General features: G+C 43.9%; 2 protein-coding genes across 3 annotated transcripts; one reads left to right on the forward strand and one right to left on the reverse strand.

Moving 5' to 3' along the window:
• Positions 1–4,710: 4,710 nt before the first annotated feature.
• Ctsh (cathepsin H) lies at positions 4,711–26,827 on the forward strand. Its single transcript, XM_036191621.1, has 12 exons — positions 4,711–4,891; positions 9,686–9,717; positions 10,561–10,666; positions 11,318–11,388; positions 13,531–13,635; positions 16,285–16,371; positions 17,175–17,230; positions 18,936–19,017; positions 19,834–19,902; positions 23,054–23,160; positions 25,521–25,646; positions 26,378–26,827. Exons 1-12 carry the CDS (start codon positions 4,807–4,809, stop codon positions 26,451–26,453), a joined length of 1,002 nt encoding a protein of 333 aa, XP_036047514.1. The 5' UTR covers positions 4,711–4,806; the 3' UTR covers positions 26,454–26,827.
• A 15,857-nt stretch (positions 26,828–42,684) lies between these two features.
• Positions 42,685–63,042, reverse strand: Morf4l1 (mortality factor 4 like 1). Of its 2 annotated transcripts, XM_036193397.1 has the most exons (13): positions 62,757–63,042; positions 58,211–58,257; positions 55,421–55,488; positions 52,268–52,384; positions 51,060–51,146; positions 49,214–49,294; positions 48,088–48,113; positions 47,867–47,955; positions 46,909–47,010; positions 45,832–45,920; positions 45,405–45,577; positions 44,763–44,847; positions 42,685–43,422 (listed from the first exon to the last, which is right to left on the reverse strand). In XM_036193397.1, the coding sequence occupies exons 1-13, from the start codon at positions 62,794–62,796 to the stop codon at positions 43,338–43,340; spliced, it is 1,089 nt and encodes a 362-aa protein (XP_036049290.1). In that variant the 5' UTR covers positions 62,797–63,042; the 3' UTR covers positions 42,685–43,337. The 2 variants fall into 2 exon arrangements, with proteins under 2 accessions (XP_036049290.1, XP_036049291.1); XM_036193398.1 differs by lacking the exon at positions 52,268–52,384.
• Positions 63,043–71,701: the final 8,659 nt, after the last annotated feature.

Consider the following 71,701-nt stretch of genomic DNA (forward strand, 5'->3'; position numbering starts at 1 on the left):
GGTCTTGGTGGGTCTCTCTGCCTAAGATCACCACAGTCAAAAATCAAAATGTCAGGCAGAGTTCTCCTTTCTCAAGGCTCCCGGAGGCAAATTAACTTCTAAACTCACTTGGATTGTTGACTTAGTGCTGTGTTATTATAGAACTCTGGTACCCCAGCTGGAGTCAAGCAAGGTCATTTCCTGCCCATAAAGGCCACCTGATTTCCTTGGCTTGTGCCCTCTGAAAAGCCGCCATCCATAACAGAAAGAGTTTGTTTCATGGTTCCAAACTGTCTGGCTCACTTCCTATGTCACCCCTTCCTGACTTTTTTTTTTTTTCCTTCATGTAAGGTCTATTTGTAGCCTAGGCTGGGCTCTCAAACTGTCTATATAACTGAGGATGACCTTATCTGTTTGATCCCCCTGCCCCTGTCTCTTGAGTGCTGAGATTACACATGCCATGTTCCATTTCATATGGTGCTATGGAAATTGTTTGGTTTTGGGTTTTTGTTTTGTTCTGTTCTGTTCTGTTTTTCAAGACAAGGTTTCTCTGTGTAGCCCTAGCTGTCTTGGAATTCAGTCTGTAGACCAGACTGGCCTCGAATTCAGAGGTCTGTCTGCCTCTTCCTCCTGAGTGCTGGGATTAAAGGCATGTGTCATCACCACCTAACTGGTGCTAGGGACTAAACACAGGGTTTAACACGTGTTAGGCAAATACTCTACCAACTGGGTCACATCCCCAATCTCTTCTCTCTGCCCCATTTTTCCTACTTTTCTGACTTTCTCTTACCTAGTATTTTTATGTCACCTCTGTTCCTCTTCCTGTAACAAAGCCCCAGACCTTAGTAGGTTCCAAGACATAGCACAACTGACTCCATGATGAAAGCACTATTCAGGCCATAAAACTCAGCATGTAGACAGTAAGTACCACCTGCCAAAATAAAAACGAAGACCATTGAAGTCCATAGTTCTGGGAAAGTCTCTAAACCTTGCCTTTTGGTTTCTGTAGCTCCACTTCTGGCTAACAGTTCTTGTTAACTGAAGTTTGTCAACCCAGAACTTGGTTTTTGTTCTTAAAAACCCATCCTGAGAAAGGCTTGGTGCTCCACTGGGATTCCAAACACCCAGTGTAGTTGCCGGTTGGCTAATAAAGACTTTCTATTGGCTTAATCGCATGTCCAAATAGTCTTCTCTGGTAGATAGCCCAAAACATTCTGTCTTTGAGGGCCCTGTGATTACAAGAGTCCCAAGATGACCCTGTTTTAAAGTCAATTGACTTGGACTTGATTTCAGATACAAAGCCCCTTCCTAGCAGCATTTGACCAGATAACCTGAAGAAAGGGACCTGCAGGTTCTACTGAGTGCCTATCCCCACAAGGCTCTGCCACCAGCCCCAAACTTCAGCATCGCCACTGCAGAGGCACAGAAACCAAGATCCATGAAGACACCTCACAGGTGCAGAGGCAACCTCCAGCTGACACTAGTGAGACAAACTCACCATCAAAGCAGGAGCCACGAGTCAGGACACAGGTCGTCTGGGGCTTTGGTGAAGCCCACACGCGGTCAGCTACCATTCCAGTGTCACACTCAGGACTATGCTACAACAGTTTTCTTATTGTACATATTTAACCCTGCCAGGAGACAAGGACACTGGCTCATTTTGTAGATGAGGAAACTGAGGCTCTCCGAGAGTAAGCCATTTGTTCAGGTGACCTGGGGAGATTTGTGGGAGGATTGGAACTACACATTGGTATGGTGATATTTTATTTGTGCTGAAATGTGATTTTATTTGTATGCTAATAAATAAAAGTGCCTGGGGGTCAGAGCTGATAGCAAGCCATAGCAGAAGTCTGGCAGTGGTAGCACACGCCCTAATCCCGATCACATGACAGGCAGATCTCTGTGTGTTCAAGGACACCACCAGCTTGGTGACACATGCCTTTAATCTCAATACCAACCATAGAAGACCTGGAGATCTGTACAGACAGGCAGTGATGAGGAGGTCATATGGTTGGGTTTACAACCAATGAGAAGGTAGAATAGAAAGTCAATAAAAAGACAGATACACAGTAGGTCTCTTTCGACAGTGGCAGCGAGGTGTAAGAGAGGGTTTTAGTCTCAGCTCTTAGCTATTGCTCTGACCTCTTGGGCTTTTAACTGTGCATTTTGGCTCTGTGTTTCTTATTTAATGAGACTGTTACATCTACACATTGGTCTCCAAGTAACCAAGTAGGTGCCCTCCATTCTCCCTGTCCCAGGAATGATCACCCTCTGGATGATCTGTAATTATGAAGTCATGAGACTATCCCTGGACCAATTCAATATTCAAGGCCTTTAAATCCTGCTTCTCTCCAGGTGACCAGGGTAACAGAAGGATGAGGCAGTCCCAGCACACCTGCAGAGTAGGACATCTGCAACAAGAGACACCTTCATCAGACCAGGGATTTACACTCCAAATAGTAGCCATGCAGGCTCACCTCAGAGACATTGTCCTCAAAACATAGCTCACTTCCAGAAGGGCATCTGCTTTATCGGAAGTACACATGCAGGAGCTGGAAAGATAGCTCAAAGCTCAATGGGTTAAGTCCTTGCTGCACAAGTGTTCAGATCCCCAGAACCCATCAAAACTCAGATAAGTACGGTGCCTTCTGTTTAATCACAACATTCAAGGCAGGGACAGATCAACCATAGCAAGCTGACTGGCTAGAACAGCTGGAATCTAATCAATTAAAAAAGCAGATTGATCAAGAAAGATACCTAGAGTCAACATCAGTTCTCCATATGCATGTACACACTGACTTGCATAAAACACCTGCACACACATATGCCCACACTTGAAAGTGCGTGCATGCATGGGCTTGGCAAAATGTATATATTAAAATGCAAGTGTGCTTCAACTTCCATGGTTGAAAACACTATAAATCAATGGTGCATTTTACTTTACATGCAACTGACCAAGCATCACAGTGTAATCCAGACTACCGGAAATGTGTTCAGAAGACGACCCACATTAGCCAACGGTTGGGCAAGACTATTTGACATAAAGCCCATTACATAATGAAGACCAGAACTGCTCATACCGTTTGCTTCAGAATGTCAGCTGCCTCCCCTCCACCCCTCTCAGCTGACAGGAGCTGAGGTCACTGAAGCCGCTGCTCAAAACTCAAAATTACATCATGGTTGCAACTGCATGCTGCCTTCACAGAATCATCAAGTCAGAAATCCTAAAATGAGAGCCCTTTGTGTAGTATCAGTTCTTGGAGCCGTGTTCCAGGACCTGTCAGTAGTGCTAAGTGATTCCTGTGTAGATCCACTGTCCACCTGCTGTCCAGACCACCTGAGAGACACAACTTTGTCGGGTGGCTCTTGGTTTGGTTTGGTTACTTGGTTATTTATGGTGTGTGTGTGTGTGTGTGTGTGTGTGTGTGTGTTTCTGACAGTACTAGACATTGAACCTAGATTCTTGTGCATGCTGAGTTATATACTCTCCTTAGCCCTGAGGCTCCTTCAATAGAGTTCAGTGGTTTTTAACCTTCCTAATGCCCCTTAATACTGTACCCCATGTTGTGGTGACCCCAAACCATAAAGTCATTTTCATTGCTACTTCATAACTGTAATTTTGCTACTGTTATAAATAATAATGTAAATATCTATGTTTCCGATGGTCTTAGGGGACCCCCCATAAAAGGGACATTTGACACCCCCCCAAAAGGGTCACAACCTATTTGTTGAGAACCACTGCACTAGACCAAATCTTAAAAAAAAAAAAAAAACCCAACCTCCTGGAATCTGTTCCCCTGGAATCTGAAAGGCAGTCTGACCAAAGTTCAGGGGAGGAGGGTCATTCAACTTTCATCAAAATGGCTTGAGCTGATGAGCTGCCAAGGGATACTTGTTAAGGAGGCTGAAGCGGGAAGATTACAAGTTCAAGGACAGCCTGGGCTATGTAGGAGGTAATAAGATAGAATTGCCTCAGAGGCAGTATTAATGCTACAGTAGCTCTGTAGCCTTTAATCCCAGCACTTGGGAGGGAGAGGCAAGTGAATCTCTGTGAGTCCGAGACTACCCTTGTCTACAGAGCAAGTTCCAGGACAACCAGGGAGCCAGGGATACACAAAGAAACCCTATCTTGAAAAAACAAACCAAAAAAAAATTGCTACAGTAGGCTCAGACACCCTGTGGGGAAAATTAGCATCTCCGATTCCTAAGGGTTCAGTTTCCCCATTTGTAAAATAAGAATTTTAAAAAACGCTGCCATTTGGCAGGGTGATGATACAAGTGGAAATAACCTGGGCTCCGTGGGTACCAGGCCTGGTGTTAGGTTGCCTGAATTCCCTTTTTCTCCTTCAGAAGAATCCTGGCAGGGGCTCCTTAGTTCAAAATGTACTTGTCTGTTTATTTCCTATAAGGACCTTAAATGGATCCATTTCCTCCTTCAGACTTGAAAAATAAAGAAAATGACCAAATAGGTACAGTGTGACTTCCTCAGAACAAACCCAGAAGCCTGTTGGGAGAAGTCAGGACAGCCGTCTTGTTCCTTTATTCCAAGCCCTGGGGAAGGCTTAATAAACCCCCATGGAGATGGGGTTTCAGAAGATGGGGCAGACAAGGGACTGAGCACCAGGCTGTGCTCCGTCCCACATGAAGGGACCAGCCCTCAGAGCCAGGCCCCAGCCCTTCCTTCCCAGGAAAAGAGCAGGAGTGCAGTAGAGGGAGGTGACAGGGGGAGGAACCTGTGTCGCCACGGAGGAGGCTGGCGTCGCCCCTCCTCTCTCCCGCCGGCTGGGCTCCTGGGGCGCTCCACCGGACCTGGCATTGAGCGCCGCGATGTGGGCCGCGCTGTCGCTGCTGTGCACGGGGGCCTGGCTGCTGAGTGCCCGGGCCACCACCGAGCTGACCGTGAACGCCATAGGTATGTGAGAGAGAGCGAGGCGCAGGGATCCGGGGGCACCGGAGGAGGAACGGGGCACCCCAGGGTGGTCTCGGGGGACCCGTGATCCGAGGGACAGGCCCATGGGTGCCCAGAGTCCCTCTTGTCCAGGCCTAGGTACAGAAGCCCTCAGCCCTCTCTGCCCTCCGGCTGCGACAGCTGGGGGACGCAGGACTTTCTTGCCCTGCTTCGCGGAGCAGAACGTCCCAGCCTGTTCGGGCTCTTTCCGTGGCCTTGGCCCCCGAGGATCTCCCTGCGTTGGTTGTTAGTCCGTCTGTGGCATGTTGGGGGATACTCCCTGCCCTGAGGAACACGCTGTACCCACAGCAGTTTTAACCCTAGTGCGTGTGGTGTGCGGGGAAGAGCTGGGTCAGAAAAGCAGCCCCAACTTGGCAAAGTGCAACAGAAGACTAGCTAGTAAATATTTCAGTTCTGTTCACCGTAGGTCTCTGTAGCAACTCCTAAATGCCCGCTTGTGGGACAAAAGCACCCACAGGTAGCTTGTTCGGATAGATGTTGTTTATTTATGGACAGTGAAGTTAGAAGTTAGGTTAAATGATTTTCAGGTGCAGCTGATCTTACACACGCACGCGCGTGTACACACACACACACACACACACACACACACACACACACACACGCTCCCCACTTGCCATCCATTTTTAAGTGTAGAGAGCCCTTCAATCAAAGTCAGGACTTTGAGTAGGTGGTAGGCTGTGGTTTTCCAGCCCTGCTGTCCGTCTTTCAGCAGGACATACAAAAGTACACTTTCTTTTTGTTAATGACTTTATTAGCATAGATTAATTAAACATAATGATGGGTTTCATTATTACATTTTCATACATGTATTTAACACACTCTGATCATACTTCAGCCTGCATAACCCTCTATTGTCGTCCCCCCCATCACTTCCGCTTTCTTCCTCTTCCCAGCTTGTCCCTTTTCTTTTCTCCTTTCTCTTTCCCTTCCCCTCTCCGTCCCTCCGTCCCTCCCTCTCTCTCTTCCCCCTCCTTCCTCTCCCCCCTCCCTCTCCGGCTTTAAATCTTTTTGTGACCCTCTGGGTTTTATTTGGGTTATTTACAGAAACACGGGCACCTTACCAAAGGCTCCAGCACTAAAGAAAAGTATCTTCCCTCCCCAGTAACTGTTAATTGCCTAGGGATGGAATCTTCTGATTCCCCTCCACCCTCTTTTTGGTTTTGTCTGTTCTGTTTTTAAAGATGACCTTGAACTCCTGACCTTCTTGCCTCTATCCCCCAAGTACTGTGTTTACAGGCATGTACCATGTCCTAGTCATAAAAACATTCCTTTCGGAGAGATAGCTCAGTGGACAAGGTACTTGGTATACAAGCCTGAGAGCCAGAGATCCCCGGAACTGTGTAAAAACTGGCCAGGCACAGCAGCTGCCTGTAATCAGAGCATGTGGGGGGGAGGGGAGGAAGGGGCAATGATAAGGGGTCGGGGTAAGCAGGCTAGCTAGATTACTGTGAGCTCCAGGTTCAGTTCAAGTCCGCCTCAGTAAAGTGGAGCGTGATAGAGGAAAAGGCGACATCTCAGAGCATACACAGTGCACCTGTACACTGCACACACTCTATGCACACATACACATGCAAAAATAATAAATGAATGAAATGAACAGTCATAGCAAGCTTAGGATGGATCTGAGATTCCCCTAATGTCATCTGTGTTTTCATCCACCGACACTGAGAAATTCTGGGGCTTTCTCCCCTCTTGCTGGTTTGGGAACCCCCCAAGAGGCGCAGCCATAAACTTCTGCCTGCTGCAGAACCTGGTCTGGGATGAGGTTTGTGTTCTCTGAAGGCTTCAGCCACAGCAGGACCTTAGCCAGGGTTTGGAATCCCCAGAGCCCTGGGACCTGTCTTGAAGAACTAGGCTTTTTCTTCCCAAGAGAAATGGCCCTGGCTTAGCTGCTGGAGCAGGTCTGGGGCTTGTGGATTGAGATATAAATGCAATGTAGCAATGACCTTCATATTGCTGTGCTGGCATGTGTCACTGGGGATCCCTGGGGCAACATGGAGCCATTCCAAATGAGCCAGACACAGATGGTGTCGGAGAAATCAGTCTAGACCCTTTACTTCAAAACTGCCCATTTGACCAGATGTTGTGATGCATGCCTGTAATCTCAGCACTCACAGAGGCAAAGCATGAAGAGTGTGAGTTCAAGGCTAGCCTGGGCTATATAGCCAGACACTGTCCTAGACACACATACAATGATATATTTCCACTCAAGTTTTACTATTTTAGATTTAATGATGACTTTTCATAGTGTAAAATATGTTTGAGGAAAAAAACCTAGTAAAGGTCTTCAAAATAATTATGATTATTGCTCAATCTAGAATAATTTTTTAATGTTTAGGAAGCAAAATAATTTTAATTGATGTTTTGTTGTTGCATAAAAGGGTACAGGTGATTTAATGTGAGGGTTCTCCCTAAGGCTAAAATTCTGTGGGACAGAAAGACAGGTGTTTGAAGAGGAAAAAAATATGTAAAATACCAAAGTCTTTGTTGTTGCTGTTGGTGGTGGTGTATTGAGGCAGGATCTTTTGTGTAGCCCAGCCTTCCCTCTAGATCCTACCTCAGCTTCCAAAGTGCTAGAATGAACAGGCTTGTACCTCCATGACCAGCGAACTAGCCAACATTGTGTTTGTACGGGGGACAGTAGATGCATGTATAATGTATGTTCTCATGTGTGGACACACATGTGAGCAAGTGTGTGTGGAGGCCCAAGGTTAATTGATTGTTCTCCTACCTTATTCTCTGAGGCAGGGTCTACCAATCAAACCGATTTGGCTAGTGTTACTGGACGCACTCTGGGCATCCCCCCTCTGCCACCCCTGGCTGGAATTACAGGATAGCTTCCATGCCTCATGGGCATTTAGCAGGTTCTGAGGATCCAAACTCTAGTCCCCTTGCTTTCATGGCCAGAGCCTTAACTGCTCAGCCATCTCCCTAGCCCAATGGTCTCATTTTCAAATGTCAATACTTAATGTAAGGGGCCAGCAAGATGGTTCAAAGAGTCAAGATGCTTGCTACTAGGCCAGCACCTTGAGTTCAATTCCACGTGGTGGAAGGCAAGAACATGCTTCTGAACTTGTCCTCTGACTACTATAGTCATACCATGGTATGTTCATGTACACATATCTACACACTGTAAAAAATAAAAATAAAAAATTTAAACATTTACCATGTATTAGAATACATCTTTTACAACTATTTAAATTTAAAATGGAAATTTTAAATCATGTACAATAAAATATTCCCAGCACCCCAAAATTTCTATTCCTGAGTAGACATAAAAAAGACATCTACACCAGGTGCTGGTGGTACACACCTTTAAGCCCAGCACTTGGAAGACAGAGGCAGGCAGATCTCTGTGAGTACGAGGACAGCCTGGTCTATAGAGTGAGTTCCAGGACAGCCAGGGCTGTTACACAGAGACAACCTGTCTCAAAAAACCAAAACCAGGGCTGGAGAGATGGCTCAGAGGTTAAGGGCACTTCTTGTTCTTCCAAAGGTCCTGAGTTCAATTCCTAGCACCACATGGTGGCTCCCAACTATCTGTAATAAGATCTAGTGCCCTCTTCTGGCCTGCAGGGATATGTACAGACAGAACACTATACATAATAAATAAATAAATCTTTTTTTAACAAAAACAAAACCAAAGCAAGCAAACAAAGAAAAGGAACATCTACTCACCCCTGATAGGGAACCAATGACAGACCAAAGTCCAACTTGATGACGAAGTAAGTTTTACTGGTTTGTGGGTGAGGGGTTAGTTACAGAAATAGAAATAACTCAAAGACAGCATCACCACAAGTCTGCCCCAACATGGGAGACAGCTTGGGAAAGCTGGAAACCTGGAGCTTGGCTGAGCTCTGCTTCTCTGGACAGGTTCCCCCCAGCCTGGAGACCTGGGTTCCTAGGGATCCTCATGGTAGAAGGAAAGAACCAACTCCCAAAAGCTATCTTCTGATGTACACACACACACACACACACATACACACACACACACGCACACACACACCAATAAATATCATTTAAAAATAAGGTATACCACCAGTTGGCGGTGCTCAGTGGGTAAAGTACTCATGACATAAGTATGAGGACCTGAGTTCTGATCCCTAGCACCCACATAAAAAAGCCAAATGTGGAGGCACACACCTGTAACCCCAGTGGCTGGGAGGCAGAAGGACCCCAGAGCTTTCAGGCCAGCCAGTATAGCCAAATGGCTGAGCTTCAGGCTCTTCCAAACACTCTGTCTCAAGAAATAAGGTGAAAAGAGAAAGGGGATACTAAACAAAGTCAACCTATTGCCTTCACACATGCACACCTGGCTGCTGCACACCTCCCCCATATGCCACATAAAAATAGCAGTTTCTTCAAATTTCTTGTGGTAACAAAGCAGAAAGGGTTGGAGTTCCTTTTTGTACTCAAGCATTAGCTAAGCCACATCAACGTCCTCTTTTGTATTTTGTAAATGCAAATCAGCTGGGCATGGTGGCACACACCTTTAACACCAGCACGCTAAGGCAGAGGCAGGCAGATCTTTATGAGGCCTGCCAAGGCTACATAGTGAGACCCTGCTTCAAATAGTAATTCTATTAAAAAAAAAAGTAAAAAATAATAAATAAATAAATAAATAAATAAATAAATAAGATAAAATGCAAGTCAGCTCTTCAGTGCCCTACTTAACTATAGACTCAATGTGATCACAAGACACACGCAGACCTAATTCTTCTTTTTCTTTTTCTACAGAAAAGTTTCACTTTAAGTCATGGATGACACAGGTCAGTGGCCAACTTCTTCTTTTGAAGTTTCTCTTGTCACAAAGCTTCCTGTTTGCAAACTAAAGTTATCAGATTGGAGACAAAAGAGAGGAATTTTCCAACCTTGCTCTCTCCTGGATCCTTCCATGCTTCAAACTGACCAAACTCCAGGAAGGATCCAGTGAGGTAAACTTCCAAACAGGGTTGCCCAGTGATGAGCCTGGCAGAAGCCCTTCCTGCCTTCACTTCATTGTTGGCATTTGTATTCGGAGCACTTTGCACAGTGGCTGCAGAATCTTTTGAGAACACCAGTATGTACAGTTTTGAAAAGAATGGATTCTGCCAAACACTTGGCTCCACCATGAGCCACGGTGTCCACAGGCCACCTGAGCTTGGCAGGTCTCCTCAATGGGGTCTCCCTGACTCTTAACTGATATCCTGACACCTGCATGGTCTTCACTCTGGCCACAGGTCCCGGGAGGTAAAGGATTGCTTTGTAACTTCCTGATAGTGGCAGTCAAGAGCAAGAACAGAGTCCCATCTAACTGTAGCTCTGTCCTGAGAAAATGGCAGAATGAAAACCTCCATGAGCTGGGGATACAGCGTGCTTGCCTAGCATGCACAGAACTCTGTGTTGATCCTCAGCACTGTATACCCCAGGCATGGTGACATATGCCCGTAATCCCCACACTTGGGAAGTGGAGGTAGGATCGGAAGCTTAGATGTCCATGACCGTCTTGTCTAGGGACATTAGGGGACATTAGACCAGCCTAGAGAGGTCTTGGGGTGGGGGTGGATCTCTAAGACTCTCTCCGGTAAGCTTCACCTAGTCTCATGACTTGCTGCTGGTGTGTTTTGTTTTAGCACCAGAAGACATACAGCTCAGTGGAATACAACTACAGGCTGCAGATGTTTGCCAGCAACCTGAGGAAGATAAATGCCCACAACCAGAAGAACCACACATTTAAAAGTACTGGGGAGCCCCTTTTCCTCCAGGCCTCTGGGAGGAGGAGGGGTGGAACACCTCAGACCTGGAAAGAAAACAATTAGTGGCACAGGCTGGTGAAAGGGTTTGCTCAGGGCTAATGGGTGTGGAGAGCAGGGACTCAGACTCTGAGGATGGGTTTGGTGAACCTCAGATAATAGTGCTGCAAAAGACATAAATTTAGATGGTACTGCTAACACTCTGTGGAAGTAATGAACTTTACAAATGATCTTAGAGGAGCCCTGCCCATCTAGCCCCGCCATCTGAGGGTACAACACACACACACACACACACACACACACACACACACACACACACACACACACACACACCTAGATCTGTTTGGGTTGCTGTGAGACCTGGGCTCTCAGACTGTTCTGAGCCCCTGAGCAGTCTCTGGAATCACCCAGTGTCACTCCGGAGGGGTGAGGGTCTGAAGCACAGTGTCAGTTGATCTTTCTATATTGAATCATAGGAAATACAGAATTTTACAGGAGCCAAGTTTAGTGGCTGTAAGTCAACGAGAGCTCTTGGGTTTTGTTGTTGTTGTTTGTTTGCTTGTTTGTTTATTATCAGTTAACTGTGGCCTCTATTTCATGTGGTTTTGCCTGGCTTGTTTTCCCTTCTTCTTTTCAGTGGCATTGAACCAGTTTTCAGACATGAGCTTTGCTGAAATAAAACGCAAATACCTCTGGTCAGAGCCTCAGGTTGGTGTAGTTCATTGTCAATAAATCTGGATCTTTTCACCCAAACCTGTGAAATAGACATTAAGCCTACTTTGTTTCCAGCTAGAGTCAGTCCTATGCCCTGCCGTGCCTAGGGGTATCCCTGAATTCTTGGAGAAAGCAGGAGGATCCATCTCTCAGCAGTCCCTTAGTGCAGGGCTCTGGCCTTAACATCAGGAACCCGTGATCTAGAAGTAGCAGATAAAATACAGATGTCCAGTAAAAGATGAATTTCAGATAGACCTTTTCTGAGATAGGGTTTCATGTAGGCTAGGATGGCCTGGATGGATCTTAATATTAATCAAGGCTAACCTTGAACTCCTGATCCTCTTGCATCTATTTCAAAAGTTCTGGGATTATGGATGAGTGCCCACACTCAAATTTTCATTTCTCACTCCCTTATATATGTGTGTATGCATGTATGCTTGAATGTATGTGGTTAGTGCATATGTGTATGGTGTATGTGTGTATTCTCTCTCTCTCTCTCTCTCTCTCTCTCTCTCTCTCTCTCTCTCTGTGTGTGTGTGTGTGTGTGTGTGTGTGTGTGTGTGTGTGTGTGCTGAATGAAGGAAAAAAAAAAAAAAAAAGAAAGGACATAACTGCTCCTAGGTGTGGTAGAGCAGAAATTTTATTGTAGATAAAAGGAGAGGGCTGGATGACTCAGTGGTTAAGAGCACTGGCTGTTCTTCCAGAGGACCCAGGTTCAATTCCCAGCACCCACACGGCAGCTCACAACTGTCTATAATGCCAGTTCTAGGGAATCCAACACCCTTATACCAATGCACATGAAATAAAATTAAATTAAATCTTTAAGAAAAAAGAAAGAGAGAGAGAAAACAGCCTGAGACAGAGACATATGGGAGAGTCCTGAATGGGACATGACTCTGAGCCATATGGAGTGTGTGGAGGGAGAAAGAAGAGAGGGGAACCAGGTGGAGCAGCCAAGAGGTAAAAAAGGGGGCAGGTGGCTGAAATGACTGGATTATAGAGGGAAGAGCCTCTGAGGGAAGGGCAGCCCAGCCCCTGGGCTGGAAAGTTTGGAGTAGAGAGCAGGGTATGCCAGCCATACCCTGTAACAGGTAGGGACGGATGGATGCTGGGAGAACCTGGCAGCCAGGTCTTCTTTGATGTTTTAAATAGACACCTCAGCCATTTGTCCCAGGGTTTGAGACTTAATATGTGGTATATGAATGTGTGTGTGGGGGGGGGGGAGTGTGCATGTGTGTATGGTGTATATGTGTATTGTGTATGTGTGCATGGTATATAGGTGTATGCTGTATGTGTGTGTGATAGATGCACATATATGGTGGATGAATGTGTGTGGGGTATATGTGTATAGTGTATACGTATGTGGTATATTCATACGTGTAGTGTATGTGTGTGTGGTGGATGCATGTGTGAGTACACTTGCCTACACATTGACACATGCACATGAGGAGACTACAGGTTAGCATCTCTATTTTCCTCTAATGTTCGCCACCTAATTTTTTAAATTTTTTTATGTATTTAGGTGTGTATATATGTGCATCTGCATAAACATATATGCATATATATATGTATATATTATATATATGTATATATTATATATGTATATATTATATACATATATATGCCTTATTATGTGGGTACCCATGGAGGCCAGAAGACAGTAATGGATCCCCTGACGTTGAAGTTATAGTTGTAAGCTCCCTGACATGGGTGCTAGGAACCAAACCAGGATCTTCTGAAAGAACAGCAAATAACCTTAACTGCTCAATGCTGAGCCATCTCTCTGGTCCCTTCACTTTTTTTCCAGACAAGATCTCATTATGTAGCCCTGGCTGGCCTCAAACTCTTTATGTAAACTAGGCTGGCCTTGAACTCACAGAAACCCACTTGCCTCTGCCTCCTGAGTGCTAAGTTTAAAGGCATGTGCCACTACACCCAAGCTTCTATCTTAACCTAGAGCTCATCCATTGACTAGACTAGCAGATCATCAAGTCCCTGGGATCTGCTCCCCTACCCCCACCCTGGCACTGTGGTTACAAAGTCACACAGTTGTGAGGACTCTACCCACTGAACCATCTCCCCAGATCTCTCACTCCCTTTTAATGATTCCATTTTAATTATGTTTGGTTGTTTCAGAATTGTTCAGCCACCAAAAGTAACTACCTCCGTGGTACTGGCCCCTACCCCTCCTCCATGGACTGGCGGAAGAAAGGAAATTATGTCTCACCAGTGAAAAATCAGGTATGCATGGCACTCCCCACATTTTCCCTCCAAAACAGCCATGTGGTCAGACATCATGCTAGGATGGAGAACTCAGATGCTCACAGCGTCTTTGCAAGCATAACCCTACTTCTGCCTTTCCCCTTCTTCTCTCCAGTTTTCTCCTCTGCAAGTTTGTGGATGCCATTGCTTTGAGGTTTGACAGCTCTGGAGGGTGGAAATAGCCCTCTGTAAGGCTAAAGTCCCTGTTTCCCTGTTCTGCACACTGTCCCAAATCCTCCCATGAGCTGAGTTGCTCAAAACGCATTCCCTGAGCCCTCGGTCCGGTCCGAATGCCAGGACTCTTTCTGCCTGGATGCATCTTTTCCTCCCATCCCTCACACCCTCCTCAGGGTACCAGGCTGCAGGCACTCTCCTGGCTGGCTGCCTTTGTGGAGTGGTTCCAAGTGGTTAGTGATGGGTAACCCAGCCCATCGTCTCTCACATGCATGCCCTAGGCTTAGCGTGTGTGCATGTGTGGGTGTGTGCTCGGGGTGGTCAGAGAGCCCTCTGCAGGGCACAGTAGACTTGGCCAGGTGCCTGCCTTTTCCCTAGGTTCTGGGAGATTTTAGTGCATACTCTCTTCTGAAGACCAGACTCCATGCTCTGTTGTTCCTGCTGTACTCTGCTCCCTCCCCTCAAGATGACACCACAGCAGTGTTCTCAAAGATGCTGACTTCTCTCTCCATTCCAGGAATCTGAGGTTAAGGTGGCCTTCCTAGAAACACTTGGCTTTATTCCAGAACTATCCACAAGAGGCATGGCTTTTTCATGAGAGCTATGTGGTGCAAAAGGCATGCGGCACAGCTCCACATCTTTGCAGGCTCACCACAGCCTAGAGCCTGTCAGGTCAACCAGATGTGTTAACCACATTCCAAGGGAGCGAAACAGGCTTCTGCCCTAGCAGGAAATGTGGAGAGCAATAGAGACCCAAAGGCAGTGTGCAGGTCCTTTAGCATCTCATGGCAGTTCAAAGCATGGGAACCTAAACCTGCTTTCTGGACAGGTGGGAAGCAGCTGTTCCGAGTTCTGTTATTGAGACCCTAGGCCACCAGATAGAGCTGGGATAGGAACAAGGCCATTATTCAGGGGTAGATGAGACATCTTATGGTAGCTACTTTGTGGTGACAGACTGTGGCCATCATACCCCACATTAGCTCTGAAAGTACACTTGAGCTGACTAACTGTCCAGGGGGAGAAAGTGAGTCGCTAGCTCAAGATCCAAGGTAAACAAGAGGGGACTCAAACCCAGGTCTCTGCCAGGGTAGTGCCACTCTCCTACAGCCCCACTGAAGCAGGAGGATCTCAGATTCAAGGGCAGTCTCAGCTACATGGTGAGACTCTATCTCCTCAGATTCAAGGGTAGCCTCAGCTACATGGTGAGACCCTATCTCCTCAGATTCAAGGGTAGCCTCAGCTACATGGTGAGACCCTATCTCAAAAAAAAAAAAAAAAAAAGCTAAGAAAAACAAGAGCCAGGTCTCTGCCCAAGTCAAGAGCCAGTTCTGCTTCCTTCCATAGTGCCTGCAGCCACCTCCATTGTGGCTAAGCATCCTCTTTGACCTTCTATGTGTCCTTTTGACCAGATATATTTCCTTCTCCAAAGGGAAGGATTCAAGAGGGAAGACTAGGTGCATTTGGCTTTTGAGGAAGGAATTTAGGAGAAGTGGAATGTGAAAGACAAAAACCAGCAAGGAGACAAGGATGACTATTTGGCCTGTTAGCTTAAGCCTGTTGCTAACTAGCTCTTACATTTAGATTAACCCATTTCTATTAATCTATGCATTGCCATGTGGCCCGTGGTTTATTGGTTCTCTGACATCTTGCTCCTTGGTCAACTGAATCAAGTCTCCCCCCCACACACACACTCCACTCTTCCTTCTCACTGTATCTTTCCCTGACTCTGCCCTATCTTCTCCCTGTATCTCCCATTGACTTTCCTGCCCACCCTTCTTCTGCCTGGCTATAGGCCTAATCAGCTTTTATTATCAACCGATGAGAGCAGCCCACAGTCACAGTGTACAGAAGGGTCCTTCCACAGAAGTCTTAAGCTAATCTATAAAATGAACAGATTTCTGGGGACACTGCTGCCCAGATCACACAGTTAATACATGAAAGAGCAAGATTTAGGCTGACAGAGTCCAGTACCAGACACCTAACCTGACCCAACCTTTTAAAGGTGTAGTGAATTATCAGCAGCAAGGGCGTTGGGCGGAATGAGATTAACAGAAAGGTTCGAGAGAAGGGTCTAGAAAGAACTTTGGTGACTCCTGCTGGAAGAGAGCAGGGAAGAGAGGATCCAACAGAGGACTCAAGGTAGGAGAGCTAGAAGCTATAGAACAGGCTCAGGAGGGTTTCTGGCCCTAGCAAGGGGAATTGTTCAAGAGGCCAAGATTGGGAGTCCACTGGGCTGGTCAGAGCTGCTCCTCGGGAGCCGCGGTTGCTGCATTATGGAGGAAGGATGCCAGCCTCCTGAACACGTGCAGGACAGCATGGACAGCATGGATAGACCTACTAGCTCTGGCTTGTAAACAGCAAAGGCATTCAGGGACCAAGGTTCCTATGCTGGTAAATGGAGCTGTGTTGTGAGGGCACAGTCATTGACTCCTTCTGCCCATGTGTCCTCTCTAGGGCACCTGTGGCAGCTGCTGGACTTTCTCCACCACGGGGGCCCTGGAGTCTGCTGTGGCTATCGCCAGTGGGAAGATGCTATCTTTGGTAAGAAGTCAGCCATAGGCCGTTTTCTGCAGACCAACTTTCACCACTAGGCCTGGGCCTTCAGAGTCCTATTTCTGATGGATTTCATGTCCCACTCTTGAGGACATTTAGTCTGGGAATCTCAACTGATGTGTTTCCCAGAAAGGATAAGAGGGAAGAAAATGCCCCAAGGGCTCCTTCCTGAGAGGATGTGGGTGGCCATCACATTCCTCAGTTTTTCAGCCTGGTACTTCACCAAGAAGATCTCTGGGCAGTAGACACTGTTTGGGAGACACCCCTTCTAGGAGCTGTGTCCCTTCCCATGCTTGGTTATCATGCAGGGAAGAGCCAAGGCCCATGTGTCCATCCACTAACCCCCAAGAGAAGAGTGTCACCTGTGAATGAACTGTCCCACTGTAGGGAAGAGGGAGAGTCGAGCAAGGTCAATTTTGGCCATGAGAGCCTGGGTTGAGGAGTTATGGAACAGTGTCTCTGGGCCTGAACCTCTCCCTCTAGCATATACCATGAGATGCATAGTTCATACTGTGCACACCCCTACAGGACAAGTGCTCATTAGGAGGGCCTGTTCACACCCTCTTGCCGGCTTTGCAGCCACGTCATTTTGAGCCTCTCCCAACATGTGCCAGCAGCAGGACAGACACCCTGGGATACAGAGAGATGGCCTTGTCCCTGGGGAACCTTGCAGGGTCATTGCCACACAACACCAAATATGAATGAGTTAGTGAGAGCTGACACTTCAGAGCAGCACCTCCCCGGCCTCTCTGCCATCTCCTTCCTCACTGGGTCTGTGCTTCTTCCTCTAGGCTGAGCAGCAGCTGGTGGACTGTGCCCAGAACTTCAACAATCATGGCTGCCAAGGGTATGTTCCGGAGTGGGAGAATCCACTCCTTCTCATCTCCCTCATTTGCTGCTATCAGATTCAGCAGCTGCTACAGTCATGAAATCTCATCCACCCTATGGGTAGAATCTAAGGGTCTCAGAGCTGGAAGGTTCAGGGCTGAATCCAGCCTCTTCCCAAGATGTCACCCAGCCCCATGCTCAGCATGGTCAGCTGACCATGGAAGTATCTGGACTAATAGCCAAAAGAATAGATAGAGGAGGAAACATATAGCCCTCTAAACCCCAGATCCACGACTGGAAAGCTGATTGGCCCTTAGACAAGTCCCCTGAAGCACAAAGCTGCCCCAGCTCTTGAGAGCCTTGTGAGTTGTGGAAATGTGCCCATGCATAACACTGTACTGGGCTGGCTTCCTGGCCATCCTCTCAATAAGTAACTAACTCCCATTTTCACAGTGATATTAGCCCTCTTTCTCCATGTGAGCTGATCTCTGAGAGAGTTTTGTGTGGTTAGTCAGGCTTCTGTGCATATAATATGCAGAAAGTCCCTTAGGTCCACTAGAACCTATTCTCAGCCTTGACTTCCCTGTCAGGCCAGCCTTGCCCACACTGCTCCTCTGTGGGGCATCCCACGAACTGTTTTCTGCTCTGACAGCAGTGAATGATAGGGTCTCCATGTTCCAGCCTGAGTCAGGGATTCAGGGCTGATGCTATACAGCCTGCCAGGGATCCACGGGCGCTTAGGTGCCCCTCACTTTTCGTCTCTTTCCTCTGTACAACTTCACAGTGCCCATGGTAAAAGGCTGCCTCCTGGGCACACTGGAGTCCTACCGTCTTTTGATGTCTGTTTGCTTTGGTTCATGACATTACTTCCATTTTTATTCAAGTTCCCACTGTATCCCCCTGTGGACCTGGGCACAGGTGACCCAACAGACAGCAGACCACAGAGAGCTGACATTCCTCAGGGTTGAATAAGCCATGCATAAGCATGCCATAGGTCAGGTGGTAACACGGGTTTTAGGGAGAAGAGCAAGGGCTGGACAGAGTGGGGTCTGCTGAGTGAGTTTGCTTGTTTTTGTTTTTGTTTGTTTTGGGGGAGGAGGAGGAAGATGAGAAAGATGACCTTCAGAATTTTTTTTTCTTTTTTTGGTTTTTCGAGACAGGGTTTCTCTGTAACTTTGGAGGCTGTCCTGGAACTCGCTTTGTAGACCAGGCTAGCCTCGAGCTCACAGAGATCCACCTGCCTCTGCCTCCCGAGTGCTGGGATTACAGGTGTGCACCACCACTGCCCGGCAGACCTTCCGAATCTTTAAAGTCTGAATTCAGATTATGGCCTGGGCATGGTGACCCACTCTTCTGACATGAGGGGCTGACATAAGTGGTCAGTCAGTGTGTCTGTGGAACACAGTCCATGAGGATGCCTGGTGTAGACGGCATTGTGGTGACGGTGATTCCTTCAGCCCTCTGAGGGACTACCTGCTTCTCCTGACAGGGGCCTGGTTTCCAGGGGTCTCTGCCCCAGAGGGGCACTTTTGGCTCATGCAGACCCCAGTGACTGAGACCAGGGATACATTACAGACCTCTCAGAGACCTCTGCCACTGGAATGTGCCCTACCGAGACCCCAGTGATCCAGGCAAGGGCAAACATCACCAAGCTCCTCTACTAATGCCCACTCCTATCTGTGGGGCCAGGCCCAGAAAGGCTTATGTATGTGTCCTTCTTGCAGTGGTCTCCCCAGCCAGGCCTTCGAGTACATCCTGTACAACAAAGGCATCATGGGAGAAGACGCCTACCCTTACAGAGGCAAGGTAACTGTGGGTGGCCTCGGCTGTGTCTCTTCTCGACCCCATCTCACCCTCATACCCCTCCTCCCTGCTGCCATTCAAATCTGGGCTCTTCACGGTGCTTGCTGTGCGCTCTGTTCTTACAGGGACCTCTTGTTGTTCCTGCCTCTGCAGCACTGCCTCTCTTTCCTGAGTGCCCTTCTTCCCGCCTCAATTCGGCTTGCCTTCTTCCTTCGTGACTCCATTGGTCCGTCCCAAGTCACCACCCCATCCCGAGTTTGGCCTCTCCCTTCATCAAGAAACCCCTAACCCGCCTCATCCTGGGGGCTCTCTGATCAGCTTGGCCTATATACCTACCTTGATCAAAGCACAGTGGAGGCTCCTGGGGTCTCCTCTCCCCACAGGCCAGTCTTTCCCATCATCGTGCCCACAATTCTTAGCTCCCGGAAACCAGGATCCCTCCCTCCAATTTCTGCCTGGTGACTTAATCTCTGCCCACCTCCGGTTGCCACTATTCCCTGGACTGTCACTCTAACCCTGCTACATAGGTTCCAACATGGCTTCTCTTTCTGAGTTTCCTTTGGCAAGCTCAGGTCCTTCCTTGGGCTCTGACAAAGCAGTATGCATGTCCCAGACAGCACAGAACTGTCTCCTGGCCCTGGGTTCTAAACACCTTGAGGACAAGAATACTTCTAAGCCTCTCTGGAGTGCTACAGTCAGCAAGGCCCTAGTGCATGCCAGCTGCTTAGAAAATGTTGTTAACCTTCCCAGGGAGGGTGGGGCCTCAGCCTCTTGATAATCATCTAATCTAAAGTCTCTTCCCTATGCTGCCCTGAACAGGATGGCCACTGCAAGTTCAACCCCCAAAAAGCCATCGCATTCGTCAAGGATGTTGCCAACATCACACTCGTGAGTACTGGGTCCATCTCTAGTTAGGGAATGTGTTCTGATATGGAGGCCACAAAAGCAGCTCTACGTCACGGCTTGTTACTGATGGAGGAGTCTGGGTTACTTCCGGCTCCTGCTCACCATGAAGGCTGTGTGATGGAGGATAGGAAGGGATCACAGAGTGACAGGGGATGCCCTGGGTTCTGAATGCCACGTCTCTGTGAGGCTCTGTGCTTGCGGCTCTGTTTTCTTGTCTAAAATGCAAGTGATAATCTCCACCATCTCACGAGAGGATGGAGCATGCAGGTCAGCACATGAGAAGATGAGGAGCCTGGACTTCTCAGTCACATAAGGGTTAGGTTTTGCTGCAACCACGACTATCCTCAAGATTGAAGGGCACAGTGTGTCTCATTCCTGTCACCTGTTTGTGGTTTAGGTGGGGCTGGGTGAATCCTGTGTTGTTGGCCTCACTTCAGCACCCAGGCTGTTGGGCCGAGGGAAAGAGAGTGATAAATCATACCCCTGGTAAGTTATGTCACACCTTGAGTACTTGGAGAAACACATTCAGTTTTCCTGGGGAGGCATTAATAGATGTCTGCTCACCCCAGCTAGGGTACCAACAACAGACCAGAGTAATCCCATTGCCCCCAAGTCTGGCTTGGTGAACCCGTGAGTTGTTAGGCTTACCTACAGGAACATGAGTGACCTCAAAACAGCTGTACCACCAAAATGTCCCACCCTAGAGAGGATGATAACTTCCCATCACTGCATAAAGTTAATAAACATGCCACCTCCTGTATACACTAGAACCTGCAGAGACCATATGAATTTTATATAGCTTTGACAGGGCCTCAGGAGGGAGGAAGCAGCTGGAACCTCTGGTGAGGGTCTAAGGGCCCTCCCTTGCCCCTCCTGTGAAGGAACATCAGCAAGTCAAATCTTGTTGGATCTAATCAGGGCTACTGTGATTATAAGACAGTCATGGCTGTCATACTTGTAGGACAGCATTCCCTAGCACACACTCATGCCCTGCTTTTCCAAGAGAACACGTGAGCATGCATGAATGCCCCCCATGAGCCTGGTAGGCACAGGCGCAGTCTGGCAGGATGTGTAGGATGTGAGGAACCTCCAGGATGTGTGCAGGTGAGGGGGCGTATACTCATAAACAGATTCAGGACACAAACATGTAGTTTATGTAATGATAGCAGCTGCCATCTAATTGAAGGGGATGCCAAGCTCTCCATAGTAATAACAGTTTGGAGTGATTAGAGGCAGTATAGAGCCACCTGACAGGCATTATCTACAAATAACCTAGGGCATGAATGTGGTTATTACCCTTATTTGACAGATGAGAAAACTAAGTCTCTGAAGAGCTAAATGTGCCCAGGAGCTAGGAGGTGGGGCTGCATTTGAACTGAGAAATGTCATTCCGGAACTGAGGTTCACCATCTCAGCAAGACAGTCTGTAATGTTATCGTCTCCTGAAAAGAACCTGTTTTTAACCCACCCACCAAGACGGGCCCTCTGAGCCACTGTGTTCCACTATGAAGTGAATGAGGCTCTCAGAGATTACCTTTTGCCAGTTTCCAGGAAGAATCTTATAAGGAGCATCAGCAGAGCCTGGAAGAGTAGGCCAGATCTCTCAGACAGGACCAGACAGGACGAGGGACAGCTGTAGAAACAGTGCTAACCACAGAGGTTCTGGCCCTTATGTGGGCAGGCCTCTGTGATCTCCTGGGCCCCCAAGACCCCTAGCCATACTTGGCAGGAGCCTCATGCCTGAGGGAGGACACACTGAGTACTATGTCTCCTGCCTTTTACCCTCCTTCTCCAAGCTCTGGCCTCCACTCACTGAACTGCCTGCCTACTCCCAAGCATCTCATTGCTATAACGCCTGCTCAGTGTTCCCCAGTTGGGACATTTTAAAACACCTGAAGGCAGGAACCACCCACTCTGCCTGGGAGGGGGGCTTTTGGAATCTACCAGGTGCTTCTGGCTGCTGCTCTCACCTTCTGCCTCCCTTCCCCCACTGAAGTGGTACGTCCTACGCAAAAGGCCCCTGGCCTTGGCTGGTCTTCTTGTTTCCACCGGGGTATAGGTCTTTGCCTGTCTGTGGATCTGTAAAATCTGCGTTCCACTACTGAAGGTCCCTAGGTTGTCTTCCTCCTGGATGTGGAGTATGGGGAGCAGAAGCAAGGGTACCACACTCATCTCTGCGTCCTTCACGGTCCCTGGCCACAACGGTCAGTTGTGACTGAGAGAAAGAGCTGTGTGTAAGGATGTGAGGGACACAAAAGAGAGAGTTGCAGACACTCCAAGTGAAGGCCAAGGCTAACGCCCCAGGGGAGCTAGTTCAGTTTGGGAGGAAGAACTATAAGGCAGATAAAAACCCAAGTAGGCCAGAGGTGTAGCTTAGTCTTAAGAGGACTTGCTTAGCATGCACAAGATTTGATCCCTGCGTTTGGTCCCCAACACAACAATGGAGGCCAGGCATGGTGGTATATATTCAGGGTAGGACATTTGCCTAACAAGTTCAAGAGCCTATTCAATACACTGTTTATTTTGACTTTTTGTTTTGTTTATTTTAGACAGTCTCTCTATTATGTAGAGCAGTAGTAGTCCAGGCTGGCCTCGAACTCCTAGAGATACTCTTGCTTCTGCCTCCCGAGTGCTGGGGTTAAAGGTGTGCGCCACCTCGCCCAGTTTTACAAGGTTTTTAGAAGATAAAATTTATCATTGCCAGGCATGGCAGTACCAGTTTGTAATCCCAGCACTTGGGAGATGCAGGCAGGACGACGGGGAATCCAAGGTTATCCTGTTATACAAAACAAGTTCAAGGCCAGCCTGGACTACCCAAGACCCTGTCTCAAAAACTAATAAAAATCAATCCAGGCATTGGGGATTTAGCTCAGTGGTAGAGTGCTTGCCTAGCAAGCGCAAGGCCCTGGGTTTGATCCTCAGTGCCACAAAAAGAAAAAAAATTAATCCAAAAGGTACTGGCCCTCTGCATAGGAAGGTAGGGGATCTGTATCACTGCTGAGTGCCAGGGGCTATTGTTCACCTGCACCACTCTAGAACTCTAGCCCCTACCTTGAGGCAACAGGCCCTAAGTATGGTGGGGGAGGTGGCAGAGGCCGAGCAATCTGTCAACCCTCCGTCTGTCTGTCCACAGAATGATGAGAAGGCGATGGTGGAGGCTGTGGCACTACACAACCCTGTGAGCTTTGCTTTCGAGGTGACTGAAGATTTTATGTTGTATCACAAGGGCATTTACACCAGGTAAGCCGGGGACCGAGAGTCAGAAGGCACAGTGCATAGGACGGGGTGGGCCTCCTCAAACCCAGCACATGGCCTCCAGCCCAGCCTATTATACTCTTAATTAGACAGAATTCAGGAGACTTAGCATGTGTTCCCTCCATCCATTAGTCTTCTTGCCGCTCTGAGTGTCAGGGAGCAAATCTCTACCCCGGGCGGGGGCAGGGGAGTCACAGAGAATGCCACAGGCCAAGCTATTGTGGCTAAGTCATGACAAGGCCAAAAATCCATGTCCACAGCTCTGTGGTCATCTACAGAGGGCCGAATCCAGTCAAGAAAACTAAGGTTCAAAAACATAGTCACATATTTCAAGATGGGGTTAAAGATGTAACCATTTGGTAAGTGCTTGCCTCAAATGCACGCACCCTGGGTTTGTTCCCAAGCATCACATAGATGGTACATACCTATAGTTCCAGCACTGAGGAGGCAGAGGCTCAGAAGCTCAGAGTCAGCCTTAGCTACGTAGTGAGCTAAGACTAGACTGGTATGCATGAGACCCTGTCGTGAAAAAAAAAAGAAGAAGACAGAAGATGGGAAAGGAAAGGCAGCTGTTCTCAAACACCAGAATCCTGTGCTGGAGGGTTCACTGTCTGGTTCTTCAGGAAGACCAGATTCCTTAGCACCCAGGGCCTCTTGGACAGTAGGAAATCACTTTATTGCTGAGTTGCACTATGTTCCACTTAGCATGTCTAATGCGAGATTTCCTGTGCCCACACCTCTTAGCCTGCCAATGTGGGGGCAGCAGTGAGTTCAGCAAGGAGTCTCTCTAGCCACTCCCTGTTCTCCAGCCTCCTTCATGCTCTCTAGAGCTGCTGAGGGAAAGGCCAGAGCCACAATAGGATGCTCACTCTCCTCTCCTGCCTCTTTCAGTCTATCATCATCTCCTCCAGATGCCTCCTCATTGGCTTGCTTTAGACATTCTTCTCCCCTACAACAAACAGACACCCTGGCTCCTCCTCCATTTAGACCCAGAGTCCTTCTGAAGTGCTTTTTTGGCCATGAAAAGTTGTGTCTGAGGTGATATATATAGTGAGTGTGTTCAAGTGTGCATACATACAAAGGTCAGAAGTCAACCTGCCTCTGATGGTGCATGTGTATGTGTATGCGTGTGGAGGCCAGAAGTCAAGCTCTGGTGTCTTCCCCAGTTACTCTCTTACGTTTTGAGACTGTCTCTCACTGGACCTATCAATGATTGGGCTAGGGTGGCTGGCTAATGAGCTCCAGGAATCTGTCTCCACCTCCCCAGCACTGGGATTATAAAAGTAGGCTGGCTTTTTTACATGCATGCTGGGAATGTGAATTCAGATCTTCGAGATTTGTGTGGCAAGCCCCTTTACTGACTGAGCCCCCCCCACCAGCCCTACGATGACTTGGGCTCCCTATTACCCAGGGTCTTAGCTTGGCTTTGGGACCTTGGTAGCTTTGTTCCCCTCTTTCTTGGCACTCATCTGCCATTGGACCTCCCTTCTTGTCTCTTCCTTTTCTCCCCGACTCCCTCACTCCAGCCACATGGAAGAACTTAAAGTTTCATATATATCTCCTGCTCACCAAGGAAGTTTCTTCACTTCTCACCCACGGGTTGGATCCCACTCCTTGGGGCTCCTATCTCCTACCTCACTGGCACACCCCTCAGACTATTACAGGGCATCCTCTTTGCCTGACTGCCCCCTGCCAAGCAAAGCTTTCTAAAAGCAAAGTGGGTCCTGCTGCCTGTAGCCGAGGACCTTGGTGACAGCTCCATGCCCATTTAATTTCCATATGTCTCTGGGATTATATTGGTTTTTGTTTTTTTGAGACAGGATTTCTCTCTATAGCCCTGGCTGGCCTCAAACTCACAGAGATCCACCTGCCTCTGCCTCCAGAGTACTAGGATAAAAGGCATGCACTTTTTTTCCCCATGTCCATTTGCCTCTTGAAGTCATGGAATTTCTCATGGAGGCCAAACGGCAAGTCTACATGTTTGTCATAAGCACAAGTTGGTTTTTAGAAGGAACGCAGAGGCAACAGAGCAGTGGATTGAGTTCTAGCTGGGCACTGTTGCAGGCAGAAGTGCAGCAGGGGACTGCTCTTCTTGTTGGGAGTCAGAGGTGTCCACTGTGGAGCGTGGCCAGTGCTGTGGAGACTGCAGGATCAGAGAGACTTAGAACTCAGGGGACTCATTCTCTCCCATTATGGCTGAGGCATAGCTGATTAACACCCAACACACCACCCTCCCTCCAATGGGAAACATCTCTCTACAACACTAGAGAGCCCTTGTTTGTGACAGTCCTGGCCTTTATCCTTCCTATACTAGAAACCTTTATAAATTTCATTTTCATTTCCAGCACTTCCTGTCATAAAACTCCAGATAAGGTAAACCATGCAGTCCTGGCTGTGGGCTATGGAGAGCAGGATGGAATTCTCTACTGGATTGTGAAAAACTCTTGGGGCACCCAGTGGGGGGATAAAGGGTAAGTAGCCTGTAGGTCCCACTGCTGGGGCACATGTTGCTCAGGTCTAGAGGCACCTCCTGAATTGAGGCATCTCTACTTCAAAGTCACAGGAGATGGACAGCAAAGCCCTAGCCAGGCCAGGAACGAGGGAGTATGAGAGTGGAATCTTCACATGCCCTGTAAGCAAGACCCCTCATAGGATCCCAGGTCCCAACAAGTCTTCTGCAGGGGACAGGAGACCAATTGGCTTAACAGGATTTAGAGCTGAAGGTTGGAAACAGCCAGACCTCAACATCTTGCTGGGAGAAAACCAACCTCTGAAAGGGTCTGAGAAATGAAAGGAAGGGATTTGCTACAGTAAGTGACAGCCCCTCCTCTGAATCAGGAAGGACAGAGACAGACAGACAGACGACAGACAAACAGACAGACCACACACCTAAAAAGGAAAGCTTTTATTGTTAGGAGGTCCTGGAGGTGGTTAGGTAGCTATGTCGGGCTCTGGACAGAGACAAGAAGGGAGCCTCTATCAATTCTGGGTAGAAGTAGACTATGCAAAGAGAAGAAGAAATGAGTTACAAAGTGAGGCCAGCCATTTCCTGCTGATAAAATAAGCCTGTGGTAGCTGTTCTGTGAATAAAATTCAGAGAGCCTAATCCCTGGAGTCCTGTCTTGGTTTGCAGCAGAACATTCTAGAAAGCTGTGTGGTACAGGTGCCACTAGTCAGGCCTGATTCCTTTCTCTCTGCCCAGGTACTTCCTCATTGAGCGTGGGAAGAACATGTGTGGCCTGGCTGCCTGTGCCTCCTACCCCATCCCTCAGGTCTAAGCCAAGGCTGCAAAGGCAGCTGGTTGGCAGACAAAGTGAGGCACCAGCCCTTCGACGGAAATCCTATCCTGGAGGAAATTTTGGAGAAATCCACCCAGAGGGCCCCTCAGTCCTGCACTGAGCCTAGAAGCCTAAAGACTTCGAAGTGAGGAAGAAGAACTCCACCAGCAACAAGCCCACCCATGTGGCAGCCATCACCAGCCACGTGCCTTGAATGTGGTTTTAAACTGACTCAAACCCACATGGACTAGAACCTTCTCTCTTTCCAGCTCTCTTCATGTAGAGAGAGCGCCAGTGACTACCTTTTCTGGATTGTATATTCAATAAACACACAGTGAACACCTCCCTGGGCTGGGCCTGGGCCTGGGCCTCTACCTGACATTCCCTTCTGTCTCTGGGAGAGGGAGGCATCACTGGTTGGGAGTATGGTGGGGTGCTGGTGGCAAGGCCAGCCAGATGGAGAGCCCAGGAGGAAAAGCAGCGTTAGAGATTCTGCTTTCTCCAGACCCAGACCCAGGAGGAAGAATGGGGGAAATGGGCCAGGATATGGCAGAGCCAGGGCAGCCCTCAAAGCCCTTCTATATCTGAGTGTCCTCTGCTGACTCTGGCTCTTAGCAGGGGTACCCCAGGACAGGTCTTCTGCTCCTGTCCTCGCCACATCATCCTTCCTCTTCCGTGAAGCTATTCTGTAGGCCTCTGGGTTCCAGGGTCTTGTCTACAGACAGTAGTTTTGCTCTTTGTCTTAGTGGGAAAAAGCTATATATTACTTGGGCCTCCTAAGAGATGAAAACTTAAAAGTAATCGGGAAAGAAATGTTCATGGCGAAACTTAGCAAATGCAAGCGTTTAATCTATTAGAAGATTCTAGTAACATAAGACACCACGACTCGCCAGGTGGTGGTGGCGCAGGCCTTTAATCCCAGCACTCGGGAGGCAGAGCCAGTCAGATTTCTGTGAGTTCAAGGCCAGCCTGGGCTACAGAGTGAGTTCCTGGAAAAGCGCAAAGCTACACAGAGAAACCCTGTCTCGAAAAACAACAAAAACAAAAACAAAAAGAAAGAAAGAAAGAAAGAAAAGAATTAATAATGTTTTTTTTAAAAAAAAGACACCACGACACAAAAAATCAACACAAAAAATCATCTGGGAAGGGCCTAGTGGTACAGATCCATAATCTCGATACGAGGGAAGCTGAGGCAGGGGAATCATAAATTCAAGGCCTCCCTGGGTAACTTAGTAACCCTGTCTCGAAAGTTCGACAAAGGACTGAAATGGACCAGTGGGTAAGAACAATTGCTATGAAAACAAGAAGACTTGAGTTTACATCTTCAGCACTCACGTAAAAGCTGGGGGTGACCATATGTGCTATAAGCCCAGTGTTGGGGGACAGAGACAGGTGGATCTTGAAACAGCATGCTTCAGAGTCATGAGAGACAACCATTTCAAACCATCAGACGGAGGGAGGGATAGAGCGATGACTCAGCAGTTAAGAGCACTGGTCGTTTCTCCAGAGAACCTGTTTGATCCCTGGCACCCACCCACATGGCTTCCCACAACCATCTGAAGCTCCCACTCCAGGGGGAATCTAATGCCCCCTTCTGGTCTTTAAGGGCATTGCATGCATGTGGTACACATTCAGGCAAAACACCCATACACCCAAAAATAATTTTAAAAAATATTGTTTGATAAATAAAAATAAATGATATGGAAAGTGATAGAGGAAGACACCCAATGTGCCTCAGCAAATCTGAAAAGACCTAAAAATGCTTAGATAAAATTTTGTTACAGTTAAAAAAAACTAACATGAAATAAAAGTATACTTCCTAAGTATATTAAAGACTCCCAAATCAATGGTCATATGAAAAGAATCCCACTAACGGCAGATAGGTCCAAGAACACCACAACTGTTCAATAGGAGCCTGAGGTCTAGCTACTATGCTTACCTAGCATTCATGAGGCCCTAGGTTGGTTTCCAGCTCCATGGAAAAGCAAAACAAACAAAAATAAAACTAAGAAAAAGAAGATGACTAGTGTTTAAACAGATAAATTAACATTTTAACAAAATCAGGAAGAAGAGACCAACATATCACCACAAAATGTTGTCTAGGAATAACTGCCCAAAGTGCTATATGAAGAAAAGCATTAAATTATGAAAAACCTACCAAGTGTCGTGGCACACCCCTTTAATCCCAGCACTTAAGAGACAGAGACATGTCACTCTGAGTTTGAGACCAGCCTGGTCTACATAGCAAGTTCCAGGCCAGCCAGTCAAGACTACAGAGTGAGACCCTGACTCAAAAAACCAGTAACAACAAAATTATGAAACACCATATTCTCAAGTGAAAAGATTAATGTAAATTTAATTTTTGCTAGAAATAGAAATGTAAGTTTAGTATATTTCCAACTAAAATCTAAAAAAAAAAAAAAATGATTTTTTTTTTAACCTGAGGGAAGAGTGAAGACAAAAAATGTTGCTGGTTTTTAATCAATTTAAGAATATTTGTTTTGGATGTGCATGCATGTACACCTGAGGCCAGAAGGACAGCTCGTGGAAATCCTTGCCTTCCACAATGGAGGTTCTATGTATCTCACTCCGGTCTCTGGGCCTGGCTGCAGCAAGTGCTCTTATCTGCTGAGCCATCTCACCAGCCCCAAGATAAAATTTATTTTCATAAACAAGTAATGAGGGCCCAGTGGTAGTGCTCACCTTTAATTCCAGCACTGGAGAAGCAGAGGTAAGTGGATCTCTGTGAGTTTGAGGCCAATCTGGTTTACAGAGTGAGTTCCAGGACAGCCAGTGCTATGCAGAGAAACCCTGTCTCAAAAAACCAAAAGATATATATATATATATATAAATACTTAAGGCAGTACACAAATTAAGAATAATTAACCACAAAGACATCAGTAGTAGAAAACAATTAGATTTTTGTTGTTGTTGTTTTGAGATAGGGTCTCACTGTGTAGCTAGCTCTGGATGGCCTGAAATTCTCTATGTAGACCAGGCTAGCCTGGAACTCACAGAGATCTGCCTGCCTCTAACTCTTGTGTGTTAGGATTAAAGGTGTGCACAGACTGGCCTATGAATTTTTGCTAATTCAATAAAAGGTGTTAAAACAACAGGTCAACAACAACAACAAAAAGTCATGATTAAAACAATTTAAACCCTCACTTACTATGTTCTTCCAAAACATTTTAGTAAGTTTTAAATTTATGAAGTAATTGCAAAGATAGAGTCCTTTTTTACTCACACTCAGTCGTATTGTTAAGATCCTGCTGTGGTGTGGTACCTTTGTCAGAATTAGTGTACCAGTATAAAACATTGTGATTACATTCTAGGTAAATCCTTTCTTTCTTTTCTTTTTTTCTTTTTTCTTCTTTTTTTTTTTTTTTTTTGAGATAGGGCCTCATGTTGCCCAAACTGACCTCAAACTCTATGTAGCTGAGAATGATCTTAAATTTCTCATCCTCTGTCTCCACCTCTGAAGTGCTAGGATCACAGGCATGCCTCACCACACCTGGTTTATGCTGTGCTGGGGCTCAAACCCAGGCCTCTCTGGCTTGATAGACAAGCACTGTACCAGGTGAGCTACCTAAGTCTTTCACTTTGTTGTTTGTTTGTTTGTTTGTTGTTTAGTTTGTTTTCTCTGTGTAACAGTCCTGGCTGTCCTGTAACTCACTCTGTAGACCAGGCTGGCCTGGAACTCACAGAGATCCGCCTGCCTCTGCCTCCCAAGTGCTGGGATTACAGGCATGCGCCACCACCGCCCCGCTAAGTCACTCACTTTTAAGGAATGATTCTGAATGAGGTTTCAGAGAAATTCAGTTTATCAAAATCAACCTTATTGTGAGGATTTAGGGGCTCAGTCACACTGAATGTCAGACACAGACCTGGGACATCAAAGTAGATTCTCTCTACAAAGACCCAATTGACTTGGGGATTTAGCTCAGTGGTAGAGCGGTTGCCTAGCAAGCGTAAGGCCCTGGGTTTGATCCTCAGCTAAAAATCAAAAACAAAGACTCAGTCATCGATAATGATGACTGCAAAGCCAGTTCTCCCCTTTTACTCATCTATCAAACATCTGCAGAAAGCACACTGTATACAGGTCCCTGCCAGTGTCATTACCTGGGGCAGGCTAGGGTACTTTTGGCATCTAATTCTTGGCATGACTATCATTTAAGGCAAGAACCACACCTTGGATCCATTTATTTTTTGTTTGTAGTTCATGTGCACTGATGTTTTGCCTGCCTGCATGTGTGTGTAAGGCTGTCAGATCCCCTGGAATTGGAGTTGGGAGCTGTCACGTGGGTACTAGGAATTGAACCCAGGTCCTCTGGAAGAGCAGCCAGTGCTCTTAACCACACATAGAGCCATCTCTCCAGCCCCCCTTGGATACATTTAGAGAACAGCAGACAAATGCGATGGATACATGCCAAAAGCAGTTGAACTCCAGGGATCCAGAAGAGACGATTCCTGCCTAATGGGTCTCAGGCACTCTGTTTTGACACCCCTTCTGAGAGGCTTTGTTTGAACATCTGGGGATCTAAGGGCCATAGGGCACAACTTGGGACCTAGCAGCGCCCACTTGGGGGGAAGATTTTAAATTTTTTTCAAAAAAGTTATAGTCCAAAGATAAAAGACATCATAAAAGAACGAGATCAAGGTGTCATAGCACAGGCACTGGATTCCAGAAGCCTGCCCATAGACCAGGGACAGATCCCGATCCCCCTGCCTGAGTGCCCCCCAAACAGTTCAATCCAGACAACCGTCTTCCGTATTCAGAGGGCCTAGTCCAGTCCCATGGGGGTTCTACAGCCACCAGTCCACAGTTCATGGGCTTCCACTAGTGTGGCCTGTCATCTCTGCATGTCCCCCCATCATGATCTTGAAGTCCCTCGCCTGCAGTATCTCTCCTCTCTCTCATCAATTGGATTCCCGGTGGGAGACCTCGATTTGGGGGATGTGGGGATGCGGGATGGCTTGGGAAAGAGGGCTGGGGGTGGGAGGAGGAAGGAGGGGGAATCTGTGGATAGTATGTGGAGTGAGTAGAAAACTTCTTAATAAAGAAAAATGAAAAAAAATTTAGAATATCTCATCTTTAAAATAAAAAGGAACTAGATCAATGCCTTTTATCAATAAAGATGTGAAAAGCTTCAATAAAAAATCAGCAAGAAGGGCTATACATTCAAACCAAATGTGACTCACTCCAGGAATAATGAGTCAACATGTGAAAATCAATATAAGACACCAAATTAATACAATGAAGGCCAAAATACTGCACAAGCATCTCAATAAAGGTGAAGAAAACACTTGAAATAAATTCAATACTTGAGGGCTGGAGATACAACTTAAGAGCACAAAACTTTCCTAGCTAGACACATAAGGTCTTGAGTTCATTCCCCAATGCCACCTAAAAATGGAAGTTGGCACAGCAAGATGGTTGAGAGGGTAAAGGCAGTTGCCACCAAACCTGATGAGAACCTAGTTTGATCCCCAGCACCCACATTTTAGAAGGAAAGAACCAACTCCCTCAAGTTGTTCTCCAATGTCCATGTGCATGGGGTAACAAAGGCACACCCGCAAGCACACTCACAAACACTTAAATAAATGTGGCTTTTTAAAAAAAATCTAGCATTGGGGTGAGGGTCAATCAGAGTACATGTGTAGCATGCAAAAGGCTCAATCCCTGGTGTGTACAGAGAGAGGGGGAGAGAGAGAGAGAGAGAATGAAAATTTTGTGATTAAAAAAGAAACCTTAATGAAGTAGGAATAGATATCAACCAGATAAAGGACATCTAAAAAAACTCACAGCTAATACGATAATGGTGAAATGCTGAATACTTTTCCCCTTCAGTCAAGGACAAGAGGGGAATTTGCTCTCATCAGCTCTGTTCTGTAGAGCAGGTTGTAGCCTGGGCAATCAGATGAGGCAATGGTAGAACAGGTATTCATATTGAAAGAAACAAAACTCATCTATCCACAGATGAAACCTTGTATACAGCAAACCCTAAGGACACATACACTATTAAGGGCTGAAAAAAGGAACTCCAAATGAAGGCTTTTGTGTATTAAAGGACACCATGAACACCCCGTGAAAAATCTGACAGAATTTGCAAAAGATCTAACAGAGATCTAGCATCTGAAATATGTAAAACAAACAAACAAAACAACATGTGCATGAGATGGAAGACAAAGAAGAGCCAGATGGGGAAGTACTAGCTGGGTAAGTACAAGATGAGAAGGACCTAGATGAGGCAGAATTAAGGATTAAGATAAAAGTTAGAGGGAGCAGTAGATAAAGTTACAGAGAAATCAGACAAGAAAGGAGCTAGGCACGAGAACAGAACTGAAGCTGTGTACATAGGATTTTATCTCAAAGGAATAAAGTAGAAAGACAATGAGCTTGGTGTACTGAGATTCATTTCCCGGAAATAATTTTCGCCGTTTGTCGTTTCTCTCCTGAGCCCTGGGAAGTATAATATTAAGGCTGGTCCTTTTAATATTATACAAGAAGGGAATGAGAGCAGAAAGGGAAGACAAGTGGCGTGCACTTGGTCTGCTCTAGGCCTGGGGAGAAACTGGGGATGGGAAATGGAGAGCAGGAAGAATGAAGATTGTTTACCTGATTCTCAGTCTATTTGGCCAGCTGGTTCCCAGAGACAGAGAGAATCTGAGTATTGGCATCTGACACAAAAAGATAGGGTGAGGAAGGCTGGGCCTTGGAGGGTACGGGGAGTCCCTGGGGAATGAGGGCAGAGGGGAAGGAGTGGCCAGCAGGTAGTGAAGACTGAGGGATGGGAATTGGGGCATAGGAAGGAGAGTGATGATGGCCTATCTGATTCCCAGTCCAGCATGGCCAGCATGTTCCCAGGACAAGGGTGCCTCTGTTGTTGGTGAGTGCAAGGTCCCAAGAAATCCTTTCCTCAATGTCCAGCATTTAGACAAAAGCCTGCATTCCCTTGGGGACTTGCAGAGAGTTCCTACTTGCTAAAAGTAGTTATTCTCCTATCTCTGATAAAAATGACATGTCTCTTTTATACATACATGACTGCTGCACCTATCAGCATACCAAAGTGCATGCTAGCCTCTGGGGCCTCTCAGAAAGTACCTGCTGCAGTCATCCTGGCTGGCATATCCCACCCTCTACCCTCAACCACTCCAGTCCAGGGGCTTCCCTTCCCTTCCTCCAGCTCTTTGCTGCATGATCCTGACATGTTAGCCATGGTCTGTCTGGGTCCCCTTGCCCTCTCTTCTCCTCTCTTCTCGTCCTCTCTTGTTCCCCCCACCACCACCACTGACTCTTTCTCCTCTCATGGCCCGGGACAATCTGCTGGCCGTGTTCAGCCCACTTTTTCCTCCCAGCTCTGGATTCTCCCAGATGCCTGTGGCTGTCCTTTTCTCGTATCTGCCACAAAATCCTTCTCCTCAACTATACCTTGGAGCAGTCGTGTCCTCATTTTCATTCAGTGAGCACCATGTTTGGTTTTAAGAAGGAGGATAACTGGATTATAAAGTCCAGTTTTTTAACAGATGTTATTAACAAATTATAAATCCATTTTTATGTTTAATAAAATATAAGTACTTAAAAACAACAACAACAACAAAAAAAAACAACAACAACAAAACTACATTTCAGCAAGATCTTCCTTTTTTTAATCTTTTAGTTACATTTTTAATTTATCTGGGAAGGGGCAAGAGGACATGCACATACCACCAAGTATGTGTAGAGATCAGAGGGCAACTGTCAGGAGTCTGTTTTCTTCCTCCACCACATGGCTCCTGTGGTCAAACTCGGGTCATCAGGGTTGTGGGCAAGCACCTTTACCACCTGAGCTGTCTCAGTGACCCCTTCCCCTTATTTTAAAACTGTATTGCATTTATTGTGGTGTGTGTGTGTGTGTGTGTGTGTGTGTGTGTGTGTGTGTGTGTGGACATGCAGGTGCCACAATGCAACAACTTGTGAGAGTTGGTTCTCTCCTACCACCATGTGGGTCCTGGGACTCAAATTCAGATCATCAGGTTTGGTGGCAACTGACTTAACCCACTGAGCCACCTTGTCAGCCCTTTTTGAGGTGGTTGGTTTAGCTCAAGGTAGAATTCTTGCTTAGCATGGCAAGGCCCTAGGTTTCATCCTTAGCATTGCCAAAAGAAAAGCAAACCAACAGCCTTGCAGAGTTAACAGCTATGTTCTCAGAGGCGGGAGAATGGACAAAAACCCTTGATACACCTGTCTTCTTGTTTCCATAGAGCAAGGCTTAGACTGTTGCAGACTGTAGCAGCCAGTACCGTTTTGTTTGTTTGTTTGTTAAGACAAGACCTTGTGGGGCTGGAGAGATGGCTCAGAGGTTAAGAGCACTGGCTGCTCTTCCAGAGGTCCTGAGTTCAGTTCCCAGCAACCACATGGTGGCTCACAACCTGTAATGAGATCTGGCGCCCTCTTCTGGCCTGTGGGCATGCGTGCATGCGTGCAGACAGAACACTGTATACATAATAAATAAATAAATCTTTAAAAAAAAAAAAAAAAGACAAGACCTTGCTACATAGTCCAGGCTGGGTTTAACCATTTAGGAAGCCTCTTGCCTAGTGCTGGGTTTACAGACATGCACCATGTCACCCAGTTTAAAATGCTTGGATTAAATTAGAGTTGTAAACTTGTGAAGCAAAAGACAACCAGAAACCAGAATATACACTTCACAAGGCTTTTTTAAAAAAATCAAAATAAGCCAGGCATGTGGCAGTGTAGCACACAGATGTAATTCCCACACTTGGGAGGCAGGAAGTTCTGAGTTCAAGATGAGTCTAGGCTACATATTTAATTCTAGGCCAGCCTAGGGTTTTGGATGGTGAGTAGAAAGGTTAGTGAGGGAAAGAGAGGAATGAAGCAGGGTAGGAAGGGAGAAAGAATATAACCATAATTGTTTTTTAAAAAAAATTTAAAAAGGGTTGGGGATTTAGCTCAGTGGTAGCACTAAGGCCCTGGGTTCAGTCCTCAGCTCCAGAAAAAAATTTAAAAAAAAAAAAAAAATCAAGTAGTCTCAGGTGATTCTGCCTCAACAAAACAATGGTTGAAACTGCTGCTCTAAAAGCAGGCAACTCCACCCCCAAGAGGTGACTCATGTGAATTACAAGTAGTCCACTGAATGAGAGCAGCAGCTTTCTTCAGCCTGGGTCATCGCCCTTCAGTCCAGGGCACAGAAAATGAGGACTAGAATCAACAGCTGATGCAGGCAGCAAGCTGGAAGGAAGACCTTTCTTCCAGGTCTTCAAGGTTCCCTCTAATGACCCTGGATAGCAGACAAATTCAGAGCTGTTGGGGTGTGTGTGGTGTGTGCACACTAGTGCGCCAGTGAGAGTGTGTAGGTTATGGTTGGCACCAATGCCTTTCTTTACCTGCTCACAGAGGACCGATTAAAGCCCAGCCCCAGGATCTTCATAATTAACCCAGTCATCCCCCTCCTGAGGATGCTCATCCCAAACACTCCTCCACACGTATTTTATCACCAGGCCACAGTTCACACCTCACCCTGGAGTCCACCAAGATACATCTATCCTTCATACAAATGAAGACTTGCCAGGTACTCACTATGGACACCTGAAACCCCAGAACCCTGGAGGCTGAAGCAGGAAGGTAAGAGCTAGAGGCCAGCCTGGACTACACAGACAGAAAAGATAACAAAAAAACCCTAGAAGAACGTAGGTAGGAGGGGGATTCGGAAGGCATCAGCTGGTGAAGTCCAGATGTCTAGAATTGGTCACAAGGGCAAAGCCGTCATTTCTTCTCTGGTTCCGTATCTCAACTCATCTGCGCCCAGCCAACACCTCAGCTAGTGTGATGTTCGCTTTGACTTTCCTTCAGAGCGACATCAAATATCATTCCTAGTGCTGAGGCTATGTATGGTTCAGTGGTGAAGCACTTAACCAACCATGCAAAAGGCCCTAGACTGAATCCTCAGAACCAGGGGGAGAAAAGATAAGTTTGGTACAATGGCAGAAGCCTCTAATTCCAGCACTCAGGAGGCGGGGTGGGAGAATCAGTTCAAGGGCAATCTCTTCTATACAGAGTTTGAGGCCCACTTGGGTTACATGAGATCCTGTCTCAGGTAACAAAAAAATCATTCCTGGGGTTAAAGAGATGACTCAAAGTTTAAGAGCACTAGCTGCTGGGATTCAATTCGCAGCACCCACAGGGCAGCTCACAAATGTCTGTAGCCTCAGTCCCAGAAGAGCCAATGTCCTTTTTTGGCCTTTGTGGGCACGAGGCTCACACATGATACAGACATACATGCAGGCAAACACCTATACACATAAAATAACTTGAATTTTTAAATCCTTTTTAAAGGTACCTGACTAGCCATTGGGGCTTAGTTTTTATGTCAACCCTTTGCCTCACAGGTAACCACAGAACTGCTCAGCTGAACCTGCAAGTCCTGAGAAAGTCGTTCTTGGGTATTTGTTAGGAGATTGCACCAAGGGCCTCAAGCCTGCTAGCCGAGTGCATAACCACTGCAGCTAAGATGCTTTTATATACTTACATTTGCCTGCCTTCTTTCAATTTTCTATTGTTTTCTTCAAACAGACATATTGCTAAGCACCTGTGGCTGACCTCAACTTGTGGTAGCTGTTTACCAACCTACAAGGTCCTTTCAATCTCTGTATTTTAGAATTGTCCCTTACAACAGCATATACCCGGAGCTAGACTGATGGCTAAACAGTTAACACTTGCTGTTCTCCCAGAAGACCTGAGTTTGATTCCAGCACCCATAGAAGGGTGCTAACAACTGCCCATTACTCTAGGGAATAAGCCCTTAGAAATTTAAAGCTTACTTTTCATTTTTATTGGTGCTAGGGGTTGAAACCAGGGCCTTACACATGCTAAGTACACACTACCACTGAGAAACAGATGCCCCCAGCCCCAAGATTGTCCCCCAACTTTGGAGCTGAGGATCGAACCCAGGGCCTTATGCTTGCTAGGCTAGTGCTCTACCACTGAGCTAAATCCCCAACGCCCCAAGATTCTTCTTTAATAAATGGTTACTCCCAGAATGCTGTTAATGTAATTATGACCAAAAACTTGAGGTGTATATTTCAATTTAAAGGTTACAGTTGGTCTAGGGAAGCCCAGCGCAGGACAAGAGCTTGAAGCAGAGGCCATAGAGGAACACTTAATGGCTTGTTTAGCCTCCTTTGGTTACCCAGGGGTACAATGGGTGGGGCCCTTCAAGATCATTCATTTACAAGAAAATGTCTAAACATGTCCACAGGCCGGTCTGATGGAATCAACTGAGGTTCCCTCTTCCCAGGTGACTCCATAGTTTGTGCCACTGAATAATAAATTTTATGTAACACCATTATTAGGAAGCTTATTTTATAAAATCAATAAGTCTGTTAACTTACTCATAATTTTAGCTGTGCCTCAATAATTCATGCGTCTTGGGGCGGGGAAAAATAATTCATGCGTCTTTCACCTTCCATATACTGTTCTTCTTCCCTGGTTTATATTTGCTGATTTTCTGACTTTTTTTTTTCATTTTAGTGTTTTCAGAGTTGAAGGCTGCAATTTTGTTGCAGTTTATTTAAATAGCATTAAATTTGGGTGTACCACACTGTGCTTTTTTTCTTGACACGGCGGAAGTGGTATAACTTCATCTAGGTCTTAAGTCCATTTTGTTTCTTCCTCACTTTCAATTATTTTTCTCCTTTAAATATCATCTTTCACTCCAAACAGTGAGACAAACCTTTATTGGCCTGAGAGGTTGACATCTGCAACCCCAAGCTCAGTATGAAGGTGCAGGACAACAGTGTAGGGTGGTTGGGTTTGTGTGTCGGGGGCTGGGGCACAAGCTGCGTGGCTGGTCCAGAAACTGCTATTTGAGTAAAAAGCAGTTTTCTGCCAAGCTAAGTCAAACTACCTCTGTGGTGACCTTGGGGCTCCAGGGTGGATGTTTACTTCCTTATGGGGTTCCATCGGCAGCAGACTTGGGGCCGTTTGGGGGTAGGGGGCTTCTTTATTTCAAACCTTTTACATAAAAACAGTAGAGAATATCATTTTCTGTCTTGCCCTTTAAATATCTTAAGAGACTTTGTGATATCCCATTATGTAGATTGAAGGCAGATGAATTTTCATCCAGATTTATCTTCCTTTTCTGTACACACACACACATATATATGCCAAAAGTTACTTCCTCTTACATCTCTTGGTATTCTGTAGTGTAAGCTCTTTCAGTTTTGCTTATGTGTGTGTATGCTGTGGAATAATCCTTCTGTACATTGTGTAAATTATACTGTGATTGGTTTAATAAAGAAGCTGACTGGCCAATAGCTGGACAGGATAAGGTTAAGCCAGAAAACCAGACTAAGGACACCGGGAAGTCGCCATCAAGACACAGAGGAAACAGGAGATGCAAGATTAAAGAGAAGTAATGCCATGTGGCAGAATGTAGATTACTATAAAGGGGTTAAGTTGTAAGAGCTAGTTAATAATAAGCCTGAGCTACAGACCAAGCATTTATAATTAGTATCAAGTCTCCATGTCAGTTATTCAGGGACTGGTAGGCAGAAAGAAAAGTCTGCCCATGTATAGCCCCTGTTGAGTACTACATTTCATATACTGTGTTGTTTGTTCTTTCAATGTGTTTTGTTCATTCAACATATGAAAGCAAACTCAAGAGGGGGAAAAAACACCCAAACAAACCAAAACACTGGCTGAAACAACAGGTGATGGAGGAGACACTGTATTGAACTTTAGAAATTGCATGTTAATATTGGTAGGCACTGGAGGCTGAAGAGATAACTCAGTGGTTAAGAGCACTGGCTGCTCCTCCAGATGACCTTGGCTCAATCCCCAGCACCCACACAGGCAGTTTACAACCGTCTATAACTCCAGTTCTAGGGGATCTGACACTCACACACATGCAAGCAAAACACCAATGTACGTGTACACGTGTACACACACACACACACACACACACACACACACACACACACACACACACACACACAAAACCAGTGGGCCTAGTGACTCACTCCTATTACAAGGTTCAGTTAATCAGAAGGCAGAGGTCAGGAGTTTAACACCAGCCTGGTCTACACAACAAATTCCAGGCCAATGGAGTTGGAGGAGGGGCTGCTGAACATGGGTATGGTGGAGCATGGAACATGCCTGTAATCCCGGCACTTGGGAGGCTAAGGCAAATGAATCATGAATTCCAGTCCAGCCTGGGCTATCAGATGAGATGCTAATGGACCATAACCTAACTTAGCTTTCACTCCCACAAATCAAGTAAGAACTAAAGGAAAGTCAATAGTTTTAAAGGGAGTGGCATCAGTTTTAACCTAGAAGACAAATATAAACATCATGACAGACATCGAAGAGGAAGAAAGAAAATGGGTTTGATAATTCACAACTGTCAATGAATCAATGTTGTATGGATGATACTGAAAACTCAGCTTTGCCACTTAGCTGAACGTACACTGACAAGTTAACCTCTGTTGTCTTGATCTCCTGATTTAAATCTACAAGGCAAAAATTCTAGTGGTTGGGGCTGGAGAGAAGGCTCAGCAGTTAAAAGTATTGACTACTCTTCCAGAGGGCCCAGGTTCAGCATCCACATGGCAGCTCACAGCTGTGTAACTTTCCTGGCCCCTATGGAAATGAGGCACAGAGGCACATAGCGCACAAAAATTTATGCAGGCCAAATACCCATGGATTTTTAAAAACTGTTATGGTTATATCAATAAACAAAACACCAGAAGACATGTACACTGTGTAAGACTGCAGTTATGATCACAAAGATCAAAAATTAAATGAAGAGAGCTAACATGAGCAAAGTATACTAATTCTGAGAAAATTTTAAAACCTAAAATAATCACCAATCTTAATAGGACAAAGTACGTTATTTGTGAGCAAGGTACCATCGTGTTCATGGATGCCACAAACAGGTTAAATAACCCACTTTCTTAATTTTTTTTATTGCTCCCAGGAGCATCACTAAAGGCTACAACTTGATTTCTCCACAAACATGTTTCTTCATTGTTGTGGCAAATCCCTGGTTTATTCCAGCTCAAATATCAAAGCATACAGTTCACCAAGGCAGGGGAAGCAGCAGGTACTTGTGGTACAATCTGTTTACATATTGGCAAGTAGCGTGTACAGCATGAGGGAACCAGTTCACTCAAAAGGGCCTACTTCTTCCAGACAGGCCCCTTACCTAAGCAGTGCTACCAGATAGAGACCAAGTGTTTAAAAAATGAGCTTATGGGGGCTGTTTCAGTCAAGCCATAACTCATGTATAGCAAGCTTTTTCATCTTGGACAGGGTTTCCTCTATAGGCTGGTCTCAAGTGACCCGCCTACTGTAGTCTACGCAGCAGCAGATACCAGATCAATAAATCTCAAATGCCAAAACTGCACCTAAATACAGCCATTTTGCAGCTTACCAGCTTCTTGGGGTTTTTTCCCCCTTGTGTTTTGAGTCTAGGAGTTAACTCTTGCTTCTACTTTGCTAAGGCCAGGCCTTTGTTCCTGCAGCTAGATAGCCTATAAGCTTCCAAACCAGTCTCATTCTCCTGTCTCTATCTTGACCTTCTCTCTATAGAAGATGTTAGGAAGAGATTTCTTATGCTCTAAGGATCCAATCTGGGTCACTGGACTTCCATGGCTAGCATTGCCACCTTTCCAGCTCTATCTAACCATTAAACATGCTTTGTAAACAATGATTAAGACAGCAATGGGCCAGGCAGTGGGAGGCACATTAATCCCAGCACTGAGGAGGAAGAGGCAGGTAAATATGAGTTTGAGGCCAGCACTATCTACAGAGAGAGTTCCAGAGCATCCAGGGCTACACAGAGAAACCCTGTCTTGAAAAACAAACAAAAGGTCTTACTTTACTGTGCTATGTTAGACCAGGACGGCCCAGAACGTTGAGTTGCTCCTTCGACTTCCAAGCACTGGGGGTTACAGGTGTTGATTATCATACCTGGCTATTACTTTTAACATAGTAAAATAAAACAAAAAAGGCTTTTCTGAACCCATGTGAAGGTGGAAGGGGTGAACACTCTTGTGTTATCTGTCCTCTGGCATCCACATGTGCAATGTTGCAAGCTCTCCCTGCCTCACACAAATCCTACTGTTACTGAAAAATAATACTCTACATACAGGCATTGGAATACAGGGGGGAAAAACACCAAAAAAAAAAAAAAAAAACCCAGAAAAAAACCCCACCACCCTTACCGTCTTGCATGGACCAAATAAAGTTGATTTTGTAGTGCCCTGGAATGCCCAAATTGGGTAACTGCGCCCTGCTTGCTGACCTTGAACAGATGTCCTCCCTATGCTGATTCCCTGCAGGTTTCCACACTCCGGACCGCTCACCCGCTTACCGGGGGGGTTCTTTGTGCATCCTGCATTTAGTGTAAACAGCTTAGATCCAAGAATGTAGAACATTCAGTAGCGAACTTCTGCCCTCCAGGGGTTCTTCCACTGTGCTGTACGCCTGTATTTAAGGTTTCCTCCCTTCTTCAATAAACGGCATTCAGCATCCTTTGGCATGAATGACTCCCTGTCTTTTGTCTCGATCCACAGCCCTTCACTCAGACATGGTGAATGGGTGGTGGTAGCACGGGCGCTACCCTAACAGATTTATTCTCCACTTTCTGCTAGAGATTGAACCCAAGACCTCAATAGGTAATCAAGAATGAACTATCATCTCCCACCCCACAAACAAATCTTCAAACATCTAATCAAATACAGTTCAAAGGATCATAAATCCACACTGCTTCCCTACTTACTCTCAGTCTTATCCCTGTACTCCTCTAGATCTTGCCATCTGAACCCTTCCCAGTATTCTGTACCTATGTCCAACTCACTTTGGCACCTCTATTAAAGGTGACATTATTGCCCTGTGCAAGTATCCTAATGCCGAACTGCAGATTTTATGCTGACTTTTAGCTCATTTCTCATTAAAAAAACAAAAAAAACCTCCTTAACCACTTAAGAAATCGATTTTCACAAAGCTAAAAATGCCCCCACTACTCAAAATTTCCAAGAATCTAAGTAAAGGAGGGCACTACTATCATGACCTTAGCTAAGACTCAAGATAACCAATTTCTACAACCAATAGTTTGCTTCACATCCAAGTAAGCTTTTCATTCCATAAAGATCAATCAGGAAATTAAACAGCTGAGCAATCAGTATCTCATCACAATGTGCCAGGGTTTTGATAACACGGCCACACAATCTCTTGAAATTTAAAGAAAAATTTATTGAAGATCTGAAAAACAATTCCTACAAGATTGACTTTTCCATAAAACTGTAGCTACACGATGCATTGCGTCTATCATGTTAAAACGTGCATTAGACACAAATACAAAAACCATGAAACAAGCCACCATTTCTTTAACAATTAAGCAAAGATAAAATGCCTAAGGAACAACATGGATGACTTGCAAAGGATGGGCTCTTTAAGCACCATTAAAAAAAAAAAAAAGAGCACAGATGGATGAGTGTTCAGTTATATACACTGAAGTGAACCTTTGGCACTAGGAATCAGAGCATTTTGTCATAGAGCATTACACATATTATAAAAGTGCGTAGTGTCAAAGGAACAGAACCACCAGCATTCAGAAGCAGCTTTGTCAACTAGGCAATAAAACACTCTACAGCATGTCTCTCTGTTGTCCATCACTGAATACACTGGTAGAAACTTTGAAATGAAAAAAGAAAGAGAAAAGGAGCAGGCACTCCTTTTATTTTCTCTGTTTAAAATCAAACAGAAAACAAACATCAATTCTGTTATACACTAACGGTCTTCAGAGTACATCATTTGTACAAGAGAAGGACTAAGAACCAAACTGTTTACAGAGATCCAAGCACGAGTGAGAGAGCGTACACCCCTCACACGGCTTTCCGATGGTACTCAGGAGGCGCCACTTCATAATCACTGGCACTGAACAAAGTTGCAGAATTCTTTGCCAGGTACCTAAAAAATAAATGTTAACTCATTGTGATAATGTTAAAAGTTACATTCAATACATAGATCACTGCCTCTTTGAAAAATATTACAATCCAAACCAGTAAGGTAACAAAGATGCATTAGTACCAAGTTACTCTCTTCTAAACGAGGAACAACCTAAGGGAATTTGCAAACAGCTATCCTATTATATAGCAGTACTACCCTAAAATACTCATTTTCTTTAGCTTTTTAAATACTGTTTAATCCCATACAAGGAAGTCTACACATTCCAAGTCCAAACTGAAATAAAGGGATGTAAATAGTGCATTTCTGTATTATCAAAGAAATTGGAGTCCAGAGAAAATATTTACCACTGTTAGCAAAAGGACTATAAATAACTCCAATCCTTTAACCACAAAACCAAGTCCAAGAAGTAATCCACATTAACTATGATCCATATTCTAAAAATTCCAGTCTTTTTCAAATTGAAATGTTTCTCTCCAAATAAGAATCAGAACACCACCTGCCACTATATCTGATTTCTTCTCCAATTCAGTGTTAAATAGTATCCTTGTGAGGATATTTAGAGCAACCTATCATTTTCAAAAGCCGCTTGACTTTAAATTCTCCCCTATTATAAAAAAGTCATCCAGGGGGGCTGGAAGGATGGCAAATGGTTAAGAGCACTAACTGTTCTTCCAGAGGACCCAGGTTCAATTCCCAGAACCCACATGACAGCTCACAACTGTCTGTAACTCCAGATCTGACACCCTCACACACACATATGCAGGCAGAACACCAGTGCACACATAAATAATAAATAAATTTAAGCTAGAGCTGCCTCTTCCCAATTCTTCAATCTTTGAAAACTCAACTAATTTGACAAAAAAAAAAAAAAAAGTGTATTCCTAACTTGTATCTGTATTATATCATTTGGCATTATTTTTGAAACAGGTCTCAGCATAGCTCAGTCTGACCTCAAACTTAAAAGATCCTCTACCTCAGTTTTGACATCAGCCAAACTTAGACATTATTGCTATTTCCAAGTTCTTTTTTTTTAATTTACTCCCTTACCTGTTTACCTTTCTACTCTCTAATACACGTGACTGTATATCTACAAAATTAACCTATGGTGTTTTCACTGTCTTAAAGCTTGGAGATTTTATCACTATCATTTCCCATGTATCACCTACATGATTACTCTCCCATCATCTGTGCGATTCCCATATGTGCTATTTATACTGTTCTAGTGCCTCATTGACACCTGTACAAATATACTACTTATTTTAGTAATTATGTTAATCTATCCTTTCATACATTAATTTTAAGTAATATTCCCAATTGCTTATGATTCTAATTAAACTTACTTGAGGAAATCATGTAGATAGTTCAGTAATAAAGCAAGGCTTTTCTCATCTAGAGGTGTATAGGCCAACATTGCTCCAATTCGCACTATTTAACAAAAGAATTCAGTTAAAAGTTACATCCAAAGGCAGCATTATAACCATACATGTTAACTATGTAAGAAGTAAATGAGCTGTCAGATTCCATAAAACTAAATGACTTTATGTATATTCATAGGTGCATGTGTATGTGTCGTGTAAGCTAAGGACAACTTTGAATGTGTCTTTCCTCAAGTGCCATCTACTGGACCAGGGTTCACAACTAGCCAGGGAAGCCTGTAAGAACTCAAGATGCCACATCTACATCCCCAGCACTAGATCAAAGTATCCACCACTATACCCAGCTTTTTTATGTGGGTTTGGGAGGGAGGCCCTCTCAGTTGGATTTTATGGACTGATCCCCAGTCTTGTTAATGATTTTTCAAAATTCTTTTTCAAAGAGATTCTGCCATTAAAACCTTTTAAATAAAATTTTAAAGAAATTTAAAGTCGTTTTGAATAGTTATTTTACCTCTCAGTCATTTAAGAAAGATAAAAAAAATCAATTATTAAAGACTCAAAAAAAGGGAGAAAAGAGAAAACCATGTTTCTTAAAAGTCTTATTACCAAATAATCTCAGTAAATGTGGTGCTCCATACACCTGGGACATGGGTGCATCAGGGTGATCTGCAAGAATTTCAGCATACTGTGGTCTCTCAAATTTGTAGAGTAGCTGAGTGCCCAGCATTACATTGAAGTATTCCTTTATCCCTGCTACAACCTCATTAACAGCATACTCTCTGATAAAAGAACAAAAACATTGCTTTCAAAATATGTAAAGGTTAAGGAACTACAGCTAAGGCATTTTTTTTTACAAGTAAAATCAACTTCAAATTTATGTAATAAAGGATTTGGAAAACTACTGTCAAAATAAGAAGGTATTTATGCTTTTAAAAAGCAGAACCTATAATGGCTGTGTTAAGTACCTACAACACAGCTTCAATGATACCTAAAATAGTACTTAATTTGGGTATACTCAAATAAGTATTCTTACTTATTATCAGTATTTCCTCGAGATTTCTTATAATTTGCATAATCCTCCAAAATGGAATCCACATTCTTCTTGGCAGGAAGATAAAAAAGCTAGAAAAAAAGTAAAATAATGTTTATAAAGAAAAATTACATCCATTCCCACAAGGTGAAGCACAGAAAGAGAAAGGTGCTCAAGATCACAAATACTATGCAGGGAGATAAACTTGCATAATCCAACCAAATAACCATGCAAATTCCAACTATGCTATGAACCCCAAAATCACATGAACCCTTAGCAATCACTATTATTCAAATCTCCATCACGACCACTACACCTGTCATTTGTCAATTTAAATAGTTTGGAGTTCCTAAATCTGGATTTAGGTAACCCCACTCTTTGTGACATTGAAGTTTTTCTGGATTCCTATATTCTTACATCATGAAAGCACTTTAAGATTTTGAACTTTCAGTGGGGAAGAAAGAAGCACCCTAAGACTAAGCAAGTAAACAAACAAGACTCAGAAAGCTGACACTGTTGTGTCAAAAGCTGTTGGCATCCGTTCTACCTTAAATGGTTAATTTGTCTACATCTCCTTAGGGGGAAAATTATACAATATCCTGCAAATAATAAACCCCTGAAGGACCTTATTTACATTCAGGATCAATTGCAGATAATGTTATATGCTTTCTACTACTATATTCCTATCAGTACATGTATAAATGCTGTATTGTCAGCAATATCAAGACAGAAAATGCATGTTTCTCCATTAGTTTTTTTAAAGCAACTTCCAACTTTCTTAATCATAATAAACTAATAAAAATTTAAGGAACTGGAGAGATGATGGTTCAGCAATTAAGAGCATGAGAGGATCTAGGTTCAATTCCCAGCACCCCACATGGTTCCAGGAGATCCAATGCCCTGTCTGGCCTCCACAGGCACTGTATACATGCAGACATACATATCCATAATATCCATATCCAGACAAAAAAATCCATAAAATTAAAAAATTATATCAAAGTATTTCAGCCATAAAACTTCAAGTCTTTTTTCTTCTCACCAAATACCAAATAACTACAATTTCTGTCATTTTCAAGTTACCTGCTTTTGTCTGGTAATCAAGTCCCAGTCATCCACAAGCCATGGTTTCAGCTCCTCAGGAATCTTTACTTTAACTTCAACTCTGTTCATGAATGTTTCTTCCTAGATAGAAAAAGGAAAGTTTTTGCAAACTTTTCTTGCTTAACAGTAACTTCTCTCTTGAAGGTTAAGAGAGACACCGATGGGTTGGGGATTTAGCTCAGTGGTAGAGCGCTTGCCTAGCAAGCACAAGGCCCTGGGTTCGATCCTCACCTCAAAAAAAAAAAAAAAAAAAAAAAAAAAAAAAAAAAGAGAGAGAGACACCAACTATACACTAATTCCTTGAAGTAGTCACTCATAAAGGAGGAATTGCCATTGAAAAAACCAATACATGAAAATCACACAGCCAGCAGAAAGGAATAGTCTTGTGTAACAGTGGCCCTTCCTGCATTTTCCTCTTCTGAAAAATGGAATATCCTGAATTGATACAACTTAACAGCATCTTCACATTTGCTGTTGATACCCAAAGGATTACCCCAAACATGGCTTTCTTCTGCTGCCTCCTCCCTGAAACATAGTCTTACAATGCAGTTCTGGCTATCCTGGAACTCACTACATAGACCTGGCTGGCCTCAAATACGTAAATAAAATGGCCTCTAACACAAAGATCTGCCTGTCTCTGCCTCCTGAGGGCTGGGATTAAAGGCATGCACCACCATGCACAACTAACATGGCTATCTTTAAATATACTTTTTTTTCCTGAGTTACTTCTAGACCAAGACCTGCCTATGTACTTTGGTAGCATACGTTACTACCCAAATACTTCAAAATCTAAGGCAATGAGGCTCTAAAATCCCAAGGATAGCTAAAGCCACACAACAAGATCCTGTCTCAAACAGTGGGAGGGAAGAGTAGGGAAGTAAAGGAGAAAGATCATCTGGTTTTTTTAGATTAGCCTGCCAAGGGCAGGGGAACTCACATTTTCAACTGTAGGGTCTACCCGGGCTCTTTTCTTCCTAGGAGGCTGAGGTGTCTCACTGGTACTGCCACCATCTCCATTTCCAGGTGCTATAAAATGTGTATGGGAGGTGGAGGTGTTATTGGTTAACTAAAATTCTTCATGGTAGATAGTGCCTTGATTTTTGTTTTCATTTTCCCCATTACAGATGAATAGATCAATTTTAAGAAGTTCATACTTACTTTTCTGCTTGTTCTTTTTTGTCTTCCTGAAAAGAAAAGCAAAAATTACTCCTAGAAAAACTGTTCCAACTCTTATGATAAATAAATTCAGAGAAAGATGGCCCAACAAAATTTTCAATGACTATATTTTAAGTTTGCTCCCCAAAATAATTATCTTGATTTTAGACTAAAAAAATTATTGAGACAAGGTCTTACTATATAGCTCTGGCTGTCTTGGAACTCACTATGTAGACCAGGTTAACCTCAAACTCAGAGATCCACCTGGCCTCTGTGGGAAACTGTACTTTGAAACACACACACATACACATCAGTTTAAAAATTATAAAAAAATAACGACAAAGGCTGGGTGTGGTGCTGCACATCTTTAACCCCAACATTGAGGAAGCAGAGGCAGGCAGATCTCGAGTGTGAAGCTTGTCTTTAAAAAAATAAAAAAATAAACCTTGTCTCAAAAAACAAAAACAAAAAAAAATCTGGCCAACCTTAAATTTTCCTCTACTTCATAAGGTTGAAGTTTATAGTAGGAAAGACAGTATTTCCAAGTTCCATTAAACTTTACTTGCACATGCATGCCAATGATTCACAGGAACCAAAAGAAACCAGTTCTTATACTCGACTTTATACACATAACCTTTTAGAGATGAGTACATAACTTTCATACTATGGGCTGGTTGCCAAGAAGCCTTACAATCCAGAGTTTACAAGTTATACTTTTTCCCCCTCATTCTCATTTTATGAATTTTTAGCACTACTGAAAGTAATCTTTGCCAAAATAATTATCTCAAAACTTTTGAGTACCTGACAATTCAATAGTACCTTTCTAAGAGAAAACCTGTATGTGTATACACATGTAACTTCAAACAGGAGGGCTGGAAAAGCAATTATTGCCACTGAATGGCACACTAATTTAATGTTGCATATATTTTAGTGCAAGGGAAGAAGCTAAGGAAAATCAAGTAGCTAATGTGCATTTTAAATTACTTTAACAACCTGATATCTGAGAAATGAAAATTTCACTAATACTTTTAAAAGCTTCCATTAGAAACAAAATGGGTATCATGATCAAAAGAAAATTCAAATTACACTTATAAAGCAGTATGCAATATTTAAACAAGGAACATCTTACACTTCAACGTTTTTCTGCTGCAGACCAGATGTCTTCTTTCCTGGAGCAGCTCCTCTCATCTTGCCCTCTGCATATTGTTCCCTTCAAAAACAATGTCAGCAAGTCATACTCATATGAGAAACAGCAAATTGTGCCTGCTTGACTCCATAGAGAATTTATATTTAAACTGAAGTTCCCAGCCAGGCATAGTAATGGCACACACCTTTAATCCCAGCACTTTGGAGAAGTGGGTGGGTCCCTGTGAGGTCAAGGCCAGCAAGGGCTTGCTTGTACAGTGAGACCCTGACTCAGAAAAATTTAAAAAGCTTATCTGTTAGTATCAGTGGACTTCCAGAATGTTCCAAAATACACACACACACACACACACACACACACACACACCTGAAATTGGGGCTGGAGAGATGGCTCAGAGATTAAAGAGCAATGGCTGATCTTCCAGACGACCTGGGCTCAATTCTCAACACCCACATCGCAGCTCACAACCATCTATAACTCCAATTCCAAGGGACTGAGCACTCTCACACAGACAGATATACATGTAGGCAAAACACCAATGCACCTAAGTAATAATTTTTTAAAAAACAGTGCCCTGGCTGCTCTTGCTGAAGTCCTGAATTAAATTCCCACATGGCTGCTCATAACCATATTACTGCAGCCCCAGGGGATCTTATGCCCTCTTCTGACATGCATACATGCAGATGAAACATCCACATACATAAAATACAAAAGACCTGAAAATTTTCTCCTTAGAATTAGGAAAAAGAATTAAAGTTCTGCTTCTATCTAAGAAAAAAATGCTTTTTTGGTTTTGAAAATTGAGGTCCCTAGCTGGGTGTGGTGGTGGCACACACCTTTAATCCCAGTACTTGGGAGGCAGAGGCAGAGGCAGGCAGATGTCTATCTGTGAGCTGGAGGCCAACTTGGTCTACAGAGCTAGTTTCTTATCTAGAAAACCAAACCAAAGCAAACAACAACAAAAATATTGAGGTCTCCAACCCTATATATATAAGCACTGAGAGACAGAAGATTTATGGACATAAGGCCTGGAGAGATGGCTTAGAGGTTTAGAGTACTTCTTGCTCTTGCAGAAGACCTGGGTTTCATTCTCAGCACCCACATGGTGGCCTACAACCTTCCATAACTCTGGGGATCTGACTACTCTTCTTCTGGCCTTCTCAAACATCAGGCACATATGTGGTACCCATACATTATACACGTGTGTATGTATGTATGTATACATACATACAAGGCAAAACACTCATACATATAAATAAAACCAAAAATAACATTTAAAGATCTACAGATATCAAAAGATTCAAGACACTAAGCACAGAGCTAGAAGGCTAGCCCAAGAGCTAAGAGGTAGGTGTTACCAAGCCCACTGACCTGAGTTTTCAATACCTGGGCCCACAATCTCGTCATGGCACACACAGTCCCAATGTTTTCTTTTAATTTGACTCCACATTAAATACTTTAGCTGTAAAATTAAAATGTAGTAACTACCCTATAGGTAATTTTTCTGGGTCCTTTTCCTCTCGACATCATAGATGAATACTAGTGGGAATCTCTTCTTTTTTCTTTCCCCATCAGTTAACTATGCCTTCCACAGCACCAGAAGAGGCTAAACAAGGTATTAATGAGTTTGCACCCATAATTTCCTACACTGTTTTTCTACCAAGTTCTAAAGACAGACTCAGAAGTGACAGGATATTTCTTTTACCCAGAAAATATGTAGTTACTTGAAACACAGGAACAAGTATCAATCATTTTATCAAAAGTAGAGGGATCCTCTTTAGTTTATTCTGTGTCCAAAATTTTCAAAATGCATTTCTCAAAACAAACTTACTGATTGGCCTTTTGAAGCTCTCGCTGTTTCTGCAAATTGGTGTCCACATATTTGAGTACTCTGCTTTCGGGAACCCATTCATCCCAACTGAAAAGACAAGTTAAAACAGCACTGAAATACATTTCTAATATAGTTTAGGCTCTCTTCCAATTAATTTTTAAAGAGCTAAACGGTAAAACTCTGAAATTCCCTTGATATAACGTGTTTTAATTTTGTTCTTTTAACATCTATTTGTGTGTGTGTGTGTGTGTGTGTGTGTGTGTGTACACAAGTGCATGTTATAGAATGTGTGGAGGTCAGAAAACAACTTTTAGGAGCCGATTCTTTCACAGTGTAGGTCCTGGAGCTCCAACTTGGAGCTCCAGCTTTCACCCTTGGAAGAAAGTACTTTAACCCACTGAACCATCTTGTCAACCCTAGTTTTTGGTTTTTTTTTTTTTAAAGACATTTTAAAATGAATTCCAAGTTGGCCTTGAATGAGTGGTAACCCTCCTTCCTCAGTATCCCAAATTCTATAATTACAGGCACATAAAAACCATGCCCAGCTTTTTCTGAAATGATTTGGTAAGCTGGCAATGCAAATCCATTCTCAAAAGAAAAAAATCTAAGCCAAGTGTTTTAATAAGAAGCAGCATTCCAAATATAAATCATGTATGTAGATTAATTCAAATCATTTTTAAATGGCCTAAGAATAATTTAAGAGTCTCTAAGCCATTAGCTTTTCAGAATTACAGTACTATCTTAAGTTACACAGCTCACACATGCTACAAGTGCATCAGGAACACAGGTCTTCAATACTCACCACCTAGATGACTAGACTAAATTTGTACATTAAAGGCTTACAGTGTTGTTCACTTTCATCTAATCCAAGTAAGCATCCCAATTCCAAAGGTGATTAGAGGCTTTCTAAAAACTCAGGTATCTGGTTTCTCACAAAACAAGCTTTTTGCTGATGTGTATGGAAAAACAAAACTTTCTTGTGGAATGTTGAACTTTTAAAGCAAACTAATTTTTGAACAAAATTAAGTCTTTTCTCCTGCTGATGGAGCTCCATTAGTGACACAATCAGGTGTATTCTTGAGGCAATCTTTTACTTAATGATTTCCCACCTCTGACCTCGTATAGAGTATAGCCAAAAGGAAAAGTAGTAAATAAAAAAACATTCCTCAACATGATTTCCTAAAGAAAACTTTAAAACATGCATTTACCTAGAGGTCAGGAGGGGGTGGTGTACTGAGGGAGCTCCTTCAGGAACAGGAAAAAGGGCTACAATATCCTCACGTGTCTTCAAAGATTTTTCAGAGCGCCTGGGCCTCACAGCACTTCTGATACAGACAGCACAGTACAAAGTAGTCTCAGTAACTATGTGCAGAATTGAGCTTAAGCTTTATCAAGACTCATTTACAAATGGAATAGTTAATGTCTGTGTGAACAAATTCCAGGAAGATTTTTGAAAATTTAGATCTTAGTATCTACTGTGATTTTGATGGTGTATTTAGAGTAATGGCTAAAGAAAAAATCCAGTGTGAAATTGGAATTTTGCTGTACCATGTATTCAGAAGGTGTCCTTCATCAGAACATAGTGGTGCACACCTTTAATCCCAGCACTCTGGAGGTAGAAGCAGATAGATCTGAGTTCCAGGCTAGCCTGGTCTACATACCAAGCTCCAGACCAGCCAGGGCTACATATTAAGACCATGTCTCTAAGTAAATAAATAAAAGTTTCCTAGAATAGGACCTTTGGGGGGGGGGGGTGTACTAGAGATTGAGCCAGGGCTCTATGCATGCTGGGCAAGAAAGAGCTCTACCACTAAAACTACACCCCTATCCATAAAGCCCCTTTAAAAAAGTCCATATCCCTAGTCTCATAACATTAAAAGGGGTGAACTTTTAACTGCTTTAAAACCTTAGAAATTCTCTCCCCCCTCAGACGCAAACCACATCTGAACAAGCTCTCTGACCAACCAATTACCAAGGCACTCTGAGAGCTTATTAGCAAAAGAGCTGAAAATTCTCACTGAAACTGAGGAAAAACAAAATGGACAACTATCTTTGTTCTAAGGAATCTCTCTACTAGACTAATAACTGAGGGCCACTCGAATTTTTAAGTATAGATCAAGCATGTAACTTTCATTATTTTCCAAAGCAGTTGTGACTAATCCTCAAAGTCAAATCCACAGGCAAAATTGAATACACACATAATATACTTGACAGGCATTAAAAAAAACACTCTTCTCAAATGGTTTTAAGTTTCTCTACAGCTGGATGTGGTTGTACAAACAAGCCTGTAATCTCAGCACTCCGATTACTGCAAGTTCCAGGACAGGCAAAACTACAAAGGAAGACCCAGTTTCAAAAGAGAAGAAAAATCATTTCCAAATACTTCCTAAAGACTACAATGGCACGTTTAACAAGTCAACTATAAAGACACCTATGATATTTTCCTCACTACACTGCAGACAGTCATAAAAACCTGTAATTTCTGCTACCACCACCAAACCCCCTATTTTCCCAAGAGAACAAGACTTTTAAAAAAAAACTACCACTTATTTCTGTCATGAACTACAATTCAACAATGGGAAAACTACTTTAAAAAAAAAGTACAACCAAAAAAAAAGTATAACCAGAAAACTAGAGGCTTTAGTTTTCATAAAAACCATTTCATATGGCAATCTACATAAATAGCTCCCTAACATACAAATATTGATTGACCTATACACATCCCTGTATTTTACACAAAATGCCTAATATACAAGAAAACTGAAGCATAAAAGTGTATTTTAAATTAAAATGTACAAGGGAAGGGTAAGTAGGCCCACTCCATGAATGGGTTTTGTGTTTTCCTTTCATAGTTTATGTGGACTTTTAACTTTCTCATCCCAAATATGCATAAAGAAAATATTCTACTTCCTGTAGGAAAGCATCTGTTATATATTTTATCTGGATATTAGCAAAATATCAACCTCATAAACTAAAGATGGAATTCAGTTTTCAGTTCTTTTTTTAGTATAAATACTCTAGAAACCACAACAAAAGTCTTTTTTCCTGAATATTTCAATCAACCTAAAAAATATCGAAATTTAGTTATTTACTTTTAAGACAGGGTCTCACTATGTAGTTCTGACTGGCCTGAAGAGATCAGCCTGCCTCTGCCTGAATGCTAACATTAAAAAAATGTACCAGCACACCTAGCTCCCTATTTCTTAATACAAGACTTGGATAATTCTGAAATACTGACAGTACCTACTGATCATTATTAGAAATACTTTATTCACAAGTTATCAGAATATGCTTTAATATATTTTGAATTGTGGCCTTTCTACAATTATATTAATGGAATAAGTTAAAAGTTTGATATTTCTCATCTAAAAGCATTTACCTATTTGTAACAAATAAACTGAATTAACTGGTTGGGCTTTCAGATAAAGAACTATATAAGGTGAGACACAAATTATGGGCCCAGTAAACTTAACAGAAGAAAACTTTTCCTCTACCCATCACAACAGTTGGCATTGTTCCCATGTAAGGAAGTACTAAACACTGGGTAAAGTGAGACAAAGCATTAAGCATTACAAGATATCAGAAAGTAATTCCTGAAATGGCTAATTCTTTGCAATGCCATCCCTGAAGTGCAAAAGATCAATAACAAAAAGGATTTAAAACTTCCAATAAGTTTGATATGATGGCAAAGGCCTTTAATCCCAAAGGCAGGTGGATCTCTATGAGTTCCAGGCCAGCCTGCTCTACAAACCAAGTTCCAAGACAGCTAAGGCTACACAGAGAAACCGTCTCAAAAAACAAAAATCTCCTAATAAAAATAATAAACCACTCAATTACAGACACCAAAGGCCAAAATAATTTATGTTTGGGTCTCAAAGAGAACACTACTCCTGAGAAAGCTCCAATAACCACTAGAAAATTAAATTCTGTAAATGAGAATTTTCTATACTGAGCTACATGAAACTACTTTCTGTTAACATGTTTCAAAACTTCATCAAATGGATTTATAAACCGTCAATTCTAAAACATTTTTCTCTGTTCTCCTTTTCTATAATTAGTTTTGAGTTTAACTGCTTGAATAAGAAAGATTAAGTCATTTGGTTTGCCTCAGGCCAAAAACATTCAGGCTATCTTAAACATATGCCATAAAAAAGTATGCTGACTCACTCATAATTCAACCAGGATAGCTGGTCAAGTATAACCACTGAGCACTACAAAATAATACAAGAAATATTCCCAAAAATCAAGTACATATAAAATGGCTGAGTTCTCCCTAATGTAGCTGCACCATACTAACAATGGCTCACCCTTGCTCCGATAGGTAACAGTAGACAAAATGCTTTTAAAGATCTAATACTCACTTTTTATTCCAACCACTGTAATGGATAAAGTATTTCACTTGTTTGTCCTTTATGGCAACCTTTACGCACTGAAATAGAAAAAGAAAGTCTTTGGTTTTACACATAATCTTATCAAATTTGCATCCTAACGACAGATTTGTTCTTTCTAAATAAAGAATTAAATCCTGGCAGAATTATTTAGTACTGTAAAACTTTAATTAGAGCACTTTTAAGGACAGAGTTGTTGGTCAGTTTGATTTTATAATCTTAGTGCTGAGAATACTTTTCTATACAAAGTTACAAAACCACAATTTAGAAATGAACACGAAGCTGACAAACGGCATAAAAAGAGGTCACTATAAATCAACAGTCTAGATCTGCTACCCAAGGTCAGGAAATGAAAGCTATTCTTATGGTTTTTCAAACTCTAGCTAAGAACTACATTTATTTCAAAAATACAATCTGTTTATGAACTACAGTATGCTTTAAAAGCATTCTTAAAAGTAGCCAAACAAAACAAATTACTGGAGAAAAGTCACTGTGACAGTCATGATTATCTGACTTTAGATTTAAGGGTGTTCACTATAGACCAAACAAACAGTGGTTTATTCCTATCACTATTTAAAAATTTTTTCACCAGAATATTTTGCTGCTAGAGAAAAAACAGCCAGTTGCCATACAACAAACATCGAAAAACATACAAGATTATCAAGGGACTCACAGTTATAAACAAACACCTATACATTCAAAACATGAGCAGTGAACATTTTTAGTCAGAACTGTCTGGCACTATATGTTCAAAGTATTTTCATACAAAGATAAAGCTAGATATTAACCAGAAATCACTTTTAAGCATTATTTATATAGTGTGTATGAGAGTGTGTGTCTGTGTTGCTACACTTTTATTGGTTTTCTGTACTGGGGACTGAACCAGGGCCTCACTTGTGGAAAGCACTTTACCACTAAGCGTTCCCTGCCTTGTTTACTACTTTGTTGAGACAGGGTCTCACTAAGGCCATCCTTGAACCCTGTATTCCAAGTAATCTTTCTGTCTCAGCCTCCCAAGAAGCCTGGTTCATAGGCTTGTGCCATTCAGTTTACATGTGTGGGCTGGGGAGGGTAGCACTGAGATTGAGCTCAGGGCCTCAATCATGGTAGGCAAATATTCTATCATGCAACTAACTAGCCAGCAGCCTTTGTGTTCAATTCTTAAATGCCTGCCCAGCCAGGCACACCTTTAATTCTAGCACTGAGAAGGTTAGAGGCAGTCCCATCTCTGTGAGTTCAAGACCACTCTTGGTCTAAATAGTGAGTTTCAGGCCAGCTAGGGCTACAAAGTAAAGTAAGCATCTGTCTCAAAAGTAATGTTCATACACAAAAAAAAAAAAAAAAAAAAAAAACCCACAAAAACAAAAACAAACAAGAAACAAAACCTTGTAATCCCAGTCCTCAACAAGCAGTCAGAATAAGATTTGGAGTCTAGACTAGCTATGGACTGAAGTTAAGGACAATAGAGCTCTATAGCAAGATCCTGTCTCAAAGTAAAAGGCTAGGGATATAGCTTACTGGTAGAGCACTTCTCCAGCAAACAAAAGGCCCCAGTTTTGAGCCCCAGCAGTGTCAAAAAGGATGGGTCAAATTTTAACTTTCTGTGCTGGAGTGGGTGTAGCTCAGTAACAAAGAACATGGCTAGGGTGTTAAAATCCCTGGGTCCAGCACCAGAAAGATATCTCAACCTCAATTCCTCCAAAAGTCATTAGAAATAAAATAGCAAAAATAACTTTGGACTATCAAATACAATGTCCAGGGCATGGGGATGTAACTGCAGTGGTAACAGCTCTCAAGTATATGCAAAGCCTCAGGTTTAACCCTGAGCACTGCAAACATTTTTAATTAAATAAAAGTAAATGTATTTTACTTTTACTTTTATCTCTGGCTATTTTTTTCTTTTGGTTTTTTGAGACAAGAGTTTCTGTGTGTAGCCCTAGCTGTCCTGGAACTCAGATCCACATGCCTCTGCCTACTGAGTGCTAGGATTAATGGCACCACCACTAGGCATCTAAATTTAAAGTGAATTTTTATATAACAGAAGCACATGATAAAACCGGAAAAAAAGTGCCTTGTTCACTCAGGATTCAAACTTTACCATTCAAATTAACAAACAGAAGTTAAATGTATAATGACAACCAGAGCATGGTAGTTCACATTTGTGTGACCACAGCATAAAAGGGTGAGGCAGGAGGCTTGCTGTGTGAAAACTCAAGTCTCAAAACCACCAGACAAACACAGAGCCAGGCGGATCTCTGTGAGTTTGAGGCCAGCCTGGGCTACCAAGTGAGTTCCAGGAAAAGGTGCAAAGCTACACAGGGAAACCCTGTCTCAAAAAACCAAAAACCAAAAAACAAAACAAAAAAAAAAAAAATTATTTGGGGTTGGGGATTTAGCTCAGTGGTAGAGCGCTTGCCTAGCAAGCACAAGGCCCTGGGTTAGATCCCCAGCTCAAAAAAAAAAAAAAAAAAAAAAGAAATGCTATTTGTTACAACCAACAGAACTTCATCTATCACTTCAATGCTATTTCCTCCAACAGGCTTTTTTTACTGAGTGAGTTTAGAAAGGCAGGAGAGTAGCAATATCTGAACTTTCTCCATCCACCACAAAGCAAGCAACAACAAACCCAAAATGAGATGGGAAGATATATGAAACAAATGGAATCTTTACATATCCAGTAAGAAAATATTATAACTTGATATTAAAAAGTCAAATCTAGCCAACATTTTTGGCTACCTTCTGAAAAGAAAGTAGGTTCCATACCTTTGCTTCATAGAGAAGAGGCCCATGGAAGCACAGCACTCGCTCGCCTGTAAAAGAGGGGGGAAGGGCCAAGTTAATCCTGAGTCCTTTGTCATATAGAAAGATGTGACTCCAAGAGCCACTGCACTTGATTATAATAGTCTCAGCAAAACTAGGAATAATAATGGGTAAGACTATACGTGAACACTTCAGAACAAACTTTACCACATCCTTAGTATCCAAGGTTAACAAAGGCTAACTTGAATTTCTACTTATTTAAATAATCTAATCTACTATAGTTACCCATGGGATAATGTTTGGCTAGTTCACATATTCTAATCTGGAAACAATTTTTAAAATGTTCTTCTCCAAGTTTAGTCTTTCTAAGTTTAGTCACTTGACTGATCTCTGCTTCCTTTTACTGAGTACTACACATCAAGTTTTCTGATCGAGGGGCTGGAGACGTGTCTTAGCAGATATGAGCACTCTGCTCTTCCAAAGGACCCACATGGAAGTTCACAGCTGTCTAAAACTACAGTTCCAGGGGATCTGGCACCTTCACCCAGAAATACATGCAGGCAAAACACCAATGCACATTAAAAATAAACCTTTAGAAATAAAAAATTAGTTCTGATCGGATACATGAATTTTTTAAAAAGTTATCCAACCTATGTCTGTTTATTCTTCATTATTCCAGAAGCTAGGCTATTTGAATGAACAACAGACAGAACAATCCTTACCCTGGGAACTTACACCCAATGTTGACTCTACCACTGGCACTTGAAAATCCAAATAAAATCTGGCTAGAGTTAAAACTTAATACATCTGTGCTTATCAAATCAATTGGGCGGGTGATTTCTGGACTCTGACTCCATGATGATGGTGGAAGTTTATCCACACATTTTCAGTCCACTTGCTTTTAACACACTGCCAGGAGACTGATGTACCCAATAGGGTCATTATCTAATAGTCCTATGCTAAAAAAAAAAATACTACATTAGAAATATATATATATTATGGGCCTGGCATGGTGGCACACACCATTAATCCCAGCACTCTTTTGAGTTCAAAGCCAATGCTACATGATGAGACCTTCTCTCTCTCAAATGTGGCCTTTAAAACGTCTATTTGCTGAATCTGTTGTGCCAGCATTTCATATTAATAAAGGACACATAGGTAAGCAATATTTGTATCATTTTTCTACACTTATATTGTACTTTTCTTCCCATTAAGTGGCAAAGAGAGCCAGCCAGTTACTTGGGAGGGTTTACAGAAAGAGGAGGATCCAAACAGCAGAAACAAGTGTGGAAAAGTGTAGTAATATACACATACGTAGTTAGATACCCATGGAACATAGAATGAACATGTGAAAGTAGAAGGGAAACATGCTGATCCTGTCCACCTCCTGGGATTTCAGGCTTACTACCATATCTAATGAGCCAAAGGCTTTGTGCAGGCCATGGGAGCACTCTTCCAACTGAGCTACATACATCCTTAGCATCTAGAGTGCTTTCTGAAGCTATTATTACTTCTGAGCTTCAGCAGAAACCTCTATCATTAGACTTCCAGAATAAGATCCAGTAACCTTAACGTCAAGGTTCTCCATAAAATCTTGTACACACACTTTTAATCAGGAGGCAGAGGCAGGCCAATCTCAGTAAATTCGAGGCCTCCAGAGTTCTAGGAAAGGCTCCAAAGCTACACAGAGAAATCGTCTCAAAAAAAAAAAAAAAAAAAAAAAAAAAAAAAAAACCACAAAATTGGCTGCTTCAGCTTAAAACAACTACACTAAGGCTCTTTGAATTCTAATATTTTATATATATGTAAGGCCTTTTGAATCTGAAAAATACATATAATGCAGCTAGCTGATGTAAATCATGCTAGCAAATGAAGTGGACAGAAAAATTAAGGAAAGAACAAATTACAACAGCACAGTTCTCCACCCTTAGATCTCTAGTCTCAAACTACAGCAATCTTGCCATGGACTGTCTCCTTACTAGCTTGTAATTATTTACAACAATTCCCCCGGGGGGGGGCTGGAGAGATGGCTCAGAGGTTAACAGCACTGACTGCTCTTCCAGAGGTCCTGAGTTCAATTCCCAGCAACCACATGGTGGCTCACAACCATCTGTAATGTGATCTGGTGCCCTCTTCTGGCCTGTAAGCATGCATGTAGGCAGAACACTGTATACATAATAATAAATCAAAAAACAAAACACAACAAAACAAAACAAAAAAAAACAATCCCCCAGGGGACTGAGAAATTGTTCCATTCCCAGCACCCACACAGAAGCTCACAACTCCAGTTCCTGGGAATCCAATGCCTTCTGAGAGCACCAGGACCATATACAGGTACACATACATACAAGTAGGCAACACACCCATACATATAAAATGCACACCCTCCCCCACACAAAAATGGATATTCACCGCCACCTTTCACTATCACAATTCTACCCAAGATTTCAAAATAATCCCATCAACACTATTTTTCCTTTCCAGATGCTCTCTGTGCTTTTATTATTTATTGTGGGGGAGGGGAGTAGGTACCCGCATAAAGACACTATACTTATGTAGAGGTGTGAAGAAAATTTGTGGGAGACAAGTTCTCTACCTCCACCGTGGGCCCAGGAATCAGAGTCAGGGTGGGGACAGAACTTCCTATATGGTCTTTTATACAGAATTTTTAAGAGATGGCTATGTATTTTAGCTTGCATTTTTTGGGTTTGTTTTGGTTTTGAGAGAGGGTCGTCTCATGTAGCCCTTGGCTGGTCATCCTCCTGCCTTTGCTTCTCTAATGCTGGAATTTTAGGCGTGTGTCACACCCAGCTACACCTAGAAACCGCAGCTGAAAAGGAATGGCAAGGGCAGGACTTTACAAAGCTTGCATAACCCTAGCCTTTCTTCCTACTCTTCTCCAATTACACCAACGCCCTCTTTCTGGTTTGCCTTTATTCATCTCCTTGCTTTGTCAACTTCTCTTTTATCCCTGGCTGTCTTGGAACTAAGTAAACCAGGGAAACCTCAAACTCAGAGATGCAAGCTCGGGTCCTCCAGCCCCTCAAAACTATGTTATCACATTCTATAATATTAAGAGAACTTACAAGGTACCAAAATAAGATTCAGCTGTTGCACTCTGAAGACTGAAGCAGAATCAATATACTAGCCAGGCCTACATACCAAAACTTGCCTCAAAAACAACAAACTTTCTCTTAACAACACCTAGCAAAATAACGAGGGGCCACAATTTCTCGAACTGGGAGAAAAGTATTAAAGCCCGCATCAAAATACCCCCGAATGCCGTTCAGTATAGTTAAGTTTGGGGCTTATGTTTTTGTTTTTGTTTTTTAAGTCTAGCACCTTAATGGCTAAACCACCCTAAACAAGTTGGGCAGGCGTCCGGACTCGGCATGTACGTAACAAGCACAGACGGCCATGGCAATAAACGGTTTAAAGCGTTCGTTCCTGCTTATGCTTAGTTCTCCTTCCTTTAGCGTAACTATTGAACCACCTCGACAACTGAGTTACGAGAACTGAGTAACTGCTTTCCACTGAAGGTACCGTTAAACAGCACCGCTGTTCTCATCAAAGCCAGTTAATTAAACACTAGCTTTCAAATCGCCATTAATCGAATACTACGGCAACCAGTCCAGCAACTTCTGTATGCAAAAATGACGACGAGTCCAAGGACCTCTAAACAGGAACTCCCAGAGGTGGGAACACAAACTCTTCTCCCGAGCAACCGCCCTGCAGGGCACAGGCAGCCCAGGGGCAGGATTCTGGCGCTCCGCTGCACAGGCAGCAAAAGGATGCCTTCAGGCTGCAACAGCAGGCCCTGGAACTCGCGCGGGCGGCTCTCGGGTTTTTCGGTCCCCACCCATCCCTCGGAGGCAAAAGGAGGCGTCCGTCTGCGAGGAGTCCGGGTGCCAGGGGGCGCTCGCAGAGATCTGGCCCGCAGCCGCCGCGAGCCGCGAGACGCCGGCAGCCATGATGGCGCGGCCATCTTGGCGCGGCCATCTTACAACGCACTTCTCCCGCCGCGGGGGCGCCCGGGCCGCTCCGGGTCCTCCAGCAGCTGGGACTCCACCGAACGCTGCGCCCGCCCCAGTGGGTCCAAGCAGCCTCGAACCTCCGGCCCACAGTCGCCCACGCGGCCCGGGGCAGGGCGTCGGCGCGGGGATGGAGGGGGCTGCCGCTGCTCCCCTCCCCCACGCCACATCACTTCCTAACCGTCGCCATCGCTCCCGCCGGCCGCCTCCCTACAATAGGCTTTCCCCGCTCTCAGAAAAACAAAATAAGCACCGGGGCTTTGCCACACGCGCGGGGCCCCCTCGGCCCGGCCTGTGCCGGAGGCACGCTTTCGCGCCACCAAGCCCTGTCATCTGGCAGATGACGCGCCGACACTGCCCTCCGCAATGCGCCTTTCCCCCCAGCCTCACAAAGCGCTGGCTGCACTTGCCCCAGGCCGCGAGCCGCGCCGACCCCGACCCCCAAACCTCGACCGCCCGGAGTCAGCCTCCCTCCCCCGCGCCGTTAGGTGCTTTTTCCCCCAAAGCTGCACACTCACCCTCCTGGAATTTGGGCTTCGGGTCCTGCTTGGGCGCCATTTATAAGTGATTCGCCGCCTCCTCCTTCTCCCACCACCCCCGACTACCGCCCCCTACTCTCTACCCCACCCAACTTAGCGTCAGAAGCGCCGTCGGGAACAGCCAGCTCTACATCCTGGGCGCGATTTGCCAGCGCCGTCTGACCTCACAGCGCCGCGACCCCAACAGCCGCCGCCTCAGCCAACGGCTGCCCGCCGCGCACGCAAGCCTGCGCCCGTGCCGCCCCCGAGGCACGCCGGGATTGGTAGTTCGGCCCCCGGCTGACGCGAAGCCGAGTGGGGGGAGGGGGGAGGGAGACGCCTTCCCTCTCCCCCCCCCCCCCCCGCTCCTTCTTCCCCCCCTCCCCCGCCCACCCAGTCTCTCGAGTATCCAGACCCCAGGGGCTTGTTAAAACCCAGATCTGATTTTCTGTCGGAGGAAGAAATAAGTCAGTCACTGGCTGGCGATGAAAAGGCTCGGGGACAGACGCTTTTTATGCAAGATGAGGCCACGAAGAGGAGGGTGTTGAAGTGGCCCGAGGACCGGACTGTCTCTGCAGCCTGGGTTCCACAGCATCACCAGCACTCTGCCGAGGAGAGCTTTGGAGGCCAGAGAGGGAGCCAGCGGGAAGGAGCTCGGCTCCAGAAGCTTCGGTGTTTAGAAAGCCGTGCCCTGTTTACTGGGTCGGTGCCACGACCATTTGTAGATTCCGGCTTCTGACGTCTCGCTCAGTCCCACAGAAGGAGGCAAACCTTTACTGATGCCAAAGTCAGGGTTCCATGACTGACCTCCCTGTACCCTTTCTGTCATCTTGTTTCTCTGAGGTAGTTTTGAATGTCTACACAATCTGAAAAAAACAAAACCCAAAACCTTTCTTCACATCGTTCCTCTGTTCAAAAATTTCTTAGTGCACTGTGCTGTGACTAACACTGTGCCCACAGAATTACATGAATTCTGCTATGAAATAAATAACGCTGTACCCACAGAATTACAAGAATTGCATACAAAAGCTTAAGAGCTGTTAACTAGGAGGTAAGTCCCCAAATCGTCATCCTGATATTTGAAGCCCTTCCTGCGGCTACCTACCTACCCCAGGGAAAGCCTTTGGGCTCAAGTCTCACTAGGTAGCCCTGGCTGGCCTGGAACCGGCCATGTAGACAGGACTGGCCTTGAACTCACAAGAATCTACCTAACTCTGCCTCCTGAGACTCTGTTTCTAATTTTCTGTTTTTTTATTTTTATTTTTTGGTTTTGGTTTTTGAGTCAGGGTTTCTCTGTGTAGTCCTGGCTAGCCTGGAACTAGCTGTGTAGACTGGGCTAGCCTTGTACTCACAGAGATCTACCTGACTCTGCCTCTTGAGACCCTGCCTCTAATTTTCTGTTGTTTTTTTCAACACGTGGTTTTTCGGTGTAGCTCTGGCTGTCCTGGAACTAGCTCTGTGGACCAAGCTAGCCTCAGACTCAGAGATTTGCCTGACTCTGCCTCCTGAGTGCCGGGATTAGAGGCATACACCACCACACTCTGCTTCTGTTGTATTTTAAACTACTTTATGAAAGGCTTCCTCTATTTACATTTCAATCAGCAACTTAAAAAAAATACCTTTTTTCCCACATTCTTGCCAAACATAGTATTCCCACTCTCTGATTTTAATACAAGTGAAGCGTGTTGTGAAAAGAAGCAACATACAAGAGTGTACATTTAGCAGTGGGTTAGAAATCAGAACAGCGATTAACTGGGTGTCCAGGGTGGGTAGAGGGAGATAAATAGGAAAGTGGCACTAAGGAATCTTAAGATGCTAGAAATGTTCTATATCTTGATTTTTTTTAGATCTTGTGTGATTATATGATCATGTGTATTTTTTTTTTTTTGAGCTGAAGACCAAACTCAGGGCCTTGGCGAGCGCTCTTCCACTGAACTAAATCCCCAACCCCGATCATGTGAATTTTTAAGCATGACCTTATGTAATGCACTTTATCATACCTGTATCATACCTTAATAGCGCATCTTAAATTTATTTATATGTGTGCTGTGCATGTTGGAGGTCAGAAGACAGCTTGCAAGAGCCAGTTCTCTCTTTTTTTCATGTTGGTTCTGGATATAGAACTCAGGTGACCAACCTTAGCAACTGCTTCCTTTAGCCAGTGAACCATCTAGCCAACAAAAAAAACGTTCATGCTCATTTTAAAATGTTTTGTTATGAGTAGTGGAAAAGTGATTCATCATTTAAGAGGTTGAAGACCTGGGTTCAATTCCCATCACCTATATGACACCTTACAGTAGCTTTAGTTCCAGTTAGAAAAGCAGTAAGTGCTGTTATCCAATGAATGGTCAATACAGACCCTCCCTTTTAAAAAATATTATGTATGCATTATGTGTGTATGGGCACAAGTGCCATAGCCCACATGTGTAAACCAGAGGACAGCTCTGTGAAGTTGATTCTCTCTTCTCCCCTTATGTGGGTTCTGGACTGGAATTCAGGTCTCTCTCGGCCTACACAATAAGAGCCTTCATTTGTTCTGCCATTTAAAAAAATTAGCTCAGAAGAGCTTAATCTAGAAGCCCACGCACCCAATTCAAAGGGCATAGGGATTTGTTTTTCTTAGTGCTGGCAGTCAAACTCAGGGCCTTGCACATTCTAGGCAAACACTCCATCACTGAGCTACATTCTCAGCTCAAGGGTCCATGAATTTGCATGAGCCAAAAAAATAAATAAATAAATAAACAAATGACATTGTTTTCTCCCAACTCAAGCTAAAATTTGGTATTTCTTTATAAATGAAGATAGTGGGGCTGGAGAGATGGCTCAGCAGTTAAAAGAGCTTGATGCTGGGTTCAATTACCAGGACCCACGTGGCAGCTCACAAATGCCTGTAACTCCAGTCAGTACAAGGAAATCTAATGCCTTCTTCTAGCCTCTGAGTGGCACACATGGAGACAGAACACTCATACACAAAATAACAAATTAATAAATAATTACATGATAGATAGATAGATAGATAGAGGGCCAATGAGATGACTCAGAGAATAAAGTCTTGCTAACACACACACACACACACACACACACACACACACACACACACACTGGCACAAGTGCCCCCATGCAAACACACAGCAAGTAAATGTAATAAAATTGTTTGTTGCGGTAGCGCCTGCGCTATCACCACCCGTTTCCCATGTCCGAGCAAGGGGCTGTGGATCGAAAAACAGAGACAAAAGACAGTGGGTCATTTGTGCCAGGGGATGCAGAATGCAGTTTATTGAAGAAGGGAGGGAACCTTAAATACAGGCTTACAGCACAATGGAGGAACCCTGGGGGGCAGAAGTTCGCTACTGAATATTCTACATTCTTGCATCTAAGCTGTTTACACCAAATGCAGGATACACAAACAAAGAACTTCCCTTAAGCATTCAGGAGGGTGGAGACCAGCAGGGAATCAGCATAGGGAGGACATCAAGGTCAAGGTCGGCAAGCAGGCAGCAATTACCCAACTTGGGAGTTCCAGGGCACTGCATATCCCCCCTTTTTACTAAAAAATGAGCTTCTGACTTAGGTTGCATTGGACATCAGCAGGTTGCCTTACCCGTCATAGAGACACTTGCCCAGGCCACACAAGTGCTCTGTCTTAGGTTGACAACCGCCCCACCAAGCATTACCCGTCTCTGAATACTCATTATCATACAGGCTCAACCATGTGAGCTGTAGGGTTAACTGCTGCCAAAGATCTCAAAGTGGTGCTGGGCTTGCAATCTGTGTGACACAGAAAAGACCAACATAAGTCCTAACCCACCCATAGCCAGTAGGCTAGAGGCAATTGAGTCATTCCCTTCTTTAACGAGCCTTACTGCAAATTGAAGTCCTTGTAAGATGGTATCCCAAAAGCAAATGGAACTTGAGTTTATTGAATTTATAACATTCAAAGCCAATTGAAATGTATATAACTACTGAATTAAATTTATCATGCCCAATAGAATGAAAGAGTACTTAACTATGGTAGCTACTTTTGCTGCCAGGGTCTCCATTGTGCTAGCTGTAGTGAAATGGCAATCCCAGAAACAGTAGCAGCAGTGGCTGCCACTGCTATAACAGCAACAGCGGTGTCAAATTCTCTTCTGGAGTGTGTGAGCATCATCGGTGTCTAACTGCCACAGTCCACTGGCATGGACACAGCTCCAGGAACACGAACCACCAAGGCCTATTTCTTGATCCTATCACGACTTAAGCTGGCAGCTCTGTAAAAGAACAACTAAGAACCATAAAGAAAAAGAAAGACAGAAGACAAGGAGCAGAACTAATGTCTCATAATGGCTACATTCAGGCTCACAGATTTTTAAGGTATCTTCAAAAGGGGTTAGATGAATTTCAGGAGGTCAATAAATGTTACACAGAGCCACTCCTGAAGAGTAGGTACTACACCAGCTTGAAGAGGGTTGTGAAAATGAAAAGGCTTAGCTGGCTTGCTACGGTTAACAAATGAAAGTCAGTGACCATCAGAGTTATCCTTAATCTCCAAGGTGTCTGGGTGACACGTTCTCAAACATACTTGAAAGAGCAGTTACCATACATTACCTTCTGAAGAATCCAACCGAATGGCTACAGTTTCTAGGCTTATGTTAACACTTGCCAAAGTTGGCCGTATTGGGCTCTCAATCCCCACTGGCATCAGAAGGGAGAGTTTTTCACGAAGGCCCAATAAGTCTCTGCCATGCTGGGATTCAGCAGCAGCCACAGGGTGCACACAGCGCTCAGGAACCCAAAGAGGAACCTCATTGTCCTGAGGAAAGACACAAACAGAACCCCGGGCCCACACCAACACCGGATCGGGTCCCTTCCAAGTGCCAGTAGAAAGATCCTTCCATCGCACCAGAGGGTGATTTGTAACAGGAGCCCTCCAGTGCTTATCTGCAGCGGATACTCCAGCAGAATCCACCGATAAAAAATTTAAAAATGTATAAAACAAGGGAAAGAATATAATGTGGGGAGGAGAGATGAGCCCCTAGTTCCCCCCTTTTTACTTTAGCAATATATGTTTTTAAGGTACGATGGCAACGTTCTACTATAGCCTGTCCTTGAGGGTTATAAGGAATACCAGTCTTATTAGCAATAGAACCATTATCAGTCTTTATGCATTTAATTGTTAATAAATAAAATAAAAATAATTTAAAATATAAAATAAATGGAGATGGCAAGCCATGCTAATTGGTGGCACCTATGTATGACTTTGCCACCAGTGAAAATTAAGCTGCTTTCTGATCACATTACTCACGTTACAGTTCCTGTATATATTTCAGAAATATCATTGATGTTCGTCACTCCTTTGAAATTACTGTGCTTGAGGCTAGAGAGATGACTCAGTGGTTAAGAACATGTACTTCTATTACAGAGGAGCCAAGTTCCCTTTCCAGCTGTTGTCAGACAGATCTTAAACACCTGTAACTACAGCTCCAGGAGGATCCGATGCCTCTAGCCTCTCAGGGCAACTGCATTCACATGCATGGACACACATAGTCACATGGTTAAGAATAAAACAGATCTTCAATTTTGTTACTTATTAGACCTGATCTAGATCCTATTATTTATTAGATTAATGTTAAAGTATGTACCTACTGGATGTTTAAGTATTTGATAGCTTTATTTTTATAAAATGATTTACTCTTTGAATCTTATGCTTTTTATTTTGTATATCTGAAAACATTATAAGAAAAAAGTTCATTGGCTGAACTGACTGCCACCAAGACTGGAGGCACAAATAAAGCACACACCCACACAGCCTGTGTTAATGGTGGTAATAGTATTGGTTATTTGTTTATGGTATTCAAATTCGGAAAAGCCTGAGCTGTTTTGAATGTCTGACATGACTTTTACTTTATATATGTATTTGTTTCTCCATCTGTATACACATATATGTGTTTTGTGTCGTATATGTAAGTGGGGGCACATGCATGCCACTGCAGAGTCGAAAGGCTGGAGGATAAGCTATAGGAATGTTGGGATTTCAGCCACTTGGCCCCATCTCCTGCTTTCTCTTGGGTCTGGGGATTTGATCTGAGGTCAGTAAGCACTTTCTTCCTTGAGCCACCTCCCTGGCCTTTATTTTATCTTTTGAGATAGGGTCTCATGTATCCCATACTGTGTCAAACCCACTACATCAGCAAGGATCATTCTTTTGCCTCCAATTACTGAATAATAGCAGTATAGCCATGTGCCACCATGCCCACATTTGATATATGTATACATGGGTCTCATTGCAGCCATTGAGAATACCACAGTGCCTGGTGATGAGAAGTAATCACTGGGATAAAGAGGCTAAAGTCCTTTTTGTTTTTGACTCATCAGTTGATGTTGCTGGAGTAGTCAATGTCAGAGCTTGGGCTCTGGCAGCCCTGACAAGCCAGGTTCAGCCTGTCCTCAACAGGTCAACTTAACAGACACACAGTAGTGAAGAGCACAGGAAAGTAATTTATTCAAGGGAGTTACAGTAGGAACGGAACAAATTATGAGTTCCATTAACACCCTCTTCCAGTTTATCTTCAGGATTCTGACATGAGGTTTAGGTTTATGTAGAGGGCAAGAGACACACAGCATAACTGGGCCAGTGAGATGGCTCAATGGGTAGAAACCAAGCCTGACAACCTGAGTTTGATCCCTGGGACCCACCTGGCAGAAGGAGAGAGATAGTTGTTCCCAAAAGTTGTCCTCTTCACCACACACACACACACACACACAAACGCAGAGAGAGAGAGAGAGAGAGAGAGAGAGAGAGAGAGAGAGAACACAAAATCAAAAAGTGATAGAAATTTTTAAAGACCTATTTATTTATTATGTATACAGCATGTATGACCAGAATAGGGCCCCAGACCTTATTACAGATGGCTGTGAGCCACCATGTGGTGCTGGGAATTGAACTCAGGACCTCTGGAAGAGCAGTCAGTGCTCTTAACCTCTGAGCCATCTCTCCAGCCCCAAGAAACTTGTGAATAGATACGCATAAGTAAGCAGTGTTAGTCAACGTGTGGTCCCTGTTTGTGGAGGTTTGAGTGAGAGCACCTCCCATAGGTTTGTGGGCTTGACTGCTTGGTCCCCGTAGATGGAACTGTTTGGGAAGGATTAGGAGGTGTGGCCTTGCTGGAGGAGGTGTGTCACTGGGGGCGGGATTTGAGGTTTCAAAAGACTCACCATTCCCAGTGTGCATCCCACGTTTAGATCATGGTGTGAGCTCTCAGTGTTTCCTGTCTAGGTGCCTTTGCTCTGCCGTCATGGACTCTATCCTCCAAAACCACAGACCTGATTGAACACTTTCTTTTCTAAGCTGCCTTGGTCACGGTGTTTTGCCACAGCAAAGTAACTAACGCACTGACACTGCCTTGTCTGTGTAACAATCTCCAGGCCAGCCCGAGGTCCACAGTGAGACTGTCTTAAAAGAAATGTTAGGAAGGTGGGGGAGGGTAGTTTGTACTTTGCCCTGGTTTCAAACCCAGCAAGTCCCTCTCGCCCATACACACACAAGAACTAGATTGGACTCATGAGGAACCATGGTGTACGGTCTATCCACCACTCAGCTTCTACAGTTATTAACATGTGCCCAATTCTTTTCTTTTCTTTCCTTCTCTCCCTTTTTTCTCATTTTTCAAGACAGGGTCTCTTTGTATATCTCTGTTCCTGAAGCTTGCTCTGTAGACTATGTTAGCTTTGAACTCACAGAGATCTGCCTGCCTTGTCTCCCAACTGCTGGGACCCAGTTCCAATCTTGCTTCTTAGGTACCCCTTCATCCTTCCTCCACAAAAGATATTTACATAGAAATCACAGATTGTGCGCCTATATTTGATTCTATACAATGAAATATAGCTCTATAAAAGTCACACACACACACACACACACACACACACAGATACAACATTATTACAATTAAAAGTAAATAATTCCTTTATGTCTTTTTTTTTTTTTTTTTTTTTTTTTGGTTTTTCGAGACAGGGTTTCTCTGTGTAGCTTTGGAGCCTGTCCTGAAACTCGCTCTGTAGCCCAGGCTGGCCTCGAACTAACAGAGGCGTGCGCCACCACCGCCCAGCCCTTTATGTCTGTTAGATATTTAGTCAATGTTTAAATTTTCTGATTGTCCCTTACATAGCAAATCAACATCTAAATAAGAGACAGCCTTTTATTTGATTAAGATGTCTCTGTCTAGCAGAGAACTCAGAAAGCTGAGTGAGGTGGGCCAGCTCAGGCAATGTAGTGAGACCATGTCTTTAAAAAAAAATTTATCTTTTTTTCTTGCCACTTAGTAGTTGAAACTGACAGACAAAATTAACGCATCTTCTTAAAATAAATGTGTGATACATAGATTAACTAAACACAAAATCCCTCTTCAAATATAAAATCCATGGAAAAACAAAACATGCAATAAGTCACTAGTCCAAAATCATCAGCCAAGATTAAGAAGAAAATATCCTTTGAGGTAAACTTTTACAAGGCTGCTTCTCACGAAGCCTAGCCCTTGACTGGTGGCTGACCAGGACAAGTATTGATACAAAGGCCATGGGACTCAGAGGTATGGCCTCTGTAACCTGACCAGGGACCTGCTGAACTGCTCACACTGGCTTCTTGAGATGACAGGGGTGTGTGTGGGGGGGGGCAGTTCTGGGCTGCTCCACACTTCCACATGTTAGTATCCCATGTCCTGATCTGTGAGCCACATTCGGATTAGCTGGAGTTTGACTGTTCATTCCAGATGGCTGTACTGACCTACAGAACGGATCAGTTAGGTCTGTGGTAATGGAACTAGGGAGGAAGTGACGCAAATAAACTTATATGGTCTTGAAAAAAAAGTAAGTGTTGATTCTGGGAGACCTGTGGCCTGGCTACACTACGTGTGCTCACTTGGCACCTGAGCCTTTTGAGGAGAATGACAATTAGCTTCTCTACTGTGTCT

Source organism: Onychomys torridus, chromosome 7, assembly GCF_903995425.1.
Source record: "Onychomys torridus chromosome 7, mOncTor1.1, whole genome shotgun sequence".
Taxonomy (NCBI): domain Eukaryota; kingdom Metazoa; phylum Chordata; class Mammalia; order Rodentia; family Cricetidae; genus Onychomys; species Onychomys torridus.

What these genes read in the sequence shown, in the direction of transcription:
- Ctsh (XM_036191621.1), top strand. Translation starts at nt 4,807, where the DNA reads ATGTGGGCCGCGCTGTCGCTGCTGTGCACGGGGGCCTGGCTGCTGAGT. An exon ending in TTAAGTCATGGATGACACAG is followed by an intron (nt 9,718 to 10,560) that starts GTCAGTGGCCAA and finishes GTTTTGTTTTAG; the next exon opens with CACCAGAAGACATACAGCTC. An exon ending in AACAATCATGGCTGCCAAGG is followed by an intron (nt 17,231 to 18,935) that starts GTATGTTCCGGA and finishes TCCTTCTTGCAG; the next exon opens with TGGTCTCCCCAGCCAGGCCT.
- Morf4l1 (XM_036193397.1), bottom strand. Translation starts at nt 62,796, where the DNA reads ATGGCGCCCAAGCAGGACCCGAAGCCCAAATTCCAGGAGG. An exon ending in CACCCCCTCCTGACCTCTAG is followed by an intron (nt 51,147 to 52,267) that starts GTAAATGCATGT and finishes TTGTCTTTTCAG; the next exon opens with TTGGGATGAATGGGTTCCCG. An exon ending in TGATTACCAGACAAAAGCAG is followed by an intron (nt 45,921 to 46,908) that starts GTAACTTGAAAA and finishes CTTTTTTTCTAG; the next exon opens with CTTTTTTATCTTCCTGCCAA.